Source organism: Tachypleus tridentatus, chromosome 13, assembly GCF_004210375.1.
Source record: "Tachypleus tridentatus isolate NWPU-2018 chromosome 13, ASM421037v1, whole genome shotgun sequence".
Lineage (NCBI taxonomy): Eukaryota > Metazoa > Arthropoda > Merostomata > Xiphosura > Limulidae > Tachypleus > Tachypleus tridentatus.
The window spans coordinates 36,621,253-36,679,283 of NC_134837.1; the positions used below are offsets into that span (position 1 = coordinate 36,621,253).

General features: G+C 33.9%; 1 protein-coding gene and 1 long non-coding RNA gene across 6 annotated transcripts; both read right to left on the reverse strand.

Annotated features, from left to right (window-relative positions):
- Nucleotides 1–11,861: 11,861 nt before the first annotated feature.
- Nucleotides 11,862–54,204, reverse strand: LOC143237239 (betaine--homocysteine S-methyltransferase 1-like). 5 transcript variants are annotated; one of them, XM_076476284.1, is made up of 7 exons: nt 54,123–54,204; nt 17,389–17,518; nt 17,005–17,123; nt 16,402–16,593; nt 15,784–15,931; nt 15,257–15,439; nt 11,862–12,280 (listed from the first exon to the last, which is right to left on the reverse strand). In XM_076476284.1, the coding sequence occupies exons 1-7, from the start codon at nt 54,144–54,146 to the stop codon at nt 11,874–11,876; spliced, it is 1,203 nt and encodes a 400-aa protein (XP_076332399.1). In that variant the 5' UTR covers nt 54,147–54,204; the 3' UTR covers nt 11,862–11,873. The 5 variants fall into 5 exon arrangements, with proteins under 5 accessions (XP_076332399.1, XP_076332396.1, XP_076332398.1 ...); XM_076476281.1 differs by having other exon boundaries at nt 17,389–17,521; nt 54,123–54,202; XM_076476283.1 differs by having other exon boundaries at nt 16,402–16,589; nt 17,001–17,123; nt 17,389–17,521; nt 54,123–54,202.
- LOC143238404 (uncharacterized) lies at nt 52,068–52,857 on the reverse strand. Its single transcript, XR_013020562.1, has 3 exons — nt 52,744–52,857; nt 52,486–52,575; nt 52,068–52,353 (listed from the first exon to the last, which is right to left on the reverse strand). It is a non-coding gene; the product is annotated as an uncharacterized LOC143238404 (long non-coding RNA).
- Nucleotides 54,205–58,031: the final 3,827 nt, after the last annotated feature.

The window sequence follows — 58,031 nt, forward strand, 5'->3', positions numbered from 1 at the left end:
AAGTTGTGTGTTAAAGTGCCTTAGTCAGTTTAGAACATTCTATTAATATTAACCATTAAAATAATAATTCTGCTGGGAGTTTAGTTTACTAATTTTTATCATTAATTTTTTTTGTGAAAAAATGAATTGATGTCATGGTGTAATTTTTGTCATTACAAATACCTTTAATAGATGTTGCAAGCTTGTAAATGTGTATTAATTCTCTTACACAGTGAAGGATAAACACGACAACTTTTAGAAAAGCAGCCTGTTGAAAAAGATAATACATATATACGAACAAACTGACATCGCTCATGTGTTTAGAAAAGTAGTTAAACTACGTTACTAAAGAATTGTAGGATATTGTGCTGTGAAACTTTAGTCTCAATATAAAAAAATGGGTTAATTCCTGATTTGATTGCCTGTCTGTGATGTGATCCCACGTAAATATTTGAGTAAATATGTTAAAATTTTCATTTATGAAAAAAGAAAAAAGAAAGAATTATAGTATCCATTCAATTTCATTGAGGAATGAAAAAACAGTAATAATAAATTAAATTTTATTCATTTGATTCAAACATATTTATGGATAAAGAAACAATAATAATTATACACATTTATTAAATTTTACGGGAAAAAACTTCTATACAAATACCTGTGACTTTTGAATAAAAACAGCAACACCTTTCATGTGAAAAAAGTATTAATATTAATAATTAACAAGTATTTTTCTTCACAACTCCTTAATATTATTATGTTTGTTTCTTTTTGAATTTCGCATAAAGCTACATGAGGGCTATCTGCGATAGCTTTCCGTAATTTAACAGTGTAAGACCAGAGGGAAGGCAGCTGGTCATCAACACCCACCGCCAACTCTGGGGTACTTCTTTACCAACGATTGGTTGGTTAATTTAGCGTCTTATGGCACAAAGCAGCTAGGCTATCTGCGCCGAACATCCAGTAAAGAGTTAAAAGTACATTTAGTAAAATTCATAGAAAGTAATTAAGGTAAAACAAAACAAAGTTTAAAAAAGACACATAAATAGCATAAAATCAATGTTTACATCTAGTCTACAACGTTAAGAGAAAAACTACAGTAATTCAAGTTGTAAAGGGCTTTCTTTAGCGTAACTGTAATTACCATAACTCACCAGGAAGACTAACAGGTAAGTACAAAAACCACAGTCAGTCATCTGAAGTTGGCTTTTCCAATCCTGGTTCCGAGTTATTTGACGTTACTGCCATTTTCAAAACGAAAGTAATAAAAATGCTTTAAAAGACATGTAGCAAAATTATAATGATAACTCGCCAGGATGGCTAACGAGTAGTTCAAACAGCGGTGTTAGTTATCTTAAGTTGGACTTTCCAGTCCTAGTTTCTCGGTATTTAATGTTACGACCAGTTTATAATTTAAAATCGAGCTAGAAGAACTGTGATTTTTAAAAGGGAGCCACATTAAAAAGGTGTAATGTATAAATTAAAACTACTTAAATGGCATTAAAAAGATTAATGGCCTTTGTGACCAATGCGTAGTCTAGTTAGAACAACTTCCTCTTTCTTATCCTTACACAAGCAAGATGGTCAAAGTTCAATATAGGGTTTTATTTGGAAAAGCTTGTTTTCGCGTTGCTCACTCCAAGTCGACTGCCAGCTGGAATGTAGCAGAGCCTTAACTAAAGGACCATAGTCCATGTATGGGACAGACACAGTGGTGATAGTGCCAGAACAGATAGACTTAGCTGGTGTCGGCGAGCTCGTTCCCGTGAATATCAACGTGGCCGAGTATCCAGAAAAAAACTGTGTAGAAGTGGATATTAAAGAAAAATGAACCAGTCGGTTTTGAATATCAGCGAGAACAGGGTGTGAACCAACGTGAAGCGATTCCAGGTCCAGTATGGAACTAATCGAGTAAGTAAAAATAGTGCAGTTTGAGTACTGCGTAGCTTCTATGTGATCCAGGGCAAGAGAAATGGCGTACAGTTCAGCAATGAACACAGAAGCTGTAGAGGTGATTCTACATGAAACCACAGAACCATAACAAACCATGGCATAGCCCACACAGTAACCTGATTTTGAGCAATCCATAATTTAACCAAGAAATTGAGCTTATGTGCACAACAACAGACACTTTCTAAATTTTAACTTTAATCGTGTCATTCCTTCCTCTGGTTAATCATGGACAAACAGTAGACTTGAATATTTGACAAAATAACAAGATATAATACATAAATACCAGACAATTTCCACATTACAGCCTTCAAACACAATAGTTGTTAGTCTCTTAAAACTGGCAGGAGCATTACATAGTACAAAAGACATGACTTAGAAATCAAATAAATAGTCCATTGTGCTACAAGTAATTTTGGTTCTATTTTATTATCCAGTTTGACTTACGATCATCAAAGGGCCATGTATGAAGTGCTAAACCATTAGACACTTTCAATATAGTTAGGCATTTATCTATTAACAGAAAGACATCAATACCCGTTATGGCATTCGCCTGGTATATATCAGCCCAAAACCTATTATCACCTTCTTCATTTCTTTAAGTTACCACTCTTGGAAGGTTGTATGATCCTATTCATTAATAACTATTTTATTTCAGAATTGGCTTCGTCAACAGTGGTTTAGTGAAGCGTGTGTAGTAAGTATTTTATTAAAATTAAATATTTCTATTTAATTGTAACTGATTATAACTTTCCCCAGTTAGATATCCAGTCCAACAAATACATCAGCATACTTATCCAGCAAGTAATTTATTTTGGTGTCGAAAAGAAATGGATGCTGCAATCCTAAAAAATCAGTTTTAAATACACTGGTAGCAGAATATTGTTTTTAGACTCAGTATGACAGGAGAAACACTCTAACTAGAGGTAACATCAATTGCCACCGCTTTACTTGTCACCCTGATTATTATTCCAGAAAGTAGCTGGTCATCCATTATCACAGAGAAGAACGAAAACTTTATTGATTATTGATTCTACTTCCTTCTAGATTCAAATACCCGGTACAGCTTGGCTATGCTGTGCTGCAATCTCCAAGCTGTGCCTCTATCAGATAATCTACAGCCTAAAGAGACAGACTATCCAATCTCAGAATCAGGCATTGTATCATCGAAAGACCATCAACTTCGTGACTTAAATTGCTTCAAACTCACCAATAAATTATTCGTATCCTCTTCGGCTGCCTTTTTAAACATTGAAATAATGTTCTGCTTTATCCCCAACACATATAATGTAATCTCGGTGCAGATCTTTCCATGGCGGTATAATGAGGGTGCATTTAAGTAAACAGGATATAGAAACCGACAGTTCCTCAGACTGGGGTCACTAAATGATCAAACTCTACAGATCGTGGTTGCCTTACCCCACGCTATCTGAAAAAGAAAACAAGTGTTTGTTTGTGCTGCCCTCATTTAATCCATCTCTTCCGTGATCACTAGCAGCATGACCAGTGATACAACAAACGTTGGTGGAGGTCAGCAGTAATGTTACTTCACTCTTGAATCTTGGAATAGCTAAGTGACTCTCTTCATAGAATGGCTTCTTCGTATTTCATTAACCACCATTGATATAGCTCATGATAGTAGCTGTCATCCATCAAGAGCTTCCCAGTCTTGACTCTCACCTTGCGAGATAGCATCTTTTATTTTTTCATGCTTATGGTTTTATTTATCGTTCATTTATTATTCCTTCTATTATTTATTTTACCTATAGTTGCATTACAACGCTAACTCATCTTCTAGCTAATTATTAATATTTTGAGTAAATATGTATGTTTGATGAAACTTACACCAGCTTCACTAGCGATGACATCAAGATACTATTAATGCAGCAGAAAATTACGTAAATTTATTATTATTATTATTGTGTTTTAGTAAATGTTGAACTTATTTCTATTTCAATAAATTTACTCGTAGCAGTTATAACATCTCTTAACAGAGAAATTCCACGCTCCATATCTTATCATCCTTCTTTTCAGCACTTGCAAATTCCCACTGTTTCAACCGTTGGCAAAATGGTTCCTGTTACTGAAGCCAGCCTATCAACATCAACTTGTTTCTGTCTCCTGTCAGAGTTATCTTCACAGAGAAGTTCTCTACTACTTAACTAGTCATCTACTTCATGCACAAGGGTCCACCTTCTCATTTCCTGACAGAAGAGTTCGTGTTGGAGAATAGTGTCCACCAGATACACCTTGTTTCTGGGTCTCAGGTCAACATGGTGCCACCTCACCTATCATCTTGGTAAATATATGCTATCTTATATTCTAAAGAAATAGCCAGAATGTTGATAAAACTTTTCCATCAATGGCACTTCTCCCTTTTTTCTGTTTGGTAAAACCCTAAGGGAATTATAGAGACCACTTCACTTGGCCCTAGATGCCCCAAACTGCTTTTTATGCAAAATATTTTCAGTCAATATCATTTCCATTTCCTATTTTCGTAACTGTAGGTCAATGCTTCACAAATGTGGTGGAACCGCGCATATGTTCATGAATATAAATATATTCCATATGTGTGAATACCTGTACAGATCATAAGGTATCAAAGCTTGTTTGTAGATATGAAAATTCATTATACGTCTATCTAGCTAGTAAGCTTTTAATTTCTTAAATGCATGTACTTCACAAATCTATAATCACGTTTTTTAATTGAATGAACTCCAAATAACATATTTAGATACTTTCATTAAAGCTTATTTTTTAAACTTGTTTCATTAAAGCGAATATTAAACAGAACCAATGTACAATATTTACTCATGAACAGTTAACTTTAATATATTTTGTGTGTGTGTCTTATATTTTTCCTGATATTGCTAGAGAGTTTGTCTTTCATTCTGAGTTCATTTTCAGTCTCTGCTATACGATGAAATTATGGAACGTCTATCTGGAATAGCTGTATTACATTCCTGAAGTGTTCAGAAACGAACTCTTCCAAACGTAGTTCTGGTCTCATTATACAAATTTTAACACTAGATACAGGTGAAAGAGTGTTCCGCTTTTGAATTCTGCAGTTTTGTTATTTTGTCCTTGACGTTGAAAAAGTTTTTTTTTGTTAAAAACTACGTTAAGAATTAAATATACCTTGATCATGTTAGATGAGGCACTTTAATCATGTTGAACTGTGTCGCAGTTTAAAGATTACGCATCATTTTTTATTAAACATTTTTCTTGCTCAATAAACGTCCACCTACATTAAACATTGAAAATAAATGGCTCTAAGTTACAATGTTGATTTTGATAGTATTTTAAAATAAAAAATCGTACAGTTACCTTCTAACACAGATGTTTGTTTGTTTGTTTTTTCATTAAACAGTAATATATTGTCCTTACCCTAGTAATTTCATGCCGATTTCTGACACAGGAAGGTTTATTACGTTAATTAAATACGGGAAATACAAAATAACAAAGTAATATAAATATATACAATACTCTTTCAAGTTTAAGAAGAACCATAAAAAAGAACAACAAATAAACAGTATTACGCACAATTCTTGCACGAGATTTTAAAATTTAAGTTATAGGCAAGCATGAAATATATTAGAGTGAAGGAAGGTATAAAAGAAATTATACAAATTAATGAAATTATATAAATTAATTTCATGTAATTAAGAAAACTGGCTAACATTGTTAATACCGTTAGTTACTTTAAAACAAAAAGTAAAGTTTAACAGTCAGTTGCAGTTTTGTTTTGATTTAACTTGAACTAGTGAAATGTAACTTTCGTGTGGTTAGATAAATTGAATAGATAAAGAAATATTCAATCCAAGTCTGTAGAGGTTATAATTTCATATATAGGTCATTGGTTAGGTCATACATTTAGTGTATTGTGTTCAGTCTTGGGCTCCTCACCTTAGGAAGGACATTGAATTGTTGGAAAGGGTTCAGAGAAGGGTTACCAGAATGGTGCCTGGGATTGAGGGTTTGTCATACGAGGAGCGGTTAAAATTTGTGAAATTGTTTTATTTTGAAAAACAGAAGAGTTAGAAGGGATCTAATTTAGGTGTTTAAGATTATAAAGAGAATTAATAATGTTGATACACAATTTTTTCATATTTAATGGAGAAAATAGTAGGACTTGGGGACATAAATATAAATTGTGCCAAAATAGGAGTCATCTTCAGCTGTTTTATTTCTGGCCTTTGAAATGGGTTGCCTTTGGATTTTGTAGAGAGAATAAATTTAAGTTGTGTTAAGAAAAAGCTTGACAAGCTTTAATTAACTAAAACTATTAATAAATAAATTTTAGTTTACAGGTTGGGACAGCCAAGATAGTCCAATACCCATTTTGAACTTCAAATTCACAAAATTGAACTTCGTCAAAAATAAATTTGTGTGTAAGGTTATTGTACTTTTAAGGGTATATACGTTCATATGAACAGGAACGCATAACATGATAATTCTATTTGTTACATTTATAATAAACAAATACCTAGTTACGAAATATTGCGCTTTCTATGTTCAAAGGCAATTCTTTGTTGAATATCAATAGAAGACTGCTTACAACAGAAGTAATTCAAAGTAATATCTCACTACGTTTTAGAGTCTGTTTTATTTGTTGTCCAAAAACGCTGTTATGTATATATACAGTTACGTACATTATTGTAAGAACAGGTTGCTTGATCGTGGTTAATCGTGCTGCTGGAGTGAAGACTGGTAAAAAGTTGTTGCTCTTAATATTTATATATGGCCCGTCATAGCTAGGTCGGTTAAGGCGTGCAACTCGTAATATGAGGGGCGCGGTTTCGCACCCTCGCCGCACCAAACATGCTCGCCTTTTCAGCCGTGAGGGCGTTATAATGTGACGGTTGGTAAAAGAGTCGCCCAAGAGTTGGCGGCGGGGGATGATGACTAGTTGCCTTCCCTCTAGTCTTATACTGCTAAATTAGGGACGGTTAGTGCAGATAACCATCGAGTAGCTTTGCGTGAAATTAAAAAACAAACATTTATACATTTTGCTGTGTAACGTAATCGTTGGCTGACGTGCAGGCAGACCTATTGGATTCTCTCGGTGTAGCCGCTGGAGTTCGACTAATACTACCTGCTGTTACATGAAATATTTATTTCAAGTAGAAGGTAGTGAGCGAACAAACACTAACTCGAGGGTTTTTAGTTAAAACAAAGAGACTCGACATAAAGACGTCCAATAATACTTTTATTCAAGCCTTCAAATACTTAGTATTTACACACACACACATATACAGTTGTTTTATTTACGTTAATCATAGATAATCCATTTAATTCTATTAACATGATGACTGATGTCACGGAATAATATCATTAGAATTACTTACTAAGAGGTTGGGCGTGAAGTGGTCTTGTTTTCACTAATAGCTAGAGACACTTTCTCTACTTGTTCCTCGATTCCTTCTTGACTAATCTTGACTATTCAAGATGAGATCTCAGATGAAAATCTTCTAAATGATGATCTTGATCATGTTAAATTGCTTATTAGAGAGATATATATATGTAGAAACGGCTTGTTTGGGTTAAGAAATTTTTTTACGTGAACCTGACGATGACCGAAGAAGGTCGAAACGTAAAAAAATTCTGAACCTAAACGAGCCGTTTTTACATATATATTTTTCTCTACAAGTAAGCTTGGTGTCAGCTGACTTACTGTTTGTGAATTCTTAAGCTCATTTCTTAATAGTAACTTATACTAACATGTCGTTACACATTCAGAGTTTCTTCTTATTTATGAACTCCAATACTCGCGAGTTATATTTATTAATCAATCACCATACTCCATACTGTCACGTCATCCCACTATCCAAGATTCTTAGTATCAACGTCTAAGTTTGCTTAACTCCTTTTAACCTCGAAAGCATCAAGTCATTTCAACTGAGATATACAACGGACAGTTTCTCATCTTTAGTTTATAGCTTGAATAACTTCTTTTAACCTTGATAGTGTGTATCTGTTCCAATCTAAACTAATAGCGGGTGTTTTTCAACGGCTTGCTCTGAATCTTTGTCTTAAATAACCCTTCTGTTGTTCTTGATAGTATCACCTCTTCTTAAACAATATATCGATTGATCATACGCGACAAGTTTCTCGGCATGCTTTCTTGAGCTGTCGTTGTTCTATAAATATCATTGTTTCAAAAACATACTCTCTTATACCTCATTATTTCCTGTTTATTAAAATAATTATACGAAGCATCTAAATATCTAGCAATGCCTCACTCTTCCGTTTTTCTTTAAATCATATCAGTTTTTTGATAATTTTGATTTATGTGTTTATTTTATGATTAGCTAGCCTCGTCGATTGATTAGACTAATTTCATTTTGACACCAAGTTATTAATAAATCAGTTTATATCCTTATTATATGGGTTATCATCGGTTAATTTAACCGCCCCAGTGGCCTCTGAGCAAGGCAACACTCCAGTATTGTTCGGCCTTGATTTATTTTTCTTTTTTAATGTACACAGCTCATCTAACTTCCAAGATGTCATTCAAGCCAATCTTTCACGCACTGTGTATTATACTATACTTAGTATCACCACCAAGCTTAATGCTGTCATCACCGAATTTGTCAGCTTCCATTTATGTAACATATTTTATTCTGCTGTAGCTCTCAAGTGGTCTACATTCTGTTGAAATTCCTTGATATTTGACACTGCTTTCAACGGGGAAAGTTTCGGATTTCGTCTAAGATATTTGATAGTCCTTTAATATCTGAATCTACAGTCATATTCTGAATTAACTGTGACTGTTTTATAGTCAACAGCTCTTGTCAATCAGGCGCTCTTATATTTAACGTAATTTTAATTTTACTTCTAAAATTAGAGGGTAATGTAATTCCTTGGCTATGAGCTGAATAATTTCTCGCCAATCTAAGATATCTACTATTTTTTTAAATTTCATTACCTAAATTCGATTATTGAACTGGTTTACCTTAGATTTGGGGCATACCACCGATAAGGTAAGTTCGTCTTTTACATGAAACAAGTTCTAGGGGTATTTGTTTTTTTGAAATAAGATGGTTTCAGGACAATTATTCTCTTTTTACACAGTTCAGGTATCCTATGCTTTATTCCTACAAATATTGTATAACTACTTTTTGTCATGTAATTCAAGTGTTTGATTTAATGAATTCGTTATAGTCGCCTGTTGACTTACTAAATAAATTATTTCTTTAGATACCTGTCTTTGATGTTCTATTATTTTGTTCAATTTACGTAAATCATCAGTGGCTGTGGTTCCGAACAAAAAATTTAAAACATTTTCACCTGCGTCTATTAAACCTCGTTTTTGTCGAGTTCGACCTGAAATCGAAACGCTATCCTTAATGCCTTTCAACTCAAATAATAAATCATCTATCTCAATATGGTATCGTCTGACTAACGTCTTGTAATTTTTAATTAATCCTTGAAAACTATTTACCAAACGTAAATAAACACAATAAAAAAATAATAAATGAAAATTTAACTGCACTTTACTTGTGCTGAGGAGAGCTAATGGCGCAAGTGAAAGGTAATGAGGAACGTGGAGAATAGGAGGTTTATTATTGTTTGGAATTGGAGTCACCTTCCATTAAAACGTCAGGTAACTCTCCTTCTGGGGTTCTTTCTATTTTCTGTCTATTTGCACCGCTACAACCTGCTTGAGACTCACTGCACTTATTTCTCACTAAAAAACTTATCTAATGAGGTTTGTTTCTGCCTGGCACCTTCCCCATGTCTCACCACACTATGTATGCCACTTCTCTTCCTACATTTTCCAAACAACCCCTACTGACCTTAAAGGCATCACTTGTATCAGCACTCGTTCCAGGTGTGTTTTTCAGGAGGTCAGCACGCAACTGCTTTGCTTTCTCGCAAATGATGGTCTCAGAAATGCTATCACCACCTAACTGTGTTTCGTTTACCCAAATCAACAACAGATTTTCTTTCTCTTCTATTGTTTGTGATTTTTGTGTCGTGAGCACTGTTACTCCTTTTGTAACATCAGCTCCTTTGATGACCTCTTTATTTTTCAGTACGGTGCAGACTGTAGACTTCGCCATACCAAACTGTGTAACAAGGTCAGACACGCAAACACCACTCTCATACTTCGCTATGAGATCTTTTTTTCACCTCAATTGTAGCTCTAACAAATTTTCTTTTTGGTTTGCAGCTTTCATTATTGTTGTTTGATCCCATGGTGGCTTATTTAAACAGAATATTTAGAAAAACAACAACAAAAAAAGAAAAAACGAGAACGTTCACAGCAGATTTTAGCGGGGATGTGAACTGAATGATAGGTGTGGTAAAATGTTTTGGGCAAGCTTGGCGTGGGCCGAAAATGGTCGAAGGGTCGTTCGGGTCGTCAGTCGGGTTATTTCGGGGGTTCGGGCCACGACAGCTTGAACCGAGTTTATGTTCCACAACCGAGACATTTTTTTTCTCAAGCAATATATCCGAAAACCAAATTGTTCGAGAAGGGTGTCGTTCGAGAACCGAGGTACCACTGTATTACTGCAGAGATGCCAACCATTATGATTTGAGAGCAATCATTACGATTTTGGTGTGTACATTATGACTATACACTCATACAGACAAATATTACGACTTGTTTCAAATCCCAACTTATTATATATGATATAGGCTTATACAATAAAGTGATAAATTCTTCCTCTGGATCTTGAAAGGGGTGAAAAGAAAATTTGTTGTGAGATACAAATAAATTTTGATAATAAATAAAAGTCATAGTCCAAATGGCTACTTGCGATAATCATGTTTGTGCTTGAAATAATAAAAAAATATTTGTATCTCCGACGTCTACCAATAATTTGAGCGCGGTGCTTCTCCGTAGTGGGTACATGGGGGAATCCATAGTTACGTCATAAGTTCTTATCAGCCAATCAGCGCTCGCGTAGATGGGTATTTCTCGTTTTCTAAGCGGCAATGCGATCATTCGCAAAATGGAAGAAAAAGAGGCCTCGTTCACCAGATTGTCTAGTTTCTGACAAATCTAAAAGGACTAAAACTGTGAATTAAAAATTTAGGAAAGAGTATAGTGCAAAATATCCGGTCTTTGCATCAAAAGTCAGTGACAGTCATACGTTTTGTACAGTTTGTCACATCGAGTTTACTGTGGCGCATGGCGGGATAAACGATTGTTCTAGACATACAAAATCGGCATCTCACCAACAAAAGGCTGAGGCGAAGACAAAAACGATGCAGATAACGACATTTATGAGTAAGAATTCAGAATATGAAACCATAAAAGCAGAAGTGATGTGCACGCAATTCGTCATTGCTCATAATTTACTTCCAGCTGTAGCCGATCATCCAGGACATCTATTCAGACAAATGTTCCCAGACTCTGATATAGCGAGAAAAAAATGGCTGTTTTAGAACCAAAACTACAGCCATTGTACAAATGTTGGGTTGTGAAGATGACAAAATGATTTCAAGCATACTTACTAACAGTGTTTATAGTTTAGCCACAGATGGATCCACAGGCATGGATGACTCCAAACTGTATCCAATGGTTGTACGATATCTGTACGGGCTCTGTCTACAATCATTACGCTCAGTTATTTGAAATAATTGGCATTTCTGTTACTGTCAAAACTACGACGAGTACTTGCGTTATGTGATTTCTCGAATGATATTAATTCTTCTCGTAGTCGAACTAGTTACTGGACATACTGCGGAAATGGTATATCCTCAACAATTATCCATTTATTTCCCGATGATATAAAGTTTCCTCATTTAACAAAAATCATACCCATCTTATTTCTTAATGGTACTATACTCAGCCACCTTTCCGATCATCCATGGTATAATGATCCAAGTAAACCTGCTGATATGTCTGCTACTAAGACACATAGAAATAAATATATAATAATAAACACATAAAATACATTTACAAGACGTATGCAACAATGTTTATACTTGTTCTACCTTAAATTTATTAAAATATAATAACAACTAGGCAAATAGCTTAACATATTGTTAACATCTTCTAGCATACTACATTTTTCATCAGAATTAATGTTAATTTTGATAATATCGTTTTTAGATTTATGTGCAACTACATGTGGATGGAACCTCACTCGTCTCCTTGTAAGTGTAAAGGTCACTTCTGGTTGAGTTGATACAGGACTACGTGATCCAAGGTTGCAATCATGGGCTACTGTATCAGTTTGCGTCGTTATAGGAGTATTTGGCATTGTATCCTCATCTGCTGAGATGTTGACCTCACCAGACACACGACTTGTTAGGTCATCCATGTCAGCTCTTCCATCAACCACTACGGTACCAGCATCCTCTAATTCAGAGTTTTCCATCTCGGCTTCACTTATCTCTTCATCATAATAAGATAAATCAAGTTAGTTTGAATTATCAGATTCTACTTCGACATTTTCTTGTTTATCAGCCATCTGTGTTTCGTTAATCATCTTGTCATAGTGACATGTACTAACTATTTTATTTTTCCATAGATTTCTTGGAGTTAACTGGGCTTGTTTGTCTGAGTAATCTGAAAGAACCCCTCTATAGTTTTGCTAATTTATTAGTGTTTCTCTTTTTTAACAATAGGAATATATACAGAACTTTATCTCCTAATTTTATCTTATTCGACTTTGCCGTTTTATTTGCTTGTTTCTACCTACGTTCAGCAGCTTTGTTTAAATTCTCATCAGCTAATTGAAATGCTGTCTGCATAAAGTGTAGTAGTTCAGCTTTGTAGTCATAATCCACTGGATTATTAAATCTTTTAAGAGTTAATATCGCTTGCATCTTTTCAAAGTAATAAAAAGAATGGACTTTCCTGAGTATATTAATTTTCGGCACTTCTATAAACGAACAGGAATAAAGAAACTTGTTCATTCCAGGTCTTCTGATTTTTCTCACAATACTTAGAGTTTCTACCTCTATCTGTTAGTAAGTACTGGGGTAAACCGTGTCTAAGTATTATGTTATTTACAAATTCCTTTGCCACCGTTTCTGTTTTTTGATGAGGCAAGCATAGAGCTTCTAAATATCTAGTTTAGTAGCCTGCGACTACTAACACATGTTTGTCTCTTGTGTATGAAGCAGATAATGAACCTGAAACATCCATAGCTACAAACTGAAATGGTGTGTTTAAACTTGGCATTCGTTGTAAGGGAGCATTTTAAAATGTTTTATTTTTGATGTAGAAATAAATATTCAAAACCAAGAAGAAGTGCGTGATAGATAAATAGAGATAATTAATGGAAAAGATATCGAGTCTAGAATAAATACTCAAACAAAAATAATAATTTTCAACCTCATATTTGAATGAACATACTAGAGAATGTGTCCATCAGTTCTGCCTGTGTAGCTTGTGAACAGATGTTCTGCAGAAAGATCATTTATTATACAGTTCTATGTATCAATGATAGTACAAAGACGTACACATGATATGTTTAGTGCTTTAATACAGATAGTCTAATGTTGTGTAACAGAGTTATACAAGTGAAATTACCCATCTTTTGTTTGGAATGCAGATAACATTAGCTCAGATGAGGGCTTACCTAAGAAGAGATTAATTCCTCGTTTTGCCTTGTAATAATAAATGAATGGCTAACTAAATGAATAATACAATTATTGTAGGCGTGGTAAGCAAAGTAGGAGTAACAACTGGTAAACAAATCAGAGGTTTCTAACACATCTGAAGTCGTAGGTTGAGGACAATGTTAATAATCTAAAACCAATACAGAAAAAGTAACTCAATATATATGTCAAGGTATTTGTGGGACCTGATGACAAAGTTGGACAAACAACAGTGAATCAGCAATTTTTAGACATAAAAAAATGTGTGTTTAACAAAGCAAACACAGATCTCTAAGTTCGTTGCTGCACTAAGAAGTTTAGGAATACTGAGATACATCATATGGTGCGGAACAAATGCATACGACCTCTATAGAACACTTGATCATCACATATAACAATTCTCAGGAATAAGGAGGACACATAATCCTTCTGTAATTTTTTTAGATAAGCACACATTCTAAACTTTCCCATTCCAAAAATTAATTAATGTTTCCATGCATTAGAAAGTTCTCATTGATTCAGTTCCACAAATCTAGTATCTGAATGTTGGCAAGTTGAGGTGAGTGAGGAAAACATGTCTAAAGCTGCTTTTAGCTCAAGAGATAGCTTTTTGTAAACTCTATACCATGTTATTCGATTTGTGTGATGCACTTAAGAGTGGTTAATAGAACTTATACTGAAGAGATTGTAATGGGAGAGACGTTTGGTTTATGTCAACTATATTTTGGTTTGTGTCTGAGAGCCTGAAGATGGCATTTCACCACTAATAGTAAACAAGCTATTAACTTTAACTAAAGACATTTGAAACGGTGAAAAGTCTCGGTCACAGTATGTGAAGAAACAAGCCTTAGACCAATAGTAAGATGTTTCCAATTTTCTTCATTTTATGTCATATTACTGATGATTTATAGCAAAATTCTTGAAGATAATCGCCATATGGTGAGTTGTCATGTAAGCGAACTTTCAAGGGAGTGTGAAATGTAACAAAATATTTCAATCTCTACAGTTTTATTTAGTGGATGTCCGTATTATTCTATAATATTCTATATTATTCTATAAGCAACTGTTATAATATGACGGTCAATCTGACTATTCGTTTGTAAAAGAGTAGCCCAAGTGGTAAGTGATGATAATTAGCTCTGTTTCTTCTAGTCTTACATTGCTAATTCAAGGACGGCTAGCGAGAAAAGCCCTCTTATAACTTTGCGCGAAATTCAAAAATAAACAAACTAAAATTTTGTCCAATCTCATATCTCTTAGGAAACCTAATTAGAGATAAAGGTGTACTTATGTAATTTTCTAATAATTTCATATTGTTTATCTTAAGGAAAAATCAATTTGCGTTATCCTACTGTTTTCACTATGGGGAATCAAACCCCAGATTCTTGCTACTGTACAGGTGGGGAACAGTGGGATAAATATTTGAACAACAATTGCTTTGCCGGGTTTTGAAATAAATACTTTATCACAAGAAATACTAAACTACAAAAAATAATGTTGGTGGTTTAAGACATTATTCATAAAACATTCTAAAATACGCTTTGTCAAAAGATCTTTATTTAACCCCACCAGTGGCACAGTGGTATGTGTACGGACTTACGCTGCTAGAAATCAGGTTTTGATACTCGTGATGGGTAGAGCACAAAAAAGTAATATCATATAGACATACTTTTCTTACGCCCAAAGCATACTCTTTAGGATTCATAATTTTAGAACTTCTATAAGTTATAAATATTTGTAAGAAAAATACAGAAAATCAAATTACCAAAAGGGAATTCCGGAAGATGAAAAAGGCCCAGTTTTCCTGCATCAGGAGTAAAAAATGCTAAAGGTTGAAACATAAGATGAGCTTTGAGTCCTTCAGCCTCCAGAGCTTTCTTCATAAGTCTCACAGCTTCCAAAGATACGAAGGGGTCAAAACGACAATTCACACCTACTACATCAGCACCTTCACGAGATAAAAAGGAAGACACTAAGACTCTAGTTCTATAGAGAATTGAATCTATTATCCTCCTACATTGAAGAAATTGTAATGTGTACCGTTATTATGAAAAGTACTTGGTCACGTTTCATAACAATAACGACCAATAAACAAAATCAATGAAAGAGACCTTGAGAATATTTACAAAGTTTTAATTTCCTTGGTCGTAAGTACAACAGTTCACCAATAGTTTAAATATTTAATAGGCATTACCATGCTTCGTATCATGTAGAGTCAACTTAACAGAGGAGAAATAAGGCATTAGCGTTTAAAGTTTAAAAGTACAGACGAAAGATAAAATTGACGAGTACCTGCTTTAACCATCTTTACTGCACACTCTCCACATGATATGTGGTTTACGTCACCCTCGGGACCAATACACATGTTGGCTGCCACAGGTAACTTTGTCTCTTTGCAGACTTCGATAGCCCATATTATCTCCTCAATATTTTCAAAATACTGCGAGAAAGAGATTTTCTGACTAATTCTTATAAAGATAAAAGATTAAAATTGAAACTGCCAGTTCTTCGTGTAAAACTCTGCGTTTGTTTAAATCATTAAACACATTAAAATAATAATGAAATACGACATATATCATCCCTAGATATAAAATATAGTAACATTTTTTATTGTTAAAATATATAAAGTGATTAAGCGAAAATTTGCAATATAAACTCAGATTTACATATTGTTTAATAATTACTCACAATCTAATGAATAAGAATTTATTACTCAAAGGAAACGGCAAATACATTTAGTAGGAGTGTTCTTCGTAGTTCGTCTCAATAACTTATTCTTAAAATAAACCTAGGAAGTTTACCTCCACTCCACAATATATCAACAATTCGATTCTAAGCATTTTAACAATCCAAGTCTCACAAAACAGTTCAGTAAGAAATACAGTAGTAAATAAATGTACAATATTATACCTCACAAATTAGAAAATCCACCCCGTTTTCAACGAAGACGTCAACCTGTTTTCTAAAGTCTTCTTGCACTTTCTTTTTGTTTGTACCTGGCTGGTAATTTGGATGTTGTGCAAATCCACCAGCAACAAGACAGTCACCTTCTTCTGATACCTCTCGAGCTAGTTTGCACGCTTCATTGTTTATTTCATCTTCCTGAAAACCAGTACCATAATAATGTGATTAGTCGTCTTGTATTCTCATAATCACATTGAAAATCTTTATTCATTCTTTATTTTTTTACTTATCCCATATTGCAGATTCTTGGGATGAAAATTGTTACCCACCAAACATAACCCTAGTATACATCTTCTCTATTATTCACTGCTAACAACTTTTGTCAGGATTACCTGTGATACACACAGGAAGGCATAAGTGGGAAGAACTAAAAGTCCTTATTGAGGGTAATTTCTTTTGGATCACATCAACATGTCCGTTAGAAACTTAAACCTAAAGGAGAAGAACAAATAAAATAACCATCCACTGAAGAATGAGATACATAGGTAAATATGAAAAGCATGAAAGACTTAGAAACATAAAATATAAAATCACAATGTATATACTTACGGAAAAGTTTTCTCCAGCTTCATTTCCCCTGTATTTTAGGTTACTCTCGCTGGCATAAAATGTAAAGGCTTGCATCACATCTGAACCAGCTCTGAGAAATTCTCTATGAAGTTGACGTACTAATAACAAATAAAAATACTAAAATATGTATTGGAAAAGACCATCAAAGCAAAATTTTTCTCATCCAGTTTAATAACACATGTCAATTGAATATAAGTGATTTGATAAAGCTACTGATTAAGAACTAGGACTTATGGTAAACATCTTAAATATGAAATAGTATTTACTTGATATTTAACATAAAATTAAGCGATTTTTTAAAAAATGTTATTAACATTTAATAAATTAATTGTGAGAAAAGCAAATTTGCCTACACTTTCTTACCAGCTTCTGGGTTCTCGACACATGCTTCCGGTGTCCAAGGTCCTGCTTTCACATAACCTCGTTTCTCCAAAGCAATCAAAAATCCTCCATCACCAACGACCACCCCCTCGTCCAAACGTTGGAGTAAACCCTTCTTATTAACATAAGAAAAAAATCTTTCTTCAATAAATGATATTAATTTCTAATGAAAGCGAGCTAATCATGTAGAGTTAAATATAACCTCGGTAATTTAATATACTAATATATAATGGTTTAAATTCACAAGATTATCAGTTTGATACTCTTTGTAATTAGCAACTGCTGAAAACTTTAATAAGGTGTGCGAATTTTACATTGTAATGTTATTATGTTTTGTTTTTCCGTTTATTAACTGTTTTCATAAATTCTGGAATTATTTATACATGTGTAAACCACCAAATTTCACAAACCTTCATGAGAAGGAATATCTTATCGATGTCACTTTTATTTTTAGTTGCTTTCTCAGAAAGATAAGTTGCAAATTCTAGTAATTTAGAATATTTATGTTTGTGTAAAGGGCGTTTTTATTAGACAATTTATAATTCATAAAATATAACAACAACAATATAATAAAAGCTTACTGAGAAATGTGAACATACAGAACTAAAGTTAATAATAGACACAATGTGATTTTATGAAACGGGTCTGATTTAGAGCGTAGATTTTTTTGTTTCCTTAAAAGGGATTTAATATTGAACACATACACATTGGTAACGTTTTTGAAACCAAACGTCTCTTTACCTCATTACCAGAAGCAACTAATATCAACTAATATTCAATATATATTATTTAACTAACCTTGTTATCTTTAGCAAACTCCATTATCTAAATGTTACGAAATATCTTCTCTCTTCACTAATTGTAAAGATTTCTCTTCGACATCTCTTCCACAAAATTCATCGAGGCAGAGACTTGATTTTGAACCATATTTATACTATTGCCTGCAGCCGTTGTCACGTGATTTTTTATTCAAGAATAGGTAAGTAATAGTGGATAAAACATTGTAAGCCCTAAATTTTTAATTAATTCCACAAATATATGCTATTTATATTTCAGTTTGAGTTGTTTGTCTGTTGGAAAGTATTGTGATATATCACATTGACCTTAACAAGGTGGACTCGTCCAAAGGCAGAGCTTTAACCGTGTGATATGTGTTTACCACGTGCTGCTAGCAAAAGTGCTGACTACAGTGAAAAGAAATATCTTTCAAACATAGTTATACATAATACAGTAAATAAAATTATATTCATCAATGTACTTTGATTTTTTTCAAAAATTTAAATTACTATCGAGTGTGTTTCAAGTCAGTTCGTCATTAGTCCGGACTTTATATATATACCCACTTTTTTCCCATGAAACTTATCGATATATAAGAAAAAAAACTTATTTGATTGAGTTATATATATGTGTAATTTATATAATTATATTACTTGTAAATTAAAGTAAATCACTTAAAGAATTTATATAACTTTTTATTTTAAAACGTTTCAAGATTTAGAAGTTGTATTAAAATATTAAATCAGTATCTGTATGTCTGTATATGTGAATAGATATAAAATATACATACAAACAACAAAGCTAACCCTATTTGAGTTTGAAGACTTGCTAAAGAGATAATAACAATCCATATTTTTGTTAATGTCAATAGCTCACGCGTTCAACAACTGAGGCATCGCTATATATTTAGATGCTTCGTATAATTATTGTAATAAACAGGAAATAATGAGGTTCGTTTCTTTGTGTTTTTTTTAAATTTCGCACAAAGTTACTCGAGGGCTATCTGTGCTAGCCGTCCCTAATTTAGCAGTGTAAGACAAGTGGGGAAGGTACCTAGTCATCACCACCCACTGCCAACTCTTGGGCTACTCTTTTACCAAGGAATAGTGGGATTGAGCGTAACATTATAACGCCCCCACGACTGAAAGGGCGAGCATGTTTGGCGCGACAGGGATGCGAACCCGCGACCCTCAGATTACGAGTCGCACGCCTTAACACGCTTAGCCATGCCGGACCTAAATAATGAGGTATAAGAAAGTATGTTTTTTAAATAATGATGTTTATAGAACAACGACAGCTCAAGGAAGCATGCCGAGAAACTTGTCGCGTATGATCAATCGATATATAGTTTAAGAAGAAGTGACACTATAAAGAACAACAGAAGAGTTATTTAAGACAGAGATTCAGAGAAAGCCTTTGAAAAAAAACCCGCTATTAGTTTAGATTGGAACAAATAGACAATATCAAGGTTAAAAGTGGTTATTCAAGCTATAAACTAAAGATGAGAAACTGTCCGTTGTATATTTTAGTTCTAAGTTAAAAGGAGTTAAGTAAACTTGGGTGTTGAAACTAAGAATCTTGGATAGTGGGATGACGTAACAGTATGAAGTATGGTGATTGATTAATAAATGTAACTCGCGAGTATTGGAGTTCATAAATATGAAGAAACTCTGACCGTGTGACGACATGTTAGTATAAGTTACTATTAAGAAATGAGCTTAAGAATTCACAAACAGTAAGTCAGCTGACACCATGGTATTATGAATAGAATGATAATTTTCCCCTTCAGCTAGTATAAAAAGTCCTAGAAAAGACGCCAGAATATTCAAATTCCAATAAGCAATTTGACATGATGAAGATCATCATTTAGAAGGTTTTCATCTCAGCTCCTATCTTCATCAGTAGAATAAAGGAGATTAGTCAAGAAGGAATCGAGGAACAAGTGTAGAAAGTGTCTCTAGCTATTAGTGAAAACCAGGCCACTTCACGCCCAAGCTCTTAGTTAGTAATTCTCATGATATTATTCCGTGACATCAGTCATCATGTTAATAGAATTAAATGGATTATCTATGATAAACGTAAATAAAACAACTGTATATGTGTGTGTGTGTAAATACTAAGTGTTTGAAAGCTTGAATAAAAGTGTTATTGGACGTCTTTATGTCGAGTCTCTTTGTTTTAACCATAAACTCTCGAGTTAGTGTCTGTGTGCTCCATTCGCTCACTACCTTCTGACTTGAAATAAATATTTCATGTAACAGCAGGTAGTATTAGTCGAACTCCAGTGGCTACACCGAGAGAATCTACTCGGTCTGCCTGAAACGTCAGCCAACGTTTACGTTATACAGCAAAATGTATAAATGTTTGTTTTTTAATTTCATAATGCTGAAGTCGGGGCAGATCCATGCGCACAAATAGGTCCCCGAGGCGCTAAACACTTAAAGTACGCAATACCACTATATCACTGTGAACGCAATGTCGCCGTAGATTGTTCTATAGACTCATTAAATGAAACTGCTAGGATATCGGGATGGACTAATATTTTGAGACGGAGGACTGCAGGAGAAGCAAAACGTGTCATTAGGGCTCATGACATATTGCAAGAAACTGTACATTTCCAGTTTTTAACACGTAGATTAACGAAAGAATACGGTAATCGAGAAACACTCAGAAAAATAATGTTATGATTAAAAAATATGAACCAGAAGAAAGGTGAATCTGTTCGAGTGTTTGGACATAAGCTGCAAGAGTTATGTGATAGATTGCGCTGAGCTTATCAACATTCAGATGAGATGATGATTCATGATATACTACACTCCGAGTATGAGCAAGGTTTCATCAGTGATAGAGCTCACAGTAATGTTAACGAGGCTAATACCCCTCGAGGAATTCACATTATTAGATCTGACTGAAGTAGCAACTAGGGAGGAGATAAGAGAACAACAGTCCTACAGGTACCATCAGTCTGTTATAAGAACAGTAACTGAGGACGAAAAGGACAAAGCAATCAGACAAAACATATAAATTAATCGTGTTGGGCTTACAACGGTTTGAGTTTGGTAAGGATGGCCACACAGCAAAAAATTGCTTCACAAAGCGAAATTAAAGAAAAGCCTGTAGCTTGTTTTAATTATGGTACTAAAGACCCCATAGCTCGAAACTTTAAACCTCTCAAGCAGGTTGAATACAGAAAAGCTCCAAAGCCTGGGAATTTTAAAGAAAATTTTCCAAAAAAAGAATAATACTTCTGAAGTAGGAAAAAAAAAAAGTAACCCCTTTCGGGATTGCCGAGCGAAAATTTAAATAGTTTCGGAAATATGTGTAAAAGATAGAGTTTCTATAATATTAACGAAGTGTCACCAGTAGTTGTAGTAGAAGTAGATGGTATAGCATGTCGGTTATTGTTGACCCAGGCGCTCGATCTTCTTTGTCAAATGTACAATTTGTGCACAAAAATCCGACATTGTTGAATAATGCTTGGAAGGAAGTTTCCAAAATTTATTTTGAAGTCCATAACAGAACATCCTATTAAAACGCTCGGTAAATATAGTGTTCAATTAAGAATAGGAGATTTAGAGTTACAACACTTGTTTTACATCTGTAAGCAAATAGATCTGGATACAGATGGTGTTATAGGAGAAGACTTTTTTAAGGTCTTATTACACTCAAATATCTCTTCAGGTAAGACATGCATAGAAACGGAAATATTACGTTTTGAAGGGCTTGAGCCTCCAAAGTTATATGCTAAAGTTAAGACAAATGATATCTTCCCGCTCGCTAAAGCTAATTGTAAGACGCCTAATGCTAATACTAGCAAAGTTAAGAATCATCCGTCCAAATGCGAAAGCGCTGAGTTCCCAAAGCATAACGATACACGACAAAGCGGAGAGATAAGAACAAAAAGTGTTTTAACAGAAATCCATCAGATAAGAATGTAAACCTAACAGAAGAAATAGTGACGATAGTAATAAGATAACAACAAGTAATAACGAAGTAAGACAGAGTAAATTAGAAAATAAAGTCTTTTAAAACAGGGAAATAATAATTTAAACCCCTCAGATGACTTTACACTTATCCTATTGTGATTCGTGCATAAAATGTCAACAGCGAAAGACAAGTCCGCATTTTAAAAATGCTCCCTTACAACGAATGCCAAGTTTAAACACACCATTTCAGTTTGTAGCTATGGATGTTTCAGGTTCATTATCTGCTTCATACACAAGAAACAAACATGTGTTAGTAGTCGCAGGCTACTAAACTAGATATTTAGAAGCTATATGCTTGCCTCATCAAAAAACAGAAACGGTGGCAAAGGAATTTGTAAATAACATAATACTTAGACACGGTTTACCCCAGTACTTACTAACAGATAGAGGTAGAAACTTCGTTTCTAAATTAATAAATGATATTTGTAAATCGTTAGGTGTCAGAAAAAATTGGAAGAACTGCTTTTCATTTAGCTGCTAATGGATTAGTAGAAATTTCTAATAGAACTTTGCTGGATATGATCTCTAAATATTGTGAGAAAAATCAGAAGACCTGGAATGAACAAGTTTCTTTATTACTGTTCGTTTATAGAAGTGCCGAAAATTAATCTACTCAGGAAAGTCCATTCTTTTTATTACTTTGAAGAGATGCAAGCGATATTAACTCTTAAAAGATTTAATAATCCAGTGGATTATGACTACAAAGCTGAACTACTACACTTTATGCAGACAGCATTTCAATTAGCTGATGAGAATTTAACCAAAGCTGCTGAACGTAGGTAGAAACAAGCAAGTAAAACGGCAAAGTCGAATAAGATAAAATTAGGAGATAAAGTTCTGTATATATTCCTATTGTTAAAAAAGAGAAACACTAATAAATTAGCAAAACTATAGAGGGGTTCTTTCAGATTACTCAGACAAACAAGCCCAGTTAACTCCAAGAAATCTATGGAAAAATAAAATAGTTAGTACATGTCACTATGACAAGATGATTAACGAAACACAGATGGCTGATAAACAAGAAAATGTCGAAGTAGAATCTGATAATTCAAACTAACTTGATTTATCTTATTATGATGAAGAGATAAGTGAAGCCGAGATGGAAAACTCTGAATTAGAGGATGCTGGTACCGTAGTGGTTGATGGAAGAGCTGACATGGATGACCTAACAAGTCGTGTGTCTGGTGAGGTCAACATCTCAGCAGATGAGGATACAATGCCAAATACTCCTATAACGACGCAAACTGATACAGTAGCCCATGATTGCAACCTTGGATCACGTAGTCCTGTATCAACTCAACCAGAAGTGACCTTTACACTTACAAGGAGACGAGTGAGGTTCCATCCACATGTAGTTGCACATAAATCTAAAAACGATATTATCAAAATTAACATTAATTCTGATAAAAAATGTAGTATGCTAGAAGATGTTAACAATATGTTAAGCTATTTGCCTAGTTGTTATTATATTTTAATAAATTTAAGGTAGAACAAGTATAAACATTGTTGCATACGTCTTGTAAATGTATTTTATGTGTTTATTATTATATATTTATTTCTATGTGTCTTAGTAGCAGACATATCAACAGGTTTACTTGGATCATTATACCATGGATGATCGGAAAGGTGGCTGAGTATAGTACCATTAAGAAATAAGATGGGTATGATTTTTGTTAAATGAGGAAACTTTATATCATCGGGAAATAAATGGATAATTGTTGAGGATATACCATTTCCGCAGTATGTCCAGTAACTAGTTCGACTACGAGAAGAATTAATATCATTCGAGAAATCACATAACGCAAGTACTCGTCGTAGTTTTGACAGTAACAGAAATGCCAATTATTTCAAATAACTGAGCGTAATGATTGTAGACAGAGCCCGTACAGATATCGTACAACCATTGGATACAGTTTGGAGTCATCCATGCCTGTGGATCCATCTGTGGCTAAACTATAAACACTGTTAGTAAGTATGCTTGAAATCATTTTGTCATCTTCACAACCCAACATTTGTACAATGGCTGTAGTTTTGGTTCTAAAACAGCCATTTGTTTCTCGCTATATCAGAGTCTGGGAACATTTGTCTGAATAGATGTCCTGGATGATCGGCTACAGCTGGAAGTAAATTATGAGCAATGACGAATTGCGTGCACATCACTTCTGCTTTTATGGTTTCATATTCTGAATTCTTACTCATAAATGTCGTTATCTGCATCGTTTTTGTCTTCGCCTCAGCCTTTTGTTGGTGAGATGCCGATTTTGTATGTCTAGAACAATCGTTTATCCCGCCATGCGCCACAGTAAACTCGATGTGACAAACTGTACAAAACGTATGACTGTCACTGACTTTTGATGCAAAGACCGGATATTTTGCACTATACTCTTTCCTAAATTTTTAATTCACAGTTTTAGTCCTTTTAGATTTGTCAGAAACTAGACAATCTGGTGAACGAGGCCTCTTTTTCTTCCATTTTGCGAATGATCGCATTGCCGCTTAGAAAACGAGAAATACCCATCTACGCGAGCGCTGATTGGCTGATAAGAACTTATGACGTAATAATGGATTCCCCCATGTACCCACTACGGAGAAGCACCGCGCTCAAATTATTGGTAGACGTCGGAGATACAAATATTTTTTTATTATTTCAAGCACAAACATGATTATCGCAAGTAGCCATTTGGACTATGACTTTTATTTATTATCAAAATTTATTTGTATCTCACAACAAATTTTCTTTTCACCCTTTCAAGATCCAGAGGAAGAATTTATCACTTTATTGTATAAGCCTATATCATATATAATAAGTTGGGATTTGAAACAAGTCGTAATATTTGTCTGTATGAGTGTATAGTCATAATGTACACACAAAAATCGTAATGATTGCTCTCAAATCATAATGATTGGCATCTCTGCAGTAATACAGTGGTACCTCGGTTCTCGAACGACACCCTTCTCGAACAATTTGGTTTTCGGATATATTGCTTGAGAAAAAAATGTCTCGGTTGTGGAACATAAACTCGGTTCAAGCTGTCGTGGCCCGAACCCCCGAAATAACCCGACTGACGACCCGAACGACCCTTCGACCATTTTCGGCCCACGCCAAGCTTGCCCAAAACATTTTACCACACCTATCATTCAGTTCACATCCCCGCTAAAATCTGCTGTGAACGTTCTCGTTTTTTCTTTTTTTGTTGTTGTTTTTCTAAATATTCTGTTTAAATAAGTCACCATGGGATCAAACAACAATAATGAAAGCTGCAAACCAAAAAGAAAATTTGTTAGAGCTACAATTGAGGTGAAAAAAAGATCTCATAGCGAAGTATGAGAGTGGTGTTTGCGTGTCTGATCTTGTTACACAGTTTGGTATGGCGAAGTCTACAGTCTGCACCGTACTGAAAAATAAAGAGGTCATCAAAGGAGCTGATGTTACAAAAGGAGTGACAGTGCTCACGACACAAAAATCACAAACAATGGAAGAAGAAGAAAATCTGTTGTTGATTTGGGTAAACGAAAAAACAGTTAGGTGGTGATAGCATTGCTGAGACCATCATTTGCGAGAAAGCAAAGCAGTTGCGTGCTGACCTCCTGAAAAACACACCTGGAACGAGTGCTGATACAAGTGATGCCTTTAAGGTCAGTAGGGGTTGTTTGGAAAATGTAGGAAGAGAAGTGGCATACATAGTGTGGTGAGACATGGGGAAGGTGCCAGGCAGAAACAAACCTCATTAGATAAGTTTTTAGTGAGAAATAAGTGCAGTGAGTCTCAAGCAGGTTGTAGCGGTGCAAATAGACAGAAAATAGAAAGAACCCCAGAAGGAGAGTTACCTGACGTTTTAATGGAAGGTGACTCCAATTCCAAACAATAATAAACCTCCTATTCTCCACGTTCCTCATTACCTTTCACTTGCGCCATTAGCTCTCCTCAGCACAAGTAAAGTGCAGTTAAATTTTCATTTATTATTTTTTTATTGTGTTTATTTACGTTTGGTAAATAGTTTTCAAGGATTAATTAAAAATTACAAGACGTTATTCAGACGATACCATATTGAGATAGATGATTTATTATTTGAGTTGAAAGGCATTAAGGATAGCGTTTCGATTTCAGGTCGAACTCGACAAAAACTAGGTTTAATAGACGCAGGTGAAAATGTTTTAAATTTTTTGTTCGGAACCACAGCCACTGATGATTTACGTAAATTGAACAAAATAATAGAACATCAAAGACAGGTATCTAAAGAAATAATTTATTTAGTAAGTCAACAGGCGACTATAACGAATTCATTAAATCAAACACTTGAATTACATGACAGAAAGTAGTTATACAATATTTGTAGGAATAAAGCATAGGATACCTGAACTGTGTAAAAAGAGAATAATTGTCCTGAAACCATCTTATTTCAATAAAACAAATACCCCTAGAACTTGTTTCATGTAAAAGACGAACTTACCTTATCGGTGGTATGCCCCAAATCTAAGGTAAACCAGTTCAATAATCGAATTTAGGTAATGAAATTTAAAAAAATAGTAGATATCTTAGATTGGCGAGAAATTATTCAGCTCATAGCCAAGGAATTACATTACCCTCTAATTTTAGAAGTAAAATTAAAATTACGTTAAATATAAGAGCGCCTGATTGACAAGAGCTGTTGACTATAAAACAGTCACAGTTAATTCAGAATATGACTGTAGATTCAGATATTAAAGGACTATCAAATATCTTAGACGAAATCCGAAACTTTCCCCGTTGAAAGCAGTGTCAAATATCAAGGAATTTCAACAGAATGTAGACCACTTGAGAGCTACAGCAGAATAAATTATGTTACATAAATGGAAGCTGACAAATTCGGTGATGACAGCATTAAGCTTGGTAGTGATACTAAGTATAGTATAATACACAGTGCGTGAAAGATTGGCTTGAATGACATCTTGGAAGTTAGATGAGCTGTGTACATTAAAAAAGAAAAATAAATCAAGGCCGAACAATACTAGAGTGTTGTCTTGCTCAGAGGCCACTGGGGCGATTAAATTAACCGATGATAACCCATATAATAAGGATATAAACTGATTTATTAAAAACTTGGTGTCAAAATGAAATTAGTCTAATCAATCGACGAGGCTAGCTAATCATAAAATAAACACATAAATCAAAATTATCAAAAAACTGATATGATTTAAAGAAAAACGGAAGAGTGAGGCATTGCTAGATATTTAGATGCTTCGTATAATTATTTTAATAAACAGGAAATAATGAGGTATAAGAGAGTATGTTTTTGAAACAATGATATTTATAGAACAACGACAGCTCAAGAAAGCATGCCGAGAAACTTGTCGCGTATGATCAATCGATATATTGTTTAAGAAGAGGTGATACTATCAAGAACAACAGAAGGGTTATTTAAGACAAAGATTCAGAGCAAGCCGTTGAAAAACACCCGCTATTAGTTTAGATTGGAACAGATACACACTATCAAGGTTAAAAGAAGTTATTCAAGCTATAAACTAAAGATGAGAAACTGTCCGTTGTATATCTCAGTTGAAATGACTTGATGCTTTCGAGGTTAAAAGGAGTTAAGCAAACTTAGACGTTGATACTAAGAATCTTGGATAGTGGGATGACGTGACAGTATGAAGTGTGGTGATTGATTAATAAATGTAACTCGCGAGTATTGGAGTTCATAAATAAGAAGAAACTCTGAATGTGTAACGACATGTTAGTATAAGTTACTATTAAGAAATGAGCTTAAGAATTCACAAACAGTAAGTCAGCTGACACCAAGCTTACTTGTAGAGAAAAATATATATGTAAAAACGGCTCGTTTGGGTTCAGAATTTTTTTACGTTTCGACCTTCTTCGGTCATCGTCAGGTTCACGTAAAAAAATTTCTTAACCCAAACAAGCCGTTTCTACATATATATATCTCTCTAATAAGCAATTTAACATGATCAAGATCATCATTTAGAAGATTTTCATCTGAGATCTCATCTTGAATAGTCAAGATTAGTCAAGAAGGAATCGAGGAACAAGTAGAGAAAGTGTCTCTAGCTATTAGTGAAAACAAGACCACTTCACGCCCAACCTCTTAGTAAGTAATTCTAATGATATTATTCCGTGACATCAGTCATCATGTTAATAGAATTAAATGGATTATCTATGATTAACGTAAATAAAAACAACTGTATATGTGTGTGTGTGTAAATACTAAGTATTTGAAGGCTTGAATAAAAGTATTATTGGACGTCTTTATGTCGAGTCTCTTTGTTTTAACTAAAAACCCTCGAGTTAGTGTTTGTTCGCTCACTACCTTCTACTTGAAATAAATATTTCATGTAACAGCAGGTAGTATTAGTCGAACTCCAGCGGCTACACCGAGAGAATCCAATAGGTCTGCCTGCACGTCAGCCAACGATTACGTTACACAGCAAAATGTATAAATGTTTGTTTTTTAATTTCACGCAAAGCTACTCGATGGTTATCTGCACTAACCGTCCCTAATTTAGCAGTGTAAGACTAGAGGGAAGGCAACTAGTCATCATCCCCCGCCGCCAACTCTTGGGCGACTCTTTTACCAACCGTCACATTATAACGCCCTCACGGCTGAAAAGGCGAGCATGTTTGGTGCGGCGAGGGTGCGAAACCGCGCCCCTCATATTACGAGTTGCACGCCTTAACCGACCTAGCTATGACGGGCCATATATAAATATTAAGAGCAACAACTTTTTTACCAGTCTTCACTCCAGCAGCACGATTAACTACGATCAAGCAACCTGTTCTTACAATAATGTACGTAACTGTATATATACATAACAGCGTTTTTGGACAACAAATAAAACAGACTCTAAAACGTAGTGAGATATTACTTTGAATTACTTCTGTTGTAAGCAGTCTTCTATTGATATTCAACAAAGAATTGCCTTTGAACATAGAAAGCGCTATATTTCGTAACTAGGTATTTGTTTATTATAAATGTAACAAATAGAATTATCATGTTGTGCTTTCCTGTTCATATGAACGTATATACCCTTAAAAGTACAATAACCTTACACACAAATTGACGAAGTTCAATTTTGTGAATTTGAAGTTCAAAATGGGTATTGGACTATCTTGGCTGTCCCAACCTGTAAACTAAAATTTATTTATTAATAGTTTTAGTTAATTAAAGCTTGTCAAGCTTTTTCTTAACACAACTTAAATTTATTCTCTCTACAAAATCCAAAGGCAACCCATTTCAAAAGCCAGAAATAAAACAGCTGAAGATGACTCCTATTTTGACACAATTTATATTTATGTCCCCAAGTCCTACTATTTTCTCCATTAAATATGAAAAAAATTGTGTATCAACATTATTAATTCTCTTTATAATCTTAAACACCTAAATTAGATCCCTTCTAACTCTTCTGTTTTTCAAAATAAAACAATTTCACAAATTTTAACCGCTCCTCGTATGACAAACTCTCAATTCCAGGCACCATTCTGGTAACCCTTCTCTGAACCCTTTACAACAATTCAATGTCCTTCCTAAGGTGAGGAGCCCAAGACTGAACACAATACACTAAATGTATGACCTAACCAATGACCTATATATGAAATTATAACCTCTACAGACTTGGATTGAATATTTCTTAATCTATTCAATTTATCTAACCACACGAAAGTTACATTTCACTAGTTCAAGTTAAATCAAAACAAAACTGCAACTGAGTGCTAAACGTTACTTTTTGTTTTAAAGTAACTAACGGTATTAACAATGTTAGCCAGTTTTCTTAATTACATGAAATTAATTTATATAATTTCATTAATTTGTATAATTTCTTTTATACCTTCCTTCACTCTAATATATTTCATGCTTGCCTATAACTTAAATTTTAAAATCTCGTGCAACAATTGTGTGTAATACTGTTTATTTGTTGTTCTTTTTTATGGTTCTTTTTAAACTTGAAAGAGTATTGTATATATTTATATTACTTTGTTATTTTCTTTTCCCGTATTTAATTAACGTAATAAAGCTTCCTGTGTCAGAAGTCGGCATGAAATTACTAGGGTAAGGACAATATATTACTGTTTAATGAAAAAACAAACAAACATCTGTGTTAGAAGGTAACTGTACGATTTTTTATTTTAAAATACTATCAAAATCAACATTGTAACTTAGAGCCATTTATTTTCAATGTTTAATGTAGGTGGACGTTTATTGAGCAAGAAAAATGTTTAATAAAAAATGATGCGTAATCTTTAAACTGAGAGACAGTTCAACATGATCAAAATGCCTCATCTAACATGATCAAGGTATATTTAATTCTAGAAGTAGCTTTAATAAGAAAACTTTTTCAACGTCAAGGACGTTCAAAAGTGGAACACTCTTTCACCTGTATCTAGTGTTGAAATTTGTATAATGAGTCCAAAACTACGTTTGGAAGAATTCGTTTCTGAACACTTCAGGAATTGAGCGATTCACTCACATGAGTGCTATCATGTCACATGTAATGTAATTACAGCTATTCCAGATAGACGTTCCATATTTTCATCGTATAGCAGAGACTGAAAATGAACTCAGAATGAAAGACAAACTCTCTAGCAATATCAGGAAAAATATAAGACACACACACAAAATATATTAAAGTTAACTGTTCATGAGTAAATATTGTACATTGGTTCTGTTTAATATTCGCTTTAATGAAACAAGTTTAAAAAATAAGCTTTAATGAAAGTATCTAAATATGTTATTTGGAGTTCATTCAATTAAAAAAAAACGTGATTATAGATTTGTGAAGTATATGCATTTAAGAAATTAAAAGCTTACTAGCTAGATAGACGTATAATGAATTTTCATATCTACAAACAAGCTTTGATACCTTATGATCTGTACAGGTACAAGTTGTGGAGATATGTTTGTATACGTATGACAATATACTTGAAAAATGTCGCAAGTCAAACATATATAACAGTCGCAAGCTCAGATTTATATATATATATCTATTCACACATATGGAATATACTTATATTCATGAACATATGCGCGGTTCCACCACATTTGTGAAGCATTGACCTACAGTCACGATAATAGGAAATGGAAATGATATTGACTGAAAATATTTTGCATAAAAAGCAGTTTGGGGCATCTAGGGCCAAGTGAAGTGGTCTCTATAATTCCCTTAGGGTTTTACCAAACAGAAAAAAGGGAGAAGTGCCATTGATGGAAAAGTTTTATCAACATTCTGGCTATTTCTTTAGAATATAAGATAGCATATATTTACCAAGATGATAGGTGAGGTGGCACCATGTTGACCTGAGACCCAGAAACAAGGTGTATCTGGTGGACACTATTCTCCAACACGAACTCTTCTGTCAGCAAATGAGAAGGTGGACCCTTGTGCATGAAGTAGATGACTAGTTAGGTAGTAGAGAACTTCTCTGTGAAGATAACTCTGACAGGAGACAGAAGCAAGTTGATGTTGATAGGCTGGCTTCAGTAACAGGAACCATTTTGCCAACGGTTGAAACAGTGGGAATTTGCAAGTGCTGAAAAGAAGGATGAAAAGATATGGCGCGTGGAATTTCTCTGTTAAGAGATGTTATAACTGCTACGGGTAAATTTATTGAAATAGAAATAAGTTCAACATTTACTAAAACACAATAATAATAATAAATTTACGTAATTTTCTGCTACATTAATAGTATCTTGATGTCATCGCTAGTGAAGCTGGTGTAAGTTTCATCAAACATACATATTTACTCAAAATATTAATAATTAGCTAGAAGGTGAGTTAGCGTTGTAATGCAACTATAGGTAAAATAAATAATAGAAGGAATAATAAATGAACGATAAATAAAACCATAAGCATGAAAAAATAAAAGATGCTATCTCGCAAGGTGAGAGTCAAGACTGGGAAGCTCTTGATGGATGACAGCTACTATCATGAGCTATATCAATGGTGGTTAATGAAATACGAAGAAGCCATTCTATGAAGAGAGTCACTTAGCTATTCCAAGATTCAAGAGTGAAGTAACATTACTGCTGACCTCCACCAACGTTTGTTGTATCACTGGTCATGCTGCTAGTGATCACGGAAGAGATGGATTAAATGAGGGCAGCACAAACAAACACTTGTCTTCTTTTTCAGATAGCGTGGGGTAAGGCAACCACGATCTGTAGAGTTTGATCATTTAGTGACCCCAGTCTGAGGAACTGTCGGTTTCTATATCCTGTTTACTTAAATGCACCCTCATTATACCGCCATGGAAAGATCTGCACCGAGATTACATTATATGTGTTGGGGATAAAGCAGAACATTATTTCAATGTTTAAAAAGGCAGCCGAAGAGGATACGAATAATTTATTGGTGAGTTTGAAGCAATTTAAGTCACGAAGTTGATGGTCTCCCGATGATACAATGCCTGAATCTGAGATTGGATAGTCTGTCTCTTTAGGCTGTAGATTATCTGATAGAGGCACAGCTTCGAGATTGCAGCACAGCATAGCCAAGCTGTACCGGGTATTTGAATCTAGAAGGAAGTAGAATCAATAAAGTTTTGGTTCCAATCTGTGATAATGAATGACCAGCTTCCCACTAGAATAATAATCAGGGTGACAAGTAAAGTGGTGGCAATCGATGTTACCTCTGGTACTAGTGTTTCTCCTGTCATACTGAGTCTAAAAACAATATTCTGCTACCAGTGTATTTAAAACTGATTTTTTAGGATTGCAGCATCCATTTCATTTCGACACCAGAATAAATTACTTGCTGGATAAGTATGCTGATGTATTTGTTGGACTGGATATCTAACTGGGGAAAGTTATAATCAGTTACAATTAAATAGAAATATTTAATTTTAATAAAATACTTACTACACAGGCTTCACTAAACCACTGTTGACGAAGCCAATTCTGAAATAAAATAGTTATTAATGAATAGGATCATACAACCTTCCAAGAGTGGTAACTTAAAGAAATGAAGAAGGTGATAATAGGTTTTGGGCTGATATATACCAGGCGAATGCCATAACGAGTATTGATGTCTTTTTGTTCCATGAGTAGATAAATGCCTAACTATATTGAAAGTGTCTAATGGTTTAGCACTTCATACATGGCCCTTTGATGATCGTAAGTCAAACTGGATAATAAAATAGAACCAAAATTACTTGTAGCACAATGGACTATTTATTTGATTTCTAAGTCATGTCTTTTGTACTATGTAATGCTCCTGCCAGTTTTAAGAGACTAACAACTATTGTGTTTGAAGGCTGTAATGTGGAAATTGTCTGGTATTTATGTATTATATCTTGTTATTTTGTCAAATATTCAAGTCTACTGTTTGTCCATGATTAACCAGAGGTAGGAATGACACGATTAAAGTTAAAATTTAGAAAGTGTCTGTTGTTGTGCACATAAGCTCAATTTCTTGGTTAAATCATGGATGGCTCAAAATCAGGTTACTGTGTGGGCTTTGCCATGGTTTGTTATGGTTCTGTGGTTTCATGTAGAATCACCTCTACAGCTTCTGTGTTCATTGCTGAACTGTACGCCATTTCTCTTGCCCTGGATCACATAGAAGCTACGCAGTACTCAAACTGCACTATTTTTACTTACTCGATTAGTTCCATACTGACCCTGGAATCGCTTCACGTTGGTTCACACCCTGATATTCAAAACCGACTGGCCCATTTTTCTTTAATATCCACTTCTACCCAGTTTTTTTCTGGATACTCGGCCACGTTGATATTCACGGGAACGAGCTCGCCGACACCAGCTAAGTCTATCTGTTCTGGCACTATCACCACTGTGTCTGTCCCATACGTGGACTATGGTCCTTTAGTTAAGGCTCTGCTACTTCCAGCTGGTAGTCGACTTGGAGTGAGCAACGCGAAAACAAGCTTTTCCAAATAATACCCTATATTGGACTTTGACCATCTTGCTTGTGTAAGGATAAGAAAGAGGAAGTTGTTCTAACTAGACTACGCATTGGTCACAAAGGCCATTAATCTTTTTTAATGCCATTTAAGTAGTTTTAATTTATACATTACACCTTTTTAATGTGGCTCCCTTTTAAAAATCACAGTTCTTCTAGCTCGATTTTAAATTATAAACTGGTCGTAACATTAAATACCGAGAAACTAGGACTGGAAAGGCCAACTTAAGATAACTAACACCGCTGTTTGAACTACTCGTTAGTCATCCTGACGAGTTATCATTATAATTTTGCTACATGTCTTTTAAAGCATTTTTATTACTTTCGTTTTTGAAAATGGCAGTAACGTCAAATAACTCGGAACCAGGATTGGAAAAGCCAACTTCAGATGACTGACTGTGGTTTTTGTACTTATCTGTTAGTCTTCCTGGTGAGTTATGGTAATTACAGTTACGCTAAAGAAAGCCCTTTACAACTTGAATTACTGTAGTTTTTCTCTTAACGTTGTAGACTAGATGTAAACATTGATTTTATGCTATTTATGTGTCTTTTTTAAACTTTGTTTTGTTTTACCTTAATTACTTTCTATGAATTTTACTAAATGTACTTTTAACTCTTTACTGGATGTTCGGCGCAGATAGCCTAGCTGCTTTGTGCCATGAGACGCTAAATTAACCAACCAATCGTTGGTAAAGGAGTAGGCCCAGAGTTGGCGGTGGGTGTTGATGACCAGCTGCCTTCCCTCTGGTCTTACACTGTTAAAATACGGAAAGCTATCGCAGATAGCCCTCATGTAGCTTTATGCGAAATTCAAAAAGAAACAAACATAATAATATTAAGGAGTTGTGAAGAAAAATACTTGTTAATTATTAATATTAATACTTTTTTCACATGAAAGGTGTTGCTGTTTTTATTCAAAAGTCACAGGTATTTGTATAGAAGTTTATTCCCGTAAAATCTAATAAATGTGTATAATTATTATTGTTTCTTTATCCATAAATATGTTTGAATTAAATGAATAAAATTTAATTTATTATTACTGTTTTTTCATTACTCAATGAAATTGAATGGATACTATAATTCTTTCTTTTTTAATTTTCATAAATGAAAATTTTAACATATTTACTCAAATATTTACGTGGGATCACATCACAGACAGGCAATCAAATCAGGAATTAACCAATTTTTTTATATTGAGACTAAAGTTTCACAGCACAATATCCTACAATTCTTTAGTAACGTAGTTTAACTACTTTTCTAAACACATGAGCGATGTCAGTTTGTTCGTATATATGTATTATCTTTTTCAACAGGCTGCTTTTCTAAAAGTTGTCGTGTTTATCCTTCACTGTGTAAGAGAATTAATACACATTTACAAGCTTGCAACATCTATTAAAGGTATTTGTAATGACAAAAATTACACCATGACATCAATTCATTTTTTCACAAAAAAAATTAATGATAAAAATTAGTAAACTAAACTCCCAGCAGAATTATTATTTTAATGGTTAATATTAATAGAATGTTCTAAACTGACTAAGGCATTTTAACACACAACTTAGAATAATGACAATTTTTCTTAGACTTGTAATTTGTTTTTCTGTTCTAAAAGCAATGATAATTGAACTCCCAAAATTTTTTACGGTTGTCAGTTTTGCTTTTGATATGTTATTCATTGGATATACTTTTATATTTAACAACTTGACAATCTTATAGAGCAACAAAGTCAAATGTAACTTTTTCATTGAAGAATAGACAAAATAAAAGATACGTAGTACATTCATATTAGATTGCTTTGATTGTTCCTCTTTAGGCCTTTTTTGTGGTAAGAAAAATTTTAACATCTTGCAATTCACTAGAATTTGTAAAAATGAAATAATTAAAATAATAAATAGTGATAAAAAGATATAGGAATTTACATTACTTTGGGATATGAAGCCTTTTCAAGAGGAAACAACAATTCCAAAGTGAGTTAAACCTATTCAAAAGGCGTTATGTATTACAGTGTTTAATAGAATTTTTATTTAGGTTACGTTGTTATAGTAAGGCAATGCTTTATTCTCTTGTTATGTGTTGTTCTGTTAAAACAACAGAATTTACAGTCTAGTATAATTGAGGTTCTCAAATGATTTGCATTTATTTATAAATTATGAGAGGTTGTACAACTTGTGGTTTATTGTAAGGTTTTTTTAAGAATTGTTTGTTTCACTTTATTTCTTAAGAGCAGGACTTACAACTCTCTATCATGGAGGAATTAATATGAAAAAGATTTACTACTATAGTATTGGATTTTTAGCCCAGCTTGAATAAGAAACTAAGAAGGTTTGTAATTTCTTGATAATATTTTAATTACAAGATACTTGGTAACAAACCTTTTTTTCTCTTGGCATCAAGCCAGTTTCTCTCAGGCATTAAATTAAAAACAAACGTCAAGCTGTTTTTAATGAAAATAATCTTTTTTAAATCTTCTAAAATATTTTGTATAAAATTCAGATGTTTTCCATAATTGGTTAACAGGTATGGTTATATTGGTTTGTTTTTTTTTGTCATATATGGAGACAATGTATGTTAAATATGTAACATTAAAGTTGAACATTGTAAACATGCAATACACATGACCTATTAAATTTACTTATCAAGGCAAGATTAAAACTTGTTTTGCTCTAGTTTCTTAAACTGATGTTAGTAGTGTGTTTATTATCTCAAATATTAGTATGTGTAACTAGATAGCTGCTGAACTGAATTATTACCACTTTCTTTAATCGTAATATTTAGTAAACATGTACTTTGCTTTAGATTTTTATTTATGTCTGGATTGCTCAACAGAATAACTCTCAGTTGAATTTTAATTTTTAATTTTTTTTCCAACAACACTTAGGCTATGATTCTCTTTTAAGTTGAAAAATGAATATAGATTTATCCGGATATTAGATAATATTTCACCAACTTATTCTGTTCTGATCTGTAGGGAGCCAGTATATAAATCATAGATATTGCTTCTAGGAAGCAAAATAAATCATGACGAGGATACGGCATAGCAGAGTAAAGAACATACATTAGATGTCTATTTTCATATAATGCACAAAATGACTTACAGATCTGATATTGTTGTTGCTAATGTTTGGGCTTTAACTAAACTACCTCTACATAGGGACTGCTACCATGTTTCCTGATTATTATTTAATTAATTGAAGTAAACATTAATTACAGTCTGTCTTTAGCAATAAAACTGAAATATAATATCATGAGAGTATAAGAGTGTTTTTCTCAAATGAATTTTGTTTTAAAGTCATTCCAAGTTAGAGTTTTGGTTTTGTATCGCAGTTAGTTTTTACTTCACAGTTTTTATGGTTATCTTACAGTATTTGGTCTTTTCTGTGGAGTTATTTTTTATTGTTTATTTTACGTTTAACAATAATATGTCTACTTATCAAAAAAGATGTTTCATCTCTTTTTGTACTTGAGTTATGAGCAAGAGCAATATATACTGTTCAAAAAAAGAAATGCAAAAGGGATATTGTTTTATTTTAAAGATAAATATATGTATTAACGTTACAAGCTCAGAGTATGTGATGTTACACGCGTTAAGGCATTGATTGTCAGACCAAAATGACAATAAAAGTTGTGCACTTTGCAAACTTAGGAAGACATCGGATTTTTCGCCAAAACGCATTCGTGTCCAATAAATTTGTTTGAGAGATCTGCATGTTTTGCACACGCAACATGTGCAAAATCCATATAAAAGTGACGGGTTCTCGGTTTACATAGCTCAGTGTTAAGCCACCGACATGCAAAACAGTTACACCAAGACTGATAGAAGCACAACGCAACAACGCCATTGGTCGTTTGGAAGCAGGCGAATCTCGATCAGATTTTGCCAGAGCTGTGAATGTCCACCCAAGCACCATCACAAGGCTATGGAATCGTCACCAACAACATGGATCAACTCGTGACCGTCCACGATCTGGCAGACCTCGTGTGACCACGCCCGCACAAGATCGCTACATCCGGTTACTTCACCTTCGAGATAGGACCACCACTGCAACATCTACTGCCTCAACCATACCAGGGCTGCGTAGGATTTTCGATCAGACCGTATGCAAACGAGATTCTTAGGCCTCATGTGCAACCCATCATGGTGAACGTCAACGACATTTTTCAACATGACAACGCCCGTCCTCGCACAGCCCGACTCACCACTGTCTTCTTGAGACACCACAACATCAACGTTCTTCCCTGGCTCTCGAGTTCACCAGATTTAAACCTTATCGAACATCTCTGGGACGAGTTGGACCGACATCTGCGACGGCGACAACCTCAACCACAGACTCTACCTCAGATTGCAGCAGCTTTTCAGGTTGAGTGAACAGCCATTCCACAGGATGTGATTCGTCATCACATCGCTTCCATGGGCAGAAGATGCCAAGCAGTTATTGATGCTCACGGGGGGCATACTCGTTATTGATGATGAGTGACGTTAAACTTTAACTAGTGAGCGTGGACTTCGCCTTTGCAGACTTTGGATGTTCAGCAGTGAATGTGCAAAGTTTCACACATGTCATACAGAACTACCCGGAATAAACTTGTTAACAATATGTCTCAAATTTTGCCTTGTGCGTTTCTTTTTTTGAAGAGTATACTTCAAAACAAAGATTTTAGTAGACCCAAAACAGTGTGGCACAATAATGATTGACAGTCTTGTTAAACAAGCAACATATTTTTACAGATGTGGATCAGTGTAAGAAATCAAGTGTTTCATATTTGTTCTTTTTACACATGGTCAAGATTACATTTCAAATAACTGGATTTTGTTCTTCTAATAAGTGATAGTAAACATTATGTCTCAATAGATGGATGTTTGTAAAAATATGGATAACAGAGTGAAATCTATCATGTAATTTTTATTCAGACTCAAACAGAAATGTATCTAACAGATTCAACAAAATGACCTCCTCGTGTTTGCTATTCATATTTTTTCAAGTTGCACTTTTCAAGAAGTCAATGAAATAAAACTCTCTACACTAGCAGAAAGTTCTTAATAGTAAATGCTTAATATAAACATAAGACTTGCATGTTTTGAAACATGATAAAACTGATAGGATTAACTTTACACATTGCAGCATCTGTTGACTGACTCTCATATTGGCCAGTATTAAACAATTTTTATCATTGCATATATTTTGGGCTGTAAGTAATCTGTTGGGCTCTAAGTTTGAAAGGCACCTCTTATGGAAGAATGAAGCGTGTGCAGTCTGGAAATATGCACCCTGTAATTTACGAGTTACAGCCGATGGGTAGACTGAAAGAAAATAACAAAAATCGATAGTTTTGCAGCCTTTTTCTAGACATCAAGGAAGATTAGCTGATCTTTAGTTGCAGTTTACTAATAATTGATTAGTTCTGAGTTTTTTTCTCAATTTTCTAGCATGAGCACTGTAGTGTTTTAAATGTAAAGGCTTCTAATTTCAATTGAACTCATCTCCACATAATGATCATTACTGCACTTCCTGGTACCAATAACAGCTTAATACACAAGTATGAGCTGTCCTTGCTTCAATAACTGGACACTTTAAGCAACTATGGTGTTTATGTATTAACTGCAAGATTAAATAATTGTTTTTTGATATACAGTTTTTATTTGACACTTTGTTTCCCTTTTATCTGTCTATTTTAGAATGGAGTGTGCGATTGCATTTTTTCTAGGAAATGTGAAACATAATTTTGTGCTTAAAGTGAGAAACTGATTAATCGTATAATAAAAGTGGTATATGCTGTTGTACATGCAAGTAGAAAGATAAAGATCTATGTAATTGAATTGTGATATTGGTAGTTTGTTTGTCATAAAACATAACTACTTTTAGGTAAAATTAATAAGATTTTTAGATACCATAGGAATCAGGTTGTTAGTAAAATGATTTTTAAAAAAATATTTTAACAGTTAATTGTGTTTGCTTGTCAGTTTAAACCATTTGAACCTTTAACATATTATACGGCCAGATGAAATATTTGAAATGTTTCCTTTGTTAAATATGAATGGTGTAAGTATTTTATGATAAGAAAAAAATTACCATTTCGCTATTATTTTAGATTTGTGCATATTTTTAAATCTTAATATATTTCCTCAGTTTGTTTAAACATATTTATTAAAAATGTTGAACTATTTAAACAGTTATTTGCAAACTAGGCAAATACAGTAATTGTGCTTTACATTCAGGTATGTGGGATAATGTCTACCAAAATCAAAATCATATGCACAAACTAATTTTCTTAAGAGTGTTAAATCTGAGAGGTTTGATAACATATAATGTTTTTTCTTAACACAGCAGGATTTCCTATTTTGGAGTGTGTTCTCTGTTTCTGGCCTACATTAAGATTTTTAAAAATATCACAGTTTTGAGTTTCTCTTCCTATTTTCAGGTGCCTGTTTAGGGATACAGACTGTAAACTGTACCATAACCGTGGAGAATGTTGATGAAATTAAACTTGGATTCATAGAAGAAACATTAGAAAATGAGTCATTGGTTTTTGCGTTTACTAAGGTGCCGTATAAAAAACCTGGTGTCAGTATCTTGAAGTATACAGTTCAGTTATTTTGTTATGTGCTGTTTGACTGAGATAGAATGGAGGATGGCTAAATCTTCTCATTTTTTAAAAGCTGATGGAAGATTGCAAAATAAAGTATTATACATCAGGTGATTTTAGAGAAAGGTTCTGTGCAAGTAGGTAGATTTTAATTTTTCAACTCAAGAATCTGGATTGTTTTTGTGAAGATGGCATGATTAGTTTTTTGTATATATGTGTTCTTTTTAGATTCTTGGAGGGACCTTCAACTCTGCTGAAGGCCACATAGATCTTTATTATTTTACAAGGCCATGGCAGGAGCTGCCCAGAAACATGGAGCTAATATCATAGAAGGGGTACCAGTCACAGGACTGAAACTTAACAATGGCAGATGGGACGTTGAAACACCAAAAGGTATCATAAATACCAAATATGTAGTATATGTAGCAGGTGTGCAAACTTGACATAAAATAGTGTTACAGAATCAAAGACGTGTTGCTAAGTGGTAATAAGCCTTTGAAGTTTAACTTGTTATATTCATTTTACTTAAAGTTGTTTAACACTTATAGAAAACACCTCAAAAATTATTGACTGGCATGTTTTATCAAAATTGCCCTCAGTAGTGTTTTAGCAACCTAATAAGAAGTTAGAATGGGTGTTTTCTGAATTCACATTCTGAAGAGTTTCAAAACAAAGATTCCAATACAGTTCTTAACTCAACTCATAAGATTAGTTATTCTCATTTGGTACTTCCCTCTAATTGTGAATTTCTTTAGTAATGCATGCCACAAGCCTAATGAATATTCCAGTATGTCTATCTTCCAAATCATTATACATCACTTGTATCACAATAAGAACATGACATAGTGCTCCCTCTGCACTCCTCTACTTAACCTTCAGTTCTTGTTTAGCAGGTATAGAGTGTAGACGTCTTTCTTTATTTCCAGTTTGGGCTTGAAATGGTTTCTGTCCTTTACACTTTACTTTGTTTGATTTCATTTTAATATTGAAAGCATTTCTTATTTTTGTTATGATTATTGCAGTTTCTCTCATTCTGTTTGAGATTCATCTGTAAGTTACAGAAAGATTTCCTAGAGGTGTCTCCTTTATCTTTACTTTCCAGGTTGCCCACCTGTCAACTTCAATTCTGACCTTACAACTTTATATTTTTGTGGATTTTTTTAAGACATTTTGGATTGTTATGCCTTATTTCATGGACCCTATCTACGGGCTCCACATATGACCCTGTTGTTGCAATGTTGCACATTTATCATTGTTCTTAGTGTCTAAGGCTTGTCCAGTCCGATGATTTTCCATCCTTTCTTTTCTGGTATCACATTTGTCGCAATCTGCACCACACGTGCTACCACTTTTTCTCAACTAGACCTTCCCTTCTATGTTCTTGCTTTTCCTTATCTTGCTGTACTAGAGTTCATTGTTTTACCAATGGTGTAAGGCACACCAATATTAGTTCTATAGTCTGATCCATGGGTCTTGGTCCAGTTGGATCTCATGTGTTAACCTTGTTCACCAGTGCACCTTTTCTATACCTCAATCAGGTCTTGGTCTTTTCTCATAGAGTAACTTTATCCCTTTCTTCCTCCTCCCAGGTCCAGCTTGCCTATTTTGTTTTTTCTTCTCAGGACCTCTGGTCATTATATAATAATATAATTCAAAAATACACATTTGTTATAAGTCTTTCCCCCCACCAAAAATAAAGAAAAAAGATTCTATACCATTATGGTATAATGTAATTGTCATTGATCTTTTATCTAGGTTTTTGGGCTCATGAAATAGGAAAAATGGTTGGTGTATAATTTCTGCTTGTTCCAATTCATCATCAGTATTTAATGACATCAACTATACCTGAAGTAAAGGAACTAAAGGTCTGTTCTCTTTGGTAATCTTACACAATGTGTGCATTTGTACATTGTTTTTAGTATTAGCTTTAGTATGATTAATAATTAATAGTTACAGAATAGTATTTTATGAGCAACATCCCAAAGGACTTTATTCCTTTATTACGTACTGCTAATATCCAGACCACAGTGGACCAATAACATATGCTCCAGACCTGCTGCCTCTTACCATGGCCCTTACCATGGATTACCCAACTTCTGGATGGCTGCTGGTTTTCGGTAAATTCTGTAAAGTTATTTAGTATTTTTATTTGTATATAAAATACACGAAACTTTGGTGTTTGATGTACTTTTTAAAATAATACAAGGCATATGTGATTTGAATATGAATTTAAAATTTGCATTTATATATGTATTTTTATTCATGAGGTTCAATCGTTTTTATATCCATTCAACAATTAATTTCTGTTATGTATGATTTAAACTCATTGGATAAACAAATATTTCATAGACATTATATACATGTTTCACAAATACATCATTTATTACATTCATGATGTCACTAGTAAAGGCATCATCAGGTGTAGTTGTCTTGGTTTTCCTCAATTCTGAAAATAGAATTGAAAAAAAAAAGAAGAAATAACTAAATTACCAAATTACTGCAGATCATTATGAACACAACATAACACTGGATGCATCACAGTGGACAACTGCAACAACAGTTTATACTGAAAGAAATCCTACAACTTATCCTTCTTTGTGGCAACGTATTAGTAATGAGCAACATTTTTGTCGGGTTATTAATGATCCTCCATTCTGTAAGAGTCATTACTGTGATTTCAAGAATTGCAAATTCACATATAAAGCCCAGAAAAGTTATTTTTTAGATTCTGCTTTTAAAGTTGAATTGCATAGTTGTGAATGTATTCATCGTGAATGGTTATTATGCGCACCATCAATTGTTTTAATCTACTGCTTTGTGTGTGGGGGGGTTATTTTCTGATACAACTTTTTCTGCAACAAGTTTTCAAAACTGGATGCATGCAGGCAGTCAAATTTTTGAACATGAAATTGGCTTCAAACATTAAAACTGTATGCTCTTTTACTACAGTTGTCAAAACAAGAATTGGTCAAATGGACTTGGCATTAATAAACTGGTTCAACGAAAAGCAACTTTATTGGCAAAATGTTCTAAAAAGAGTTGTTGCTCTTGTGAAATTCTTTGCAACAAGACATTTGGCATCAGTGGAAGTAATAAAACTGTAGGTTCACAGTACAATGGCAATTATTTGGGAGCATTAGGGTTGCTGATCAAGTTTGATTCGTTTTCAAAGAGCTCGTTGAAAAACATGGGAATGCTGGTAAGGGAAAGTCCTCACACCTTTCTACAAATATCTGTGAAGAATTTCTCAACCCCATTTGTGATGAAGTGTGAGTTGAAATTATTTTGGATATAACAAAGACTGAATTAGCATTCACTATGTATTGATCCAACTCTTATGTATCCCATGTTGATCATTTAACCTTTACATGTTCGCTAACATGCTTCGAAACAAAAATCTAAAAATTAAAAAGTGTCTTGTGAATGTATTTCAATAGTGTATTGAAAGAAGTTAAATGTTTTTCTTCACAGTGGTATCTTATTTGTCGAAATTTAAACTACAAAGCTAAGGTAGGGTAAATTCTTTTTATATTAGTTTTAACTCAAAGTAAATCACTTATTTACTCTTGTTTTGTAATGAAGTACAATGTCAATGTCGGATTTACAAAGTGTATTAAAACGAATGAATTTAACATAATAATAAATATCAGTTCTTTGATAGATTGGCAAATAAAAGATAAATTGATACTAATTACAACATATGTAGAAAGATAACGCACAGAGATCACTATTTTAAGCTCAGTTCTGAGCATCATACATAGGATTACTTCTACTTCTCATGAGCATTCAGTCTTTGTAATCTTAAAATCTCTCGACAGTCACCCTATATTTCACATTGTTTTTTTAACCACTACCCAGTTTTATTTTATTTTATACGTTCAGTACGTAGACTAACAACAATATTAGGTTATACTTTTGTTAGTGAAGAACATGATACGTAAGCTATTGTTGGAATCTAGTGTTACCAAACCACATTGTCTTTTCTGTATATTAGAAGTTGTTAATCTGAAACATATTTACCAATACGTCTTCTCTGAATTCGCCAAAAATTCATTTTATCTTTGCTTACTGAAATTTGATGGGCTCAGAAATGAATCTTCAGAAGTTTGACTGGCTGGACCACATTTTTTTTCCACTTTGTTGGTGAAGCTTGATTTCACAATATTTATTTCAATTAGCTATGAATGATGAGGTTAGGGCAATGGTTCCCAAGTTGTGCGCCGCTACGCCCTTGGGTGAAACCGAATATTTAAATTTTTTTAAGGGAAACACAGCGATATCGACACCTGTCGGACACCTCGCGAACTACTACCTAGAGGTAGTTCGCAGTTTTAATATCAGATCGCTCTACATTCCTTTCGATGACGTTCTCGAATGTTTGAGGTTTGTTTTTGTTTTCTTGCATTTTCAGCTACGCCAGTAACTTCTCAAACTTTCTCGTTTCTTAGATTTTGTATATAAATAATTGTCGACTCTTCGGGTCCATCAGTGATTGAAATAAGTGAAGGGTGTTGTGATCAAGTGTCTGCGAAGTTCAGTGAATTATTTTGTTGATTTTTAGTCCTGGTGCATAAAAATGAAAAACAAAAACGTTTTGAACATTAGTAAGAAGTGTGGGAGTGAAGAAAAGGACGGCGAGCCACAGACCAATGGCAGAGTTGTGAATGAACAGAAATATCGGAAATATGATGTTAGTTATCTAGATTATGATTCTATTTCGGTAGATGTCAATCATGAAGATTGTCCATAGTGTGTATTATGTCTAAAAGTTTCGGCTCCAGAATGCATGCATACTTCCAAGCAAACTAAAACACCACCTAGAGACCAGTCATCCTAACATGGCTGGTAAATCTCGTGATTCTTTTTCCAGAAAGTTAAAAGAATTGAACGAGCAAAAAAGGTACATTATTGAAACAAGCATCAATACCAAGCAATGCTTTGCTAGCATTCCACAAGGTGGTGTATTGAGTCGCGCAATATAAAAAGTTTCACCCATCGCAGAAGAACTGATTTTACCAGTTGCAGTGGATATGGTAAACATTATGGTTGGTGAAACTGTGGGTAGACGAAAACTGCTTTCAAAGGTGCCTTTGTCCACCAATACTATTAGTCGTAGACTACAACACATGATTGAAGATCTCAACGATCAACTAATTGATAAAACTAGATAGAAGGAATTCGGGTTACAGCTAGATGAGGCGACGGATAGTAACAAGGATGTTCATTTGATTTTCTATGCACAGTTTGTGGATGGTGACAAAATTATGGAAGACCTTCTCTTTTGTAAAAGTATGTCTGCAGGTAGAAAAGCTCGAGATTTGTTAGAGATCCTTGACCCTTTTATGTGTGAAAACAATTTATATTGGACTAAGTGTGTTGGCGTCTGTACCGATGTTGGTCACTCGATGTCCTGCTGTTATGGAGGATTGCAGGCATTCATTCGAAGCATAAACTCAGTTTCTCAGAAAGCCATTTATTTTTTCTTGCTTTTGTTGGTGTTGTGTTAATGTTCTATTTAATAGATATTATCTACTTTGTTCTCCAGGACCGAAATGTGTCTTACAGACTTGAGAGCAACTGATGATCTTTTGAAAATTTCAAGCTTATATGATGGGTCATTCCATGTGTGTCGTTGTTCTGTCACCTGGGTGACATTTAAAACATTTTCACTTTGCATACGTCAGGATCCAGTAAGGGAGAAACTTGTGAGTGAAATCAAACTGATCACACCACAATGTTCAAGAAGACTTACACCAATTCTTGAAGTATTTCAGAGGTATCACTGCTAAGATGAGGTGGACATAGGAACAGGCTGTTTGATGTTTCTTTCTGAGATTAGATGATCATGCTCTAAATTCTAATGACCATCTTGGCAAGTAGCAGACGGACGATAGAAAATTGTGTTGCTGAGTAGATCCAGAGGAAAATCATGCTAAATTGTGCTGATTCCAAATGTATTAAAAGACTGCCTAATAAATTTGCAGAACAGCACTTGGAATTGAGAGATATCTATGATTTCAAAATCTGTATCTGTCATGACAAGATATTATGTAGTTCCTCAGAACTGGCCATTGAAGAGGAATAAACCTAGAACAACAGAAGTAGTACCAATTTTGCCAATGAATGTTGCTATTCAACTGCCTCCAGCATATTGGGGAAGACCCAAATAAAAGACTTTAAACAATTTATCCATAAGTCCCAGCACATTGATGAACTACACTGGTTTTACTGATTATATAAGGCTATTAATGTTTTCCACAGAAAGATTTATATATGAGACAAACACCTCAGCAAATGCTGATGTCTTTGCTTGAGTATCCCATAGGACTGGATGAGCAAAGTAACTGCTTTGCTAATGGACCTGTTAGAAAACAGAATAGGAATAACCTATATGATTCTAAACATGAAGGAAGACACGTCTAGGGTAACTTGTTTTAGCCTACAGCTTTGGAGATGAAAGCTAACATACAAAATGAGCATTTTGTTGAAGAGTGAGGTATAAAAGGTCATCCATAATGGTCTCTGGATCAGTATGTCCATAATGACTAGAAATGAGTGTTGGATGCTGTGAAAGTTTTTCAAAAAACTGATTGCTCACAAGTTGGTTTGTTTGTTTTTGAATTTCGCGCTAAGCTACTCGAATGCTATTTGCGCTAACCATCCCTCATTTAGTAGTGTAAGACAACAGAGAAATCAGCGACTCATCATCACCCACCGCCAACTCTTGGGCTGCTCTTTTACCAAAGAATAGTTGGATTGACGGTCACTTTTTTCACGCCTCCACGGTTGAAAGGGCGAGCATATCTGGTGTGACGTGGATTCGAACCCGAGACCCTCGAATTAGTAGTAAGGTGTGTTAACAACCTGGCCATGCTGGGTCCCCAAATAAAATACTATACACCATTTATCGACAAATTACAGTGCATTGATAAACCACACTGCTTTTTACTGATTATGCAAGGCTCTTCAGGTTATCTGCCACAGGAAGATTTTTCGATGAGATATACACCTCAGCAAATGCTGATGTTTCTGTTTTGGTATCATTGAGGACTGGATGAGTAAAGTAACTGCTTTTCTAGTGGACTGGTTACGCCTAGAATAGGAGTAGCTTATATGATTCTGAATAGGAAGGAAGGGAGACCCAGGGTAACTTGTTTCAGCCTACAGCTTAGCAGATGAAAGGCAACACAAAAAATGACCATTTCGTCCAACAGCGAGGTATCAAAGGCCATCTATAATGGTCTCTTGATCAGGAGGTCTGTAATGACCAGCAATGAGTTTTTGATGCTGTGGATGATTTATCATCCAGCTGAATGTTAGTGGGTTTATAGTCGTTGTGAGCTAATTCGAAGTATCTATTCCTAGCAGTAATTCTAAGGTTGAGTTCATTATACCATGGACAAAAGCAACAGTTGTCAAAACATCTCAGGTAATTGGCTTGATTATTCACCATGTAATTCATTGGTCAACATAACTCTGTCATACTGGGTGAAGCATAATATTTTGAAGAGGGCACAAAGGTGAGAGTTTGAGTTCCGGGTTGACACAAGAATGGTGAGAACCCTAATGGATCTTATGATCGCTGAAGTACTCCAAATGATGCTACTGATAGTGGTTATAACTTAATTTCACGAATTGAAATAAAATAATAGAATAAATAGTTGAGAGAAGTCATACATGAAATTACTTGTTTTCTTTCCAGAAAAACGTATTAGCTCAGATAATAATCTGTTCAACAAGAAATGTAGTCATTTAGTTGCGAGAAGTCATACATGAAATTACTTGTTTTCATTCCAGAAAAAACGTATTAGGTCAGATAATAATCTGTTCAACAAGAAATGTAGTCATTTTGTTGCTTTGGAAATGTGGATGATTTACTCTCCAGCTGAATGCTAGACGGGTTATAGTCATGGTGAGCTAAATCGAAGTAACCATTTTTAGCAGTAATTCCAGGGTTAGATTCACTATACCATGGCCAAATGCAATGGTTTTCAACACATTTCACGCCATTGACTGAAGTTTGTACTAACAACCTAGAACCAACACAGTGAAGATATCTGAACGAATTGTGGGGTGAATATGTTATAATATTTTTGAGGGCAGATAGTTGATTTGGTGAATGAGTGGTGATGCAGTATCATGTAGGCATATACAATTCGTGTATGACGAAGCAACCAATTGGATCAATTTCTAGAAAAATACAAAAAATCGAATTACCAAATGGAAACTCTGGAAGATCAATATAGGCTCCTCTTCCTGCATCAGGCATGTGAAATACTGAAGGTGAGCTTTGAGTCCTTCAACATCCAGAGCTTTCTTCATAAGGCTCATAGCTTCCAAAGATTCAAATGGGCCAAAACGGCAATTCACACCTATTACATCAGCAACTTCAAGAGATGAAAAAATGGTGATTAGAAACCAATGATAGATTTCTAGTTTTGTTTGAAATGAAACTTATTAGTCTATGATATTAAATATATTAGAACGTGAACCTTTGTTATGAACACTTGATCATCACATATAACAATTCTCAGGAATAATGAAAACACATAATCCTTCTGTAATTATTTTAGATAAGTACACATTGTAAACTTTTCCTTTCCAAAAATAAATGAATGTTTCCATGCATTAGAAAGTTCTCATTCATTCAGTACCACAGATGTGGCATCTGGATATTAATATCAGTCACAATATGTGAAGAAAGAAGCCTTGGACCAATAGTAAGATGTTTCCATTTTTTTTCATTTTATATCATATTATTGATGATTTATGGCAAAATTCTTGAAGATAACCGCCATATGGTCAGTTGTTATGAAAGTGTACTTTCAAGAGAGTATTCGATGGTCAGACGAGACTAAAATCGAGCTTTTCGGCCACAATGATGTTCGCAATATTTTCCGGAAGAAGAGGGAAAGAAAGCTTCCAAAGAACACAATCCCTACAGTTAAACCTGGAGGTGGCTAGATCATTCTATGGGGTTCCTACAGCTTTTCTGGTGTAGGTAGCCTTCACCGCGTCAACGGAATCATGAAAAAAGAAGAGTACGTTAATATATTAGAAACTTGCATCAAGAATGATGCTCGGAACTTGCGGCTTAAGCGTCGTTGGGTTTTCCAGCACGACAATGACCCTAAGCACACATCAAAATATGTGCAATCCTGGTTGCAGAGGAACTATATAAGCTTTCTAAAGTGGCCATCGCAGTCACCCGATCTTAACCCAATCGAAAACGTTCGGCATGAGTTGAAGACCAGAGTTCATCAGCGTCATCCGAAAAACTTGCAAGAGTTGGAGGCCTTCTGTAGAGATGAATGGTAATAAATACCAGTTGGATACTGTCAAACGATCATGGAGCTCTATGAGGCGAGATTGCGCCAAGAAATTTACCTGAAATGCTATACAACTGACCGTTAAAGTTGAGACACGAACACTTTCTGCCCCTCATATGTTTGGTTATTTGTTTATAAACAGTTTATTTGTTGTTCAATTTAGATACAAATTTATGTAGATACGTGTTAGTATAATATGTATAATATACTTTACTTTCATTATCCTAATCGTGATACTTTTTAAGTTACAAGGAAAAAACTACTCACGACGCAGGGGTACGAACACTTTCTGTCGTAACTGTACTTACGACAGAACTTATTGAGTTGGTAAGAAGTTGTTTTTGACTGGTCTCTTTGCCTTTTTAACGCAATCAATTTTAAATGACGTAATATTCCTCAAACTTTCGTCATATATCCCAAAAATAGATCGACCGTACTGCAAAACACAGCTAATGACGCCGTCTGTGTGAAAAAAATGACATTTAAAGGAAATCAGCGGGTCCAGCGAGCTACACCGGCTGCCATATTGAAAACATTGTAAAATGACCATTTGTTTCAATAAATTTGCACAAGGGTGTCTGTTATTTTCTATTAATTTAATATTGTTTCTTTTAAGGCAACATCAATTTGCGCTATCCTACTGTTTTCACTATGAGGAATGGAACCCCAGATTCTTGCTACTGTATAGCTGGAGAACAATGCGATAAGTATCTGAACAACAATCGCTTTGACGTGTTTTAAAATAAATACTTTATCAAAAGAAATACTAAACTACAAAAAACTCTGTTGGTGTTTTAAGTCGTTATTCATAAAATATTCTAAAATATGCTTTGTGAGAAGGTCTTTATTTAACCGCAACAGTGGCACAGTGGTATGTCTACGGACTTATGATACTAGAAATCAGGTTTCGATACACGTAATGTGTAAAACACAAATACTAATATTTTTGCAAATCAATCAAACAAAGTTTCTGTTTTAACAGACTTTAAAACATCCAAGACAATAATCTGTACATCAATAATAAGTTTAAAATTTGCAGCTTAATATTAAACTAAGTAATAAAAATTGTACTTTTAAATATTTATCCTATAGCCATACTTTTCTTACCCCCAAAGCATACTCTTTGGGATCCATAACTTTAGAACTTCTATAAGTTATAAATATTTGTAAGAAAAATACAGCAACTCAAATTACCAAGTGGGGATTCTGTTAGATGGAAAAGGCGCAATTTTCCTGCAACAGGAGTTAAAAATGCTAAAGTTTGACACATAAGGTGAGCTTTGAGTCCTTTAGCACCCAGAGCTTTCTTCATAAGTGTTATAGCTTACAAAGATACGAAGGGAACAAAATGGCAATTCACAGCTAGTACATCAGCACCTTCATGAGATAAAAAGGAAGACACTAAAATTCCAGTTTTACAAAGAATTGAATCTATAATCCTATTACATTGAAGAAATGGTAATGTATACCGTTATTGAGAAAAGTACTTGGGCACGTTTGATAACAATAACGACCAATAAACAAAATCAATGAAAGAACAGACGAAATATAAAATTGACGAGTACCTGTTTTAACCATCTCTACCGCACACTATCCACATGATATGTGGTTTACGTCACTTTCAGGACCAATACATATGTTGGCTACCACAGATAACTATGTCTCTTTGCAAACTTCAATAGCCCATATTACCTCCTCAACATGTTCAAAATACTGCGAGAAAGAGATTTTCTGACTAATTATTAGAATATAAAAGATTAAAACTGAAACTGCCAGTTCATCGTGTAAAACTCTGCGTTTGTTTAAATCATTAAACACATTAAAATAATAATGAAATACGACAAATATCATCCGTAGAAATAAAATATAGTAACATTTCTTTGTTGTTAAAATACGTAAAGTGATTAAGCGAGAAACTGCAATATAAACTGAGATTTACATATTGTTTAATAATTACTCACAATCTAATGAATAGTAATTTATTACTCAAAGGAAACGGCAAATATGTTTAGTAGAAGTTTTCTTCGTTGTTCGTTTCAGTAACTTATTCTTAAAATAAACCTAGGAAGTTTACCTCCACTTCTCAATATATTCAACAATTCGATTCTAAGTATTTTAACAATCCAAGTCTCACAAAACAGTTCAGTAAGAAATACAGTAGTGAATAACTGTACAATATTATACCTCAGAAATTAGAAAATTCACCACGTTTTCGACGAAGACGTCAACCTGTTTTCTAATGTCTTCTTGCACTTTCTCTTTGTTTGTACCTAGTTGGTAATTTGGATGTTGGGCAAATCCACAAGCAACAAGACAGTCACCTTCTTGTGATACCTCTCGAGCCAGTTTGCACTTATTTCATCTTCCTGAAAACCAGTACCATAATAATGTGATTAGTCGTCTTCTATTCTCATAATGACATTGAATATCTTTATTCATTCTTTATTTTTTTTACTTATCCCATATTGCAGATTCTGTGGATGAAAATTGTTACTCACCAAACATAACCCTAGCATACATCTTCTAAAAGTCCTTATTGAGGGTAATTTCTTTTGGATCACATCAACATGTCCGTTAGAAACTTAAACCTAAAGGAGAAGGACAAATGAAATAACAATCCACTCAAGAATGAAATACATCGTTGTATTTTACCTCGTCATTCAAAGATAATTATAGCTGCAGAGCTGGTGAGGTAAATATGAAAAGCATGAAAGACTTAGAAACATAAAATATATAATCACAATGTATATACTTACGGAAAAGTTTTCTCCAGCTTCATTTCCCCTGTATTTTAGGTTACTCTCGCTGGCATAAAATGTAAAGGCTTGCATCACATCTGAACCAACTCTGAGAAATTCTCTATGAAGTTGACGTACTAAGAACAAATAAAAATACTAAAACATGTACCAGAAAAGACCATGAAAGGAAAATTTTCCTCATCCAGTTTAATAACACATGTCAATTGAATATAAGTGATTTGAAAAAGCTACTGATTAAGAACTAGGATTTATAATAAACATCTTAAATAAGAAATAGTATATACTTGATATTTAACATAAAATTTAGCGATTTTGAAAATATATCATTAACATTTAATAAATTAGTTTGACAAAAGCAAATTTGCTAATACTTTCTAAGTGGCTTCTGGGATCTCGACACATGCTTCCGGTGTTCAAGGTTCTGCATTCACATAATATCGTTTCTCCAAAGCAATCACAAATCCTCTATCACCAATGACCATTCCCCCGTTCAAACGTTGGAGTGAACCCTTCTTTATTAACATAAAAAAAATCTTTCTTCAATAAATGACATTAATTGCTAATGAAAGCGAGCTAATCATTTACTTAAGAGTTAAACATCAGCTAGATAATTTAATATATTAATATGTCATGGTTAAAATTCACAAGGTTAATCAGTTTGATACTTTTTGCAATTAGAAAGTGCTGAAAACTTTATTAAGGCGTGCGAATTTTGCAATGTAATGTTATTATGTTTTGTTTTTCCGTTTCTTAACTGTTTTCAGAAATTCTGGAATTATTAATACGCGTGTAAACTATCAAATATCACAAACCTTCATGAAAAGGGATATCTTATCGATGTCACTTTTACTTTTACTTGCTTTTACTGAAAGATAAGTTGCAAATTCTAGTAATTTAGAAGAATTATGTTTGTGTAAAGGGCGTTTTTATTAGATAATTTATAATTCAAATATATAACAACATAATAATAATAAAAGCTTACTAAAAATGTGAGCATACAGAACTAAAGTTAATAATAGACACAATATGATTTTATGAAACGGGTCTGATCTCGAGAGTAGATTTTGTTGTTTCCTTGAAAGGAATTTCATATTGAACACATACACATTGTTAACGTCTTTGAAACCAAACGTCTCTTTACCTCATTACCAGAAGCATACAATAAATTCAAACTTTTCCATGCTGTAAAGTTCCAAGAAATGCTGAAGAGATATTTGTACTTTGGGGGATTAATAATCTTTACATAAACTGCAAGACATTTCATTGTTTTAGGATTATTTTTCTGACATATCAGCATCTAGTGGGACCTATTAAAATAAACGAAAGGTTTTTACAAATTCATTCAACTAATATTCAATATATATTATTTAACTAACCTTGTTATCTTTAGCAAACTCCATTATTTAAATATTACGAAATATCTTCCCTCTTCACTGATTTTAGAGATTTCTCTTCGACACTTCTTCCACAAAATTGATCGAGCAGAGACTTGATTTTGAACCATATTTATACTATTGCCTGGAGCCGCTGTCACGTGATTATCAATTCAAGAATTGGTAAGTAATACTGTATGAAACGTTATAAGCCCGAAATTTAATTTTTTAATTGGAAATTTCCACAAATATAAGCTATCTATACTTCAGTTTGAGTTGTTTGTCTATTGGAAAGTATTGTGATATATCACATTAGCCTTGACAGGGTGGACTTGTCCAAAAGCGGTGCTTTAACCATGTGATATGTGTTTATCACGTGCTGCCAGCAAAAGTGCCGACTATAGTCAAGAGAAATATCTTTCAAACAAAGTTATACATAATACAGTAAAAAAACGATATTCATCAATGTACTTTGAATTTTTTAAAAAAATTAAAATTACTATCGACTATGTTTCAAATCAGTTCGTCATTAGTCCGTTCTTTATATATATATACATATACCTACTTTTTTTTCGCATGAAGCTTATCGAAATATAAGAAAAAACTTATTTAATTAAGTTATATATATGTAAGTTATATAATTATATTAACAGTAGGTTAAAGTAAATCACTTAAAGAATTCATGTAACTTTATTTTTTAAAACATTTCTAGATTTACAATTAGTATTCAAATATTAAATCAGTATCTGTACGTCTGTGTATGTGAGTAGATATAAAATATACGTACAAACAACAAAGCTAACCCTACTTGAGTTTGCTCTGGAAATAATAGCAATCCATATTTGTGTCAATGTCAATAGCTTAACAACTGAGGCATCGCTAGATGTTTAGATGCTTCGTATAATTATTTTAATAAACAAGAAATAATGAAGTATAATAAAGTATGTTTTTGAAACAACGATGTTTATAGAACAACGACAGCTCAGGAAAGCATGCCGAGAAACTTGTCTCGTATGATCAATCAATATGTTGTTTAAGAAGAGGTGATACTATCAAGAACAACAGAAGGGTTATTTAAGACAGAGATTCAGAGAAAGCCGCTGAAAAACACCCGCTATTAGTTTAGATTGGAACAAATAGACACTATCAAGTTTAAAAGTGGTTATTCAAGCTATAAACTAAAGATGAGAAATTGTCTGTTGTATGTTTCAGTTGAAGTGACTTTACGCTATCGAGATTAAAAGGAGTTAAGCAAACTTGGACGTTGAAACTAAGAATCTTGGATAGCGGGACGGCGTGACAGTATGGAGTATGTTGATTAATTAATAAATGTAACTCACGAGATTGGAGTTCATAAATAAGAAGAAACTCTGACCGCTTGACGACATGTTAGTATAATTTATTATTACGAAATGAGCTTAAAAAATCACAAACAGGAAGTCAGCCGACACCATGGTACTATGAATAGGTGGACAATTCCACCCTCAGCAAGAATAAAAGGTCCTAAAACAGACGACAGAATATTCACAATCTAATAAGCAATTCGACATGATGAAGATCATAATTTAGAAGGTTTTTATCTCAGCTCTCATCTTCATCAGTAGAAGAAAGAAGATTAGTCAAGAAGGAATCGAGGAACAAGTGTAGAAGGTGTCTCTATCTATTAGTGAAAACCAGGCCACTTCACGCCTAAGCTCTTAGTAAGTAATTCTAATGCCATTATTCCGTGATATCAGTCATCATGTTAATAGAATTAAATGGATTATCTATGATAAAGATTAATAAACACAACTGTACATGTGTGTGTGTGTAAATACAAAGTATTTGAAGACATCAATTAAAATGTTATCGGACGTCTTTGTTTCGAGTCTCTTTGTTTTAACCATAAACCCTCGAGATAGTGTCTGTGTGCTCCGTTCGCTCACTACATCCTCACTTCAAATAAATATTTCATGTAACAACAGGTAGTATCAGTGAAACTCCAGTGGCTACACCGAGAGAATCAACTCGGTCTGCCTGCAAGTAAGCCCACGACCACGTTACACAACAAAATATATAAATGTTAAGTGCAATAACATTTTACCAATCTTCATTCCAGCACAACGATTAATCACAATTAAGCTACCTGTTCTTACAATAATGGACATAACTGTATATTTATATCACATAACAGCGTTTATGGAGAACAAATAAATCAGACTTTGAAACGTTATGAGATATTACTTTGAATTACTTCTGTTGTAAGCAGTCTTCTATTAATATTCAATAAAAAATTGCCTTTGAACGTAAAAGCACTAAATTTCGTAACTAGGTATTTGTTTATTATAATTGTGATGTATAGAATTATCATGTGTTGAATGTACAAGAACCTTACAAACAAATTTATTTTTCCCAAAGTACAATTTTGTGAATTTGAAGTTCAAAACAGGGAGTTTTTTCTAACATTTTTTTAAAATAATATAATACTTAGGGATGTCAACAAACCTACTGGACAATCTTGGCTGTCCTAACCTGTAAACTAAAATTTATTTATGAATAATTTTAATTAATTAAAACTTACGAAGATTTTTTTAACACGACTTAAATGTACTCTATCTACAAAATCCAAGGGCAACCCATTCCAAAGGCCAAAAATAAAACTGTCTTAGCTGAAAATGACTCCTATTTTGCCAAAAATTATATTTGTGATCCCTAGTTCTACTATTTTTGCCATTAAATATGAAAAAAATTGTGCATCGAAACTATTAATTCCCTATACAACCATAAACACCTAAATTAGATGCCTTCTAACTCTTCTTTTTTTTCAAAATAAGACAATTTCACAAATTTTAACCTCTTCTCATCTGACAATCCCTCAATCCCAGGCACCATTCTGGTAACCCCTCTCTGAACCCTTTCCAACAATTCAATGTCCTTCCTTAGGTGTGGAACTTAACACTGAACACAATACACCAAATACGGTCTAACCAGTGATCTATACAATGAAATTATAACCTCTTCAGACTTGGATTGAATATTTCTTAATCTATTCAATTTATCTAACCACACGAAAGTTGCACTTCACTAGTGCAAGCTAAATCAAAACAAAACTCCAACTTACTGCTAAACGTCACTTTTTGTTTTAAAGTAACTAACGGTATTAACAATGTTAGCCAGTTTTCTTAATTACATGAAATGTTTTACTTTTCTTTTATACCTTCCTTTACTCTAATATATTTCATGCTTTCCTATAACTTAAATTTAAAATCTCGTGCAAGAATTATGTGCGTAATATTACTGTTAATTTGTTGTTGTTTTTTTTTTGGCTCTTCTTGAACTTGAAAGAGTATTGTATATATTTATATTATTTTGCTATTTTGTATTTCCCGTATTTAATTAACGTAATAAACCTCCCTGTGTCAGAAATCGGCATAAAATTACAAAGGTAAGGGCAATTAATTATTGTTGAATGATAAAACATACAAACATCTGTGTTAAAAGGTAACTGTACGATTTTTATTTTAAAATCAACATTGTAACTTATAGCCATTTATTTTTAAACAATGTTTAATGTAGGTGGACTTTCATTAAGCACGAAAAATGGTTAATAAATATATGATGCGTAATCTTTAAACTGAGAGACAGTTCAACATGATCAAAATGCCTCATCTAACATGATCAAGGTATATTTAATTCTAGAAGTAGCTTTAATAAGAAAAACTTTTTCAACGTCAAGGACAAAATAACAAAACTGCAGAATTCAAAAGCGGAACACTCTTTCACCTGTATCTAGTGTTAAAATTTGTATAATGAGTCCAAAACTACGTTTGGAAGAATTCGTTTCTGAAGACTTCAGGAATTGAGCGATTCACTCGCAAGAGTGCTATCATGTCATATGTAATGTAATACAGCTATTCCAAATAGACGTTCTAT

Excerpts from the sequence above, each read along its gene's own strand:
- LOC143237239 (XM_076476281.1), bottom strand. The coding sequence starts at position 54,146 with ATGGAGTTTGCTAAAGATAACAAG. Across the intron at positions 17,522-54,122 it reads AGTTTGCTAAAGATAACAAG|AAGGGTTTACTCCAACGTTT; the intron begins GTTAGTTAAATA and ends TATGTTAATAAG. Across the intron at positions 12,281-15,256 it reads TCTTCCGGAATTCCCTTTTG|AGATAAGTGAAGCCGAGATG; the intron begins GTAATTTGATTT and ends ATTATGATGAAG.